Below are 70,390 nucleotides of genomic sequence, written 5' to 3'. Positions count from 1 at the left end.
GGCGGCCCCGCCGGGAGGGCAGCCCCGCCGGGATGGCCCCGTCCCCGGGGGGGGGCCCGCGCCTTCCCGCACACCGCCCGCCGCCGGCAGCGTGCGCGGAGCGAGGGCACAGGCGCTGGCAGACACGTACAGCCCGTAGCTGCCCTGCGGGTCGACCATTAAATGTCAAAAGCGTCCTCGGGGGTCGTGGGGGGGGGGGTGTTTTTAGGCTGCCTTCACCCCCCGCTGCAATGGCACGCTTGGCAAGAGAAGAAAATGGGGAGCGCCAGCCCCGCCGCCTGCCCGCCGCCTCCGGGCCCGGGCCCTGGCACCGCTGGCCCTGGCACCACGGGCCCCAGCAGGCAGGCGGGCATCGCGGGCCCCAGCACCACTGGCCCTGGCACGCTGGCCCTGGCACCGCTGGCCCTGGCACCACGGGCCCTGGCACCACGGGCCCCAGCAGGCAGGCGGGCATCACTGGCCCTGGCACCGCTGGCCCTGGCACCGCTGGCCCTGGCACCGCTGGCCCTGGCACTACGGGCCCCAGCAGGCAGGCGGGCACCGCTGGCCCCAGCACCACTGGCCCTGGCACCGTGGGCCCTGGCACCGCGGGCCCCGGCAGGCAGGCAGGCACCAGCCGTGCGACCCGGGCCAGGGCGATGCTCGAGGCCTGGTGCGAAGGCGGAGCAGCCCTTGCCATGCGCTGCTTCGTGCATCGCGTAGTGCCCCGCCACGGCGGCTCTATGGTGGGACGTGTTCCATGCGCCTTTCCCGTGTGAGCGTTTCTTCTGAGTTGTCTTGCTCTCATGAATAAGTAACCAGTTACCAGCGTTCGGAGTAAATGTGTTTGAAGCGTCTTCAATGGCAGACAAGGCACAAGATTTTACGGCGCGCTCAGAAGCTTTTGGCTGCGCTGTGGCTCCAGCCCATCAGACCTTTTAGGTCCACGCTCCGTATTAGTCGCATTAAGCCGCTGTTACTGGTCTTGCACAGAAAGTTAAGATTATGCGTAAGTGCATTGCTAGATAAAAAGCTGATGCTGCTTCTTATTGCTCTGTGTGGTGAGGAAGTTGTCACAACAGCAGAATTCCAAATTACTGAGTAGCAATTAATAAAATACTTGGTCGCTTAGGAGATTTTTAAGCTGCTTCATCTCTGAGCTATCACATAGTTAGAAAAGATAGCATGAAAGTACTGGTGCCAAAAATAGAGCAAACTTGTTATTTAACATTAACCTCACCTTTCATCCGCAGAGCGCAGGCCAGCAAAAAAAAAAAAAAAAAAAATCACATGGCCGTAAAGAAAGCCACACATTCTTCCTGGGGATCTGACAAAATTTAATGTGGAATTATATCTTCTTTTTGAAAAAGCACTAGGATATGTCAGGACAGATTTCGCCCTCAATTACACTTGCATAACCCCAACTGTTTGGTGTCTCTGTAACTGTCTTCATGGCTGATTCTAGTAGTATCGCAGGAGATAAGTTGGAGGCTGTTAACATTATTGCCTTCAGCAGGGGGAAGCGGGAACTGTTTTCGCTGAAGAGAAAGGCACACACAAGGAGATTTGAGGTCTGTACATCAAAGGAATTTAGTTCTTTGCCCTGAACAGACAGGACAAATTTATCCCTAGCATAACTTCAGGGACATTACCACCAGAGGTTGAGACACAGAGTTGATTGTGTTCTAATAACTAATTTAGATAAGCGTCTAAAAATGCACATCAGTTAAATGTCTGACACAGCCATTTCGGAGGCTACACTTAAGCTGTCCTTGATAGAGTCTGACTCCATCTCTCCTATTTTCTCTGCTAATTACAATTTCATGTTCCTTGGTCTCTGGATATACGCATTAAAAACGGTACGAATTGCCACAACTGCGGGCTTGCCTTCAGCTTTCTCCAGTCACCATCTCCGTGATGGGAAAATTCTCCACAGCAGCCCCTTTCCTCTCTACTAACCTCCTGGTGATCGCGTCACGCACAAGGATCAGGAGTATTTACTCACAACATTTTGATGTTGTATTTTGTTGTTAAACAAAAGTAAGCATGTTTGGGGGAATTGCTTCCTACCCTGTATAACTAACATCTGTGAATCCCCTGAAATTCTCACAAGTGGCAGTAGGTGATTATTCACAGCCAGTTCTAGCAGGCATACCCACATCATCACACCACGCCCAAGTGATCCAATTACAAATTTGCTTCTTAACCAGAGGGTTGTTGCAGAAATAGCACGTGAAACTGCTGCTTTTTTTTTGCTTTTTTTTCTTTCTCCCCCCCCCCTTTTTTTTTTTTTGGCAAAGATGCAGCCCTCCCTGTGACACTAATAAACAAAGCCACAGAGCTTGTCCTGTAACCTTCCACCAGCTAAAGTAGTACAAGGTTTAGTTAACACAGGAAAGATCAAGGAAGACCCAAATGCTGCAGAGAGAGATCATTGCTCGTCTTGTCTGGTGACTGCAGATTTTCATGCTTCACATCCCAGCAGAGAGAGATTGATGGTGAAATGACTGGGCATGTTCTACATCTAAAATATTTTATGTACATATAGATTGTCTATAGGAGATACTAGCAGGTCTCTAACAAAGCACTTTCTGACATCTTTGCAACGTTTCGTGCGTCTATCCCCCAGCGCTCCTGGGAGGTATAAAATTGCTGATGCAGAGAAAGGCTAATTGGCCAAGACCACAAAGAGACTTAAATTCCAACATGCCACATAAGGGATCTACACACAAAATGTTAATCCTCAAAATCCTGTTCCTTACCCCTGGATATTTCTAAAGATCTGATGCAGCAACATCTCTGCTGTCTAAGTAGCCTGGGTCTGAAACATCGCTTCTGCTGTCGGCTGGAAATGCCTCTGCCTTGACGGCAAAGAGGGCGACGCCAGAGTCCCATCAGCATTCCCAGAGCCGCTGGCAGGGCTGCCCGTCCCCGCTGCGTGCCCAGGTGTCCATCGTGGGGCTCAGTTGGCCAAGAGCACGCTCTTAGGTGCTGCAGGAGCCTCGCTGAAGGCTGCAGTGTGCCTTTCGGGTTAGCAGAAAACACGCGGTGTTGATCCTGCCTCATCTGCTGCTTTCCCACCTCCCGTGCTCTCGCAGACCTCCCGTCCCAAGGTGCTGCCAGCTCCCTTCCGGGCCTCTCAGCCGCAGAGTTCTGTTCTGCTGCTCACGCGTCCCGCATCCACCGAGGCAAAAGTCATAGCAGAAACTTCAAACATTTAGTATTACTGTTCTTATGTTATGGAAAAATCATACTGTGTTTTGTCCGTTACCATTCCATCTTCTTCATGACAAAAAATAACCCCAAACAGACAAAAAAAGGAGTGGCAAAATACCACTTAGTGAAGGGACAGAAAGCAGGCACTGATGCAAAAGGAAAATCCCTTTGAGACAAAATAAGTCATCAATGAGTGAAGAGTTAAAATGTTTCATGACAACTTTGCTGCCAAATCCAGATAACGCTCAGGTGGGTAGAGAAAAGTATCTGTAGTGCATCCAGCAAACCTCAGGAACGCTCCTGAAGGGCGACACGTTTGCATAATAATAACGCGAAGCATTTCTGGGTTTATTAGTGCGATGCAAGAAGAATTCTTACCCTGGGTGAAGGAGGATTCTGCAGACAACTTTCGACTCCTTTCAGATGCTGATCTGTTTCCTGCATGTGCATAAACCTTCTCTGACACTTCCCTTTTGCTGCAAAGTTTACTGTCAGTGTTTTATAGAGACCCTGAACTTATCTGTTCGGTCAGTAGCCACGGAGGTTTATTACATGGATAACTGACTGAGTTCTGGCCTAAATTGGTTTTCCTTTGTAGATTTAGATAACATTTCTGTCTTTCTCCCTCTGTTAGCACTTGCATCTACATGTCAGTGTGTGTGGTATATTTAACCTTTTAAAATCATCTCTTTACAAATGTGTTTTAACATGGCTCTTCTTTTAATAACTGTCGCTTTGCCAACTGAATGAAACATAAGTCTATGACAAAAAAAATCTAATGAGGAACTACAAAGTAAAAAACCACTGATGCTGAGAATTCTGTGAACACCATTTCAACTCGTTAAAATAAGGGAGATTTTTTTTTTTTTATCCTACAGTCATGAAATTACAAACCAGTCCTTGACCATGACAGATGAGTCAGGTTCTAACCTCAGCAATGCAGTAAAAACTCAGCTCTAATGAAACAGGCAAATGTCAATACAGCGATTAGCTTGGAAGATAATATTCTGAGAGGCTTTTACAGATGACCTAACTCCACTCACAAAAAAGGATTATATTCTTTCTTTCCCTTTGTAATATCTGAATACCAGCCCTTTAACTGAAAACTCTTTGCTTTGGGGGTTTTTCTGTTTTGTTTTGTTTACTGTAGAGCTCTCAGGAATTTAAAAATCTCATTTTCACACATATTACAAGAGAACTTTTTGGAAGTCTCATACCACTTGAAGGACAATGCACTGGAGGGTTGTGAACTCCTCCTAGACACAGTTATTGCTATTTAAAACTGGCTGTGTGGGTTGCAATGAAAGCAGAAGTAATGTAAATGAACTTTAAATCAATTTGAGCATGTTCACACACATTCAAGTGCACACAAAATTACAGTGGCTCAACAGAATCTGTTAAAAAGAATCACGTTATTCGTTAATCCGATGCAACTTTTCAGAAGCTGGAGAAATAAGTTACCAACAGGATAGGCCGAAGCGACAAGTTCCTGGGTATCAGCTACCCCATGGTGCCTAGGCTCACGCTCTCGGTGTCGTGCAGGGCCACTGGAAGAGGAAGAGGAGACTGGTTATTTATCCTGGGACGAAAACATGCCCGCTGCGGAGGTCATGGCATCGGTGGCACACAGCACGTTCACACCCAACTCCCACCTTGGTGGCTACTTTTGGATTCTTTAACATCAAGCTCCTAAGTCACCTTTGACTACATTTCCTGTGATCTAAAGAAGTGTCTTGTCTGTATCTTTGCACGTGGCTCAATCATTATGTCTTTGCTAGGAAGTTTTGAATACATTGATAGCATATGCAGCCCTGAAATTTCTGGGTTTAATATTCTAAAACATCCCAGAAATGTAAAGTGTTATAAATTAGTTTCCTCATTAAAAAAAAAAAAAAAAAAAAAATCTTTTTATCTTTTAAAGGTTTTCCATTTCCCTGATTCAGACCATTTCCTAGTGGGTTCTGCATAATGAATATTAGCAGAGGTTGGCTTACCACAGTGTCTAGTGAGACTCATTTATCAAAGGCCAGGATGTGTGCCATGCAAAGAAAAAAAAAAAAAATCCCATTGAGAATGAACAAAAAATTTCAGCCCTAACAATCATTCCTCTCATTTTTGTATACTTGGGCATGTTCCAGTGCATGCAGCGAGAAGACAAAATGGCCATCTGCAGAACATGAAATGTATCTAACGAGAGATTTGTACACCTTGAAAGTCACCAGTGCTGAAGCTGCAAATGACTAATGACAGCCTTTCCTCATGAGTGGGATTAATTGCATCACCCCGGGATGCTCATCTCTGTATCCCGTTTATACCTGGGGACGGTTACAAGGTAATTCAGTCTGTGATTTACATACCACATAAAATCGGGTAAGTAAAGAAAATATAACAAACTTACTTTCAACCCAAACCAGCTTCTGGATGGTGATAACATCACAAACCGTAAGTAGTTCTTTTAAGCAGAACGTTGTAAAAAGGAGCCTAAGAACCAGGGGGTTTGTGTGTTTTTGTTGCGCATTATGGCACCCTTCCACTTTCAAGCGTCGTAGCCTCGTGCCTGAGCAGCCACTGGACACCAGTCAGCAGCTGAGCCCGTGCACATTCTCACGCACGGGTACACGGGCACGTTCAGACCGACCGCTGTAGCCGTGCACCGCGAAGCCAGAGGCACGTCGATCTGCTGCTTGCCAACAGAAAAGCGCCAGTTCTGCGCAAGGCCGTGTCCTGCAGACGCGCGCGCGCACGAGGCGCCGTGTGTAAGCCACGGCGGTGATTGACGCAGGGCAGAAGTGGGTGCCTTTCCAATTTCAGCTAAACTCTTGGACTTTAGCAAAGGGACCTCGCTGTCAGTGACGAGCTCGGCACGTGCTGGCCCATGCACAGAGTCGGCGCGTTCCTACATTTCTTCTGGTGACCATCAATCGCTCGCTCATAATAGAAGCATACGTCAAAACCAGTTGAATCTGAGATTACAGACTGGGAAGCTGGCTGCCTCCCACACGCCAAAAGCGTGATGGTTTTGGTACAGGCTGACTGGCCGTGCAGGAAAGGGAGCTCTGGACTCACAGCACTGCTCCAGCAAGGCAGGGGTCTTGCTAAACCAGGCAGAAAGTGGTTTCCCCGTGCAGCGGCGGCGACCAGGGGTGATGGGAGGGGATTCAGATGTTCGCAACGCCTGCTGTTAAGGCCGCTGAGCTGCACGCAGATTCGCCTGCTCCTGCAGGGGCCGAACCCAGCGCTGTCGGGGCAGGACCCCCATTTCTCCGAGGCAGCCGTCCATCCCCGCGGGGCAGGGGAGGTTTAGGGAGAGCGACAGGAAGGCTCGTGCTGCCGGCGCGATGGGACCGCAAACACGGGGGGACTCAGCAGGAGCCGCGGTGTAGACACCTCTGCGCCTTTGATGAAAACTCAGAGCCGGGGCAGCGGAGGGAAGATCAGTCCACAAAGCTGCTGATGCACCTGGCTCCCGAGGCCCGCGTTCCTTCCATTTGTTCAAAGGTTTGCTCTGATATTTCTGAGCCATCCTCTACCGCTAATGCGGAACACCTCATCTGTGCACTTACTGCATTTCCACTATAAATTCACTGCTGCTCCTTCAGTGCAGAAAGTAGTAAATGCATTTACAAGCTTCTCTTCTTGTCCTCAGTGACTGACTTCACTTTAAACTGTTACAAATGGCCAAAGCGTTCAAGGGAGAGAGAGAAGGATTGATTTCAGATTTGCATTTTTGTCCTTCCCACTGCAAATCTGCTCCTCCAGGAGGAGGTTTCTGGCTCCCACCTCCCCATTGTAGCTGCTCTTTCCCCGGTGTTGCAACACTGCTACCTTTGATGGTACATTTGAATGTGCTTTTTTAAAAGGAGGGAAAAATACAGTGACAGAAATGGGAACATTTCCATTTCAAGCACCATCTCTTTTTTTCCCCTCAGCACTTGTTATCTTCAAAGCACCGTACAAAACCGACTGATGAATTCTCCCCACCTTACTGGAAAGTGCCTTCCATCCCACGGGACAGGTGAGGCAAGCGAGCAATAAGGAAATGGGACGAAGCATCCGAGGTGCCAGAATGGGCCCGGGGCTGCGAGCTCACAACCTCCTGGCACCTGCGCGGGGACGCTGCACTGGAGAGGCCGGTCCTTACCTCTCCGCATCCTCAACAGCTGGGCAGGAGGATTTTAGTTTTTCTTACATAATATTTACCTGCCTTCCTAAAGACATATACCTCTCCTGTTTAGAGACTGAAGGCAGGTTCAGGCTGTACATGCGTAGAAACATCTGCTCTCTGGATTTTGATGGGACGGTAGACTTTCAGGCTCTGAATTCAGCTATTCCTACTGTCAGTGATTTTATAGCCTACATAGAAGCCACGATACGCATCTTTCAATCACTGTTTATTGCAGGAGATGAGAGAAGAACCTGAGAACTACAGAGCATAAACCCCACAGGTTAGGACTTACTTAAAGTAGTGCAGTAAAATGGAACAGTCAAGCTTTGCAACGGCAGCGCAGCGCAGCAGCCTGCGAGCTTTTCTTCCCCAGCTTTTGTTTGCAGACCTGCTTCAATGAGGAGACAAATCAAAAAAATAAAACAGCGTGGAGGTAGGAGCACATCCTGGAATCTGCCTTCACAAAAGCCCTGCAGCTCCACTCTGATTAGCGGGCAGGTCTTTTCCGGGGATTTGTCACCTACCCTCCAAAGTACTGACTTAGGAGCTTGAGCATACACTGCTTTTTTCAGCATCTTTTTGATTTTGCATGTGCTCCCCATAGTGCAAATGAGACATGGTTGGCATTAGGCTTCCGATGCAAAACTCCCCAAGCCCAACCTACGCTAATACTCACCCACCAGCCGGTGCCTCTGGAGCACTGGCAAGGCTGGGACCTTGGCAGGGCATTTTCCAGGCAGGACTCCATCCTGCACAGCCACGTAGCAGCACTTCAGACACCTAAAAACTACGAGGACTCTGGTCGCGGTGAGAAGGGAGCAAAAGGACAGCACAAATGTCTGTCCTCCCCTGCAAAATCCCACCCCGCTTTCTTTCTTGGTATAAGCAGTGTTTGGGGAGAAAGTAGCCTCAGGGTCAGCGCGTTTGCGTAGCTTTGGGGGTTGTCTTTGTTTGGGGCAGTGGTTAAATTAAACCGATTTAATCCAGTCAGGTTGTAGCGGTGTTTTCTGTCCTTGAAACTTATGAACACGGATCACCTAGGCTGATGCTGGAAGGCTCTGATAAGCAGCAGCCTGGCATTTACCGAGTCAGTCCGATGAACGTTCATCCCGTCACTCTAAACAAGCGACGGCGGCTCAGGTCATCGTAAGCCACCAAACCCGAGGTCTACACCCTTTTCTGAAGAGCTTTCAGGAGCAGATTGAAAACTCTCAGCGGAGGCATTTTCCCTGCGCCGCCTCCCAAGGCCAGCCTCGCCCCACTCCTCCTCACCGCCCCGCGCCTGGTGGCAGGGGCTGGGCTCCCCGCGCCCCGCTGCAGGGACGTCGCTGCTGGGACTTCGGCTGAGAAGCAGCTGAACTCGCACCTTGGCTTCCATACCTGCACAGGTAGTTGAATTAACAGAATCGGTCCTCTCACTTTTCAGCACTGGATGCCTGTTTAATGCAATATATGTTATTCAAGACTCTTCTGCAAAATTTCAGGGGGTGAGAAAAAGCACTTAAAATGAGGCATGGCTAAAGCCCACGGCAACCCGCCGCGGCATAGCGGCATCTTGATGTATGAAGTTCTGCCCGTGCCCTTGCTTTGACTAACGCGGCTGCTATAGGACACTGGTGCCTTCGTGACTGACGCTGTCTGCAAGCAAGAGTCAGCTGGTGGGATGGCTTCTCAGATTAAAACACATCATAAACTGCTTGCTATTAAACAGAGACTCGACAATAAAAGTAGGTGGGTTTTGTGGGGCGAGGGGTTCAAGCAACTCATGTACTGCAAGTTAAATGCCCTCAAAAAAATCAAAGTTTCTGTTTCCCTGTCCACACACAAGTTGTGTTGGGTCACCCTGAAACCGAGACACTCAGCAATGTGGAACACGAGCAAAGAAAATGTTTTGTCTAGCAGGAAGTGTTTGGTTTCCTCGTTAGCTTATTTTAAAAGCTTTCTTAAGGAGTTTTCAAAAGAAACATCCCTTCAAAACAAACTATGTTAGTGGAAGTGTTTTGTTCTGAAAATGCTAAAACAAAACACACCATCACGCAAATACTATTTTGAGCTCAAATGGATTTGCCAAGTTTGTAAACAGTTCCAGGTGGGCAAAAGTGATCTTCACCGTTCCTCACTGCTAGCAGGAGTTTGATCTGCCTGAAGCATCTGGCAGAGAAGGAGCCACCGTGGCTGAAAAAACCCCTTTCTGAACGGCACAGGATGCTGCTGCTTGGGACAGTTCTGGCCCTTGCAAGGAAACCGAGGAAGACCACGGGCTCTGCTTTGGAAATGCACCAGTCCAGGTGCTTCCCCAGCTCATTTTCAGAGGGAACGTGACACCCCCACCCATCACAGAACTCCTCCTTTCTCCAGCTACTCTTCGGATGACTGGGTTAACCTCGTACACCTTGTTGCGCTGGTAAAATCGCCGATTGCCGACAGCCAGCATCGGCGAGGGGAGATGCTGACCCGGAGCTGGGCTGCAGGCACAGCCGAGGAGGAGGAGGCTCAGCCCCACGAGAAACCGAGGGCACGGCCCGGGGATGCTCCGTGCCGGTCGCGGTGCCTCCGCTGCAGACGCCACTGTCCGCACAGTGTCATTTTGCCTGGGCTTCAGCCAAGGTTTTTATTTTGCAGAAATGCTTTGTATTTCTTTTCTCTCCTGTGATGCAAGCCTGTAACTGCCACCCTGGTGATTAAACGGACGCGTTTCTAGGCAGAGCTAAGCTGTGCACTCTATTACGGACGTGAGATTTCACCACACAAACTTCAAGTGTGGCACAAGGAGGTGATCTGGGCCTTGTGATTATTTTCTTCCTTATACCGCATTTGGTTTGCATATCTCTCATTTTTATCATCTGGGCTCTTCACTCAACCCTTTTTCTTCCTCCCTGCCTCAGTTCTCTTCCTTGGGGTTTGGGGTTCTTTTTTTTTTCCCCCCTTCTTTTTTTACCTTCAGCTTTTCTTAGCAGAAATGAGTGCTGCAGCTGGTGTGGCTTGCTTTCTTCCTCTTACCCTCCTCCACACCCTGCACTTCCAGTCTCTGCCACCGTTGTCTCTCCGCGGAGCACAAAGTACACGTAGAGTGCGTCAGATCCCGTAGCACTTCGGTCCTTCTTGGGGACCGAAAAGGGGGACGCAAACGGGTCTCTCTCTCACTGCGGGAATGACCCAACCAGGGCAGCTTGAGCACCGTGATGGGGACCGCAGGGAGAGGCTGCGTTCCCATGCGCTCGGAGAGGAGCGGGGTTCTCGCATTTTATTCTCACACCCACCCGCAGCTCCTATCTACAAGGAAATCATTTCACCCAGCAATACAAAGACAACAGTAATAAAAGCTTTCCAAGGGAGTGGTGGGACTAAGCTGGTGCCTGGCCCAGTTCTTTCAGTCCCGCTGTGAAAGGGAACGCGAGGCCGGAGCCCGGGATGCTGCGGCAGGGCAGGCGGGGCTGGCCGGCTGCCCCGCCGAGACCCTCGCTCCCTGCATCCGCCACCCACCCGCGGGTCTCCCTGCAGCCTACGCAGCCGCAGGAAAGCCAAATATCCCCCTTCCAGTAGGGAAAACGCAGCAGCTGCCCTCCCCTCAGCGGCTCTTCCCGCTCCTTTGAGGGGCTTTTCCCCCCGGCCGCCGGCTGCCAAGCCCCCCGCAGCGTGCGAGGCTGTTTACACAAGTCTTTACGCCTGCGAATGAGCGAGTGGGTGTTGACGAAGCGCTGCAGTCAATGAATTTCCTTCAAAGAAAGATGGCTCACTCCCACAGCTCCTGCCTCTCCCGAGACAGGAAAAGGCGGCACGGCTTGCCGAGGTCCCTTCCCGGGGACGTCAGTGGGCAGAGCAGCCCGGGGCGAGTGGTGTGTGCCACAGGACCATCCTGCTGGCTGCACACAGTGAGGCAGTGACTTTTTGTGCCCAGGATAAGCAAGCAGGAGGGAAAAAAGCATTGGGTATGAAATTGTTTTTACCCACATTAGAGGCAGTAAAATCTCCTACCTGGCAAGTATCAAGATTTCACCGAGCTGAGCAGTTCCTGCAAGGAACAGGGGCGATCCACTGTTCAGTTGTAGTTTTGTTTCTTTTAAAATCAATGAGCTAAGAAAAAAATATAATTTATAACATTTTTGAACGCCACAAAAATCAGGGAAGGAAGGTGAACGGGATGAAACGTGGACACTGAGCACTCCAGATCATCATGGTATGGATGCACATGAAGTCGGGTCTCTGCTGGAGGGCCAGAGCTGTCCTCAGCGGGTCGGTGATCCGACAGCGGGCTCCCGACAGGACCAAACCGAGCTAGGAAGGTTACAGCACTGCTGTGCTTGACACTGGTGATGCTGCTGGAAGAGAGGGTCCAGTTTTGATGCCCACAGCACTAGAAAATGAGCGAGCAGGCTCTATGGGTGGTTCAAAATAACCAAAGGATTGGAAAATACGCCTTGCACTGCCAGCTTCAGTTTCTGAGAGTGAAGGTTATGAATGATGTGCCTACTCCCTACCAGGGGCTAATGTCTAGCGAGGAAGCCAAAATATTGCATCATTTGGTTTCTCATCGATTCGAGAGGGATAGCAACATTCCTTTCTGGCCAGAACAAACTCTTTGAGACGGGGCCTGTACGAGACCTAGAAGCCAAGATATTAGGAAATTAATACTAAGAGCAGGCTGGGCTAACAAAGCAGAAGAGCCACCTCTACAAACCTAGAGACAGAGCCAGCAGGTAATGGCAGAGCTCTCCCACTCCAGTCCTTTGCACCACTCCATTATATATCCTGTTACCTGAACAGCTCCCAAAAGTGCTACCTGCCTCTCCTCTCTGCTCATCACTCATCTCTTCTGCCCGCTTCTTACTTCAGATCCGCTTTTAAGGCTGCCTGACACTCTCGGAATAGCCTCCCAGTTCGTGTTTGCTAAGCTGATGCCTCCTTCTGCTCCAAAGAGAGCCAACCCCGCAAATTATTACAGTAATAAAGACACTGGCTGTGCTGCATTTGCACTCTGTTGTAAAGCACAGCCTTTCGAGTAGGAGCTCCACAGGGACGGTACAGAAAGGTGAGGAGCTATGCAGCAGAATTCAAGCCCTGATTAAGGAGCAGGCACATCTCTCCCCCTCTGTAGCACGGCAGGTTTAGGTCTTGATTTTCAGCAATCAAGTCTCGTTCCCTATTCACTTATTCCCCTCACTCCAAACACACACACAGAGTTACCAATCATTCACTTTTCTCTAACACACTTTAAATTCTTATCTGCAAACCACAGTCCTGCACTTCAGCACCTACCCGTTCTGGGCTCTTTTCTTCCTTTGCAAGTGACTCCTTTCAATGCTGCAGCCTCATTAGGGGGAGCCTGAATCCTCTGCAGCTGGAAGCAGCTTGCTGATCTGGCCCAAATACTCTCTGAGATTTACCTTGAAAGCTTTATATAGCTCTGGTTTGATGGGCCAGGTGAGCACAGCAGCTGACATTGTGGGATTGATTTCCTGGCGCAGGAAGGAGCCCGCAGTTCAACAGCACCTGGCTTCGGCTTTTGACCTTACGGCCCAAGCGCTGGTCTCCTAACCCTGCCATTCTGCGTGCAACTTCCTGATTATTTGAAGATGCGACACATCTGGTAATCGTACCTGTAACAGTTCTCCACCTTGCCCTGATGACAAGGTGCGAGTGATAATGAATTAACACCTGGGCTTCATTTGCAGTGGTGTTAACCAGCAGAAGGCTCTTGCATCAGAGCTGGGACCAAGCTGCCCATCCGAGCAGAGGGCTCCAGCTCAGGGCACTGAGCTCCCTTTTTCTCCCTGGTTTATGTAGCTGCACACAAGTACAGCAGCCCCGGTGCCGGTCACCCCCCATGTCAGCAATTCCACTGCAGCTGTACTGCCCTTCAGGGCTCTGTCAATTCACGGCAACCAGCGACCGATTTCCCAGCTCTTTTTGCTTTCTGATACTTATTGAAAGAAAATCACCAGGTGGAAGTACAAAGGCCCAGGTAAGGTGGGCTGAGAATTTGGACTTCACTTTCTGAAGTACCAGGTGAGAAACAGCCGTGCTATTGCTTCCGAACAGGGTTCTGCTAAAAAGCTTTCTACCCCATTCTGTGTGTATGACAAGCTTGCCTCTTTGACAGAAGAAGAAAAATCCCTTGATAGGATTTACGTGTAATTAGCTGGTTTATTCATTTAACAGGTCTAATTCAGAGATCAGCTATGTGTGAAAAGTGCACCAGGTTTCAAATCTGCGTGGAGCACAACCAGCTCAGACCGATGCCTTATGAAAGGACAAATATGTGAGAGAGGCATTTAGCGTGTGCTGAGCTTGGACTGCTAAATTTGGTATTTATAGCAAAGCTCTTCTTAAGCAGGGCTTGACAGAGGAGATAAATCTCGTAAGGAGAAACAGTTGCTAGCGGCCCAACAAAGGGATGTTTTCATGGCACTGGTTCCTGCCTTTGCAGGGAGCTTTGTTTCGGCAGCCGCTGCGCCGGCGGTGGCTTTCGGGCTCCATCTGCCGAAGGGGCTGCAGGGCCTGGGGCAGCCCAGGCTGCGGCTGGGGCCAGCGCTCACCATGATCCCGACGGGCGTTGCTCCGCACTCGTCTGGACACTGCAAACACCCGCCTGCCAGGTGACAGGCGCTCAGCCTTCCCCCGCTGCGGATGCGAGCGAGCCCGCGGCACCGTGGGCCACGTTCCCTCAAGAGACGAGCGTCAGCCTTTGGCACGGGGCTGTGGCACCAGGAAGCACAGCACAAGGCCCGCTACTTTCCTCCCTCCGGGGTTTCGGTTATAGCAAAGATGCCAAAAACACCGTCTTTCTCGTGTGAGGGTGTTTAGCATTCTTGGCGTCGCAGCTTTATACAAGACAAGGTATTCTGGAAATGCCAGCGACAGATGAGCCTTTCTAGGTAAAACGCATTGATCGATGGACACTGTAGAAGCCAGGCTTTCCCGTCAACAGCCCCCTGCGCTAAATCCTTTCACAGCTTTTCCTGACGCTAGTACTGGGCAGACCTAACACCGCCAGCAGCTCCCAAATATCGCCGCTCTGGCCCTACTCCTCACCGGGCGGTCTCACACCCTTGCCCTCCGACGGCAGAGCCCTGTTATACAGGTTTGTTAGGGATATAACAGTCCTTACCCCTCAGCAGTTTGTAGTTCTGTACTTCGTAACAGCAGCTTTTGAAATAAAATCTGTGGGGTTTTTTTCCCCCCCAACCAAGAACTGAAGATGTTCTTCGAGAGCCAGGGTTTAAGGTAAATGATGCGTACCGTAGAGCACTGCTGGCTTTGAACAGGCCACGTCCCTCTCCCCAATTTAAACCCGTGAGGGATGCAAACCCGACCCACCCCCCACTGCAACACACGCAACGCCCACAGCGGGGCAATGTCGAGCTCCTCGCAGAGAACACAAATCTCCAGCCACAGGTAACTTCAGGTTCCTGGAATTGAAAGACCAGTAGAATAGTCATTGAAGTGTATCAGAAATTAATCTTTTCCTTACAAATGTGCCATTTGGCAAAAAAAACCCCAAACCCTATAAGCAACAAGAACCAGCTTAAACAACCCCTCCCTCAATTGTGCAATAATTTGCTTTTTCCAGCTTCATAAGGGACCAACACCGCAACTCCGCTGCCCCAGGCTGAGGGTGCTGCTCTGACGACGACTACACCGAGCAGCAGAACTGCAATGGTGACAGAGCACTGACCCATCTCCGGGCAGACCCAGGAAAAGGGAATTCTTCCTCCCCATCTCCAGGAACATCAGCATCGAGAATGAGCCATGTGCTTTGCCATCTCTCTTGCTGCCGTCCCTCCCTGCCCAGCCAAACCAGCAGAGCCACAACCTGACCTAAACAAAGGCTTTGGGAAACAAATATTTGCTCGTGTGCCTTTTGTGTATGGCCACCTGCTCTCACACAGCTGGAAATCCCCCAAAGTCTTTTCTTGCCCCCATGTGAAATATAGTACCTAGATACTAATAGGGTAAAAATTAAAGTGCAGCTATCAGATCAGCTTTCAGTTACACCTTGTATTAGAGTGCTATTAGCAAAGCACAAGGGTTCAGGAACAGTACAGTTCCACAACTCGTCTGCAGTTGAGCTACATCTTCTCCCAGCAACAGATCAAGCTGGAGGTTACAAATGCACTTTCAACGTGGTTAACACGGTGCCAACCTCTTGCTAAAAAGCCAAGGCTATCGCTGACTTTTTGCAGTAATGCTGTGAGAAGACTGACAAGCAGAGATCCGCAACCTTGATGAAGGTTAGCCACAGCACTTACCAGAGCTGCGGCATATCTGGGCAAGTGCAGGAAGACCTCTGAGCTTTCTCTCCTTCCCTGCAGGATCACAACTGATCTGGGGTTAGGAACACGGTCTTAGTCCCCTTTCAGGTGACTGAACATGTCCTTGACAGCCACCTCTTGATAGCAGGCACGTCCATTCAGCTAATTCCTTGTCTGCTTGTCAAAAAACAACTGAAGTCCAGCCCCTGGCCACAGTGCCAGCAGTCCAACTCTCGCTCCCTGCAGAACAGCTTTAGAACAGGTACGATTATGCAGAGGCATCCCCGCTCCTCAGTCTCCCCCACAGTAACACAAAGCCACACTTTGTTGGGTTGTTTGATGCTTTTATTTATCACATGTAAAAACACTACTATTTCTGTCTGCAGGTACCTCTTGCTGCACTGCAAGTCACACAGCTCCAAACATTGAAGACCAGACATGCAGAGAAAGGAATTAAAGTGTTTATGCCCAGAGTCACAAGGTCATGATCCCAGAGGGTGTTTAATACACAGAACCCCCCCGCCGGGACTGTTCTACAAAAGCAGTAGAGCATTACAAGTAACAGATCAGAGCTGGTGAAAACACTAAGTGAAGGGATCGCCTAGGGGGGAAGAGGACCTGCAAACTGGTCTTTTTCCTTCAGCTGCCCTTATCTTTCTAGTACAGGTAATTGTGATCTAAGTACATGTCTAGTGCTTTAAACCAGAACGGGTTGACTCGTCCGCACAGCTTAGTTGACACGAGGGTTCCTGAAGTTCCTTCCAGCGAAACGGGCCTTGCTGCCAAGCTCCTCTTCAATTCTGAGGGAAAGGGAAGAGAGTGCTGGGTGTGAGCAGATGGCATAGAACTCCTGCGTTAGCACAGCTGCTGCCCTTATACTAAGTCACCAGATCTACCCAGCACTGAAGACACTACCAGAGTCACAAGCCCGCTCCCACCAAGTGACTTCAGTTATGCCCTCATTCAGCTGCACCGATCAGTACCACCCACCTGACAGAACTGCACCCAACCATTTTAAATGCTCGCCCAAGGGAACTGCATCATGCCAACAGGACAATGCCTCCTACCCAGCATCCCAGGATGCTTTATATGATGGTCCCCTTGGCGTGTCTGTTACGGACATTACCTGCCCAACGCATCATTTAGCCTACAGCCAGCTCTGCAAGCACACCGCCATCCCAAAAGCAACTCTGCCAGCATCAGTTTATGTCCTTAACCCGCAGAGTGTTTCTGAGACACAGAAGGCCAAGCTGCACCCTGAATGCATTAGCGGAGCATCCATTCCGTGTCAGGCGTAACCCTCAACCCTGTCCCCCCCGCCACCGAGAGTCTCACCTCAGCAGCTGGTTGTACTTGGCTAGACGCTCAGATCGGCAAGGGGCACCAGTTTTGATCTGAAAGGGCAATCAGAAAGTTAGTAAAGAACTATAGCAGAAATATGGCCACAGATGCCAACACAAAACTGTTCTGTTCAGAGCAATAAGCATGATCACAAGCTTTATTTCAGCAGCAGGCTCTACATATCTGTATACTCAGACAGGATAGGGCTGGGGAAGAATAAAGATTGTTCAGTTGCCAACAGCTTCAGTATCAGAAAATCCCAATATACCCACTGGAGTTGACTAAGATTTTTTTTAAGGTGGTGGTTGAAAGTGCTTACACGAGGTAACACATTCCCTCATCACACTCCCGTTAGACAAATCAGCTTCCTACATACAGAAACAGCAAATCTGCACGCCTTAAATCAGAGCAGACCCCATCTGCTCTCCAGCATGGCTTCATCACCGGATTATCTCACCAAGCAAAAAGGCAAACTACAGCAGCTACGGTACCAACCTGACCAGTGCAGAGACCAACTACCAGATCCGCAATGAAGGTGTCTTCTGTTTCTCCAGAGCGATGACTCACCATCACACCCCAGCCATTGGACTGGGCAAGCTTGCAGCTAGAAGAGATAAACAGATGGAGACTCACACCACGCCTCTTTGATTAGCAACCTTTGCACTAGTGATGCTGCCGAGAGGCAGGCATTCCTCATTTTGGGAAGACAGAACTGCCCTTTGGTACATGTTAGGATTAGGATCACGTGACACAGTGATAAAGAGCTGCTTTTACACACGCTTAGACCCAGTGAAGTTGTTTGATGTGCCTATATGACTTCAAGACCATGAAGGTACAGGTTTACTTGCCAATATCCTCTAGTAGTTAACAATCCTTCTCCCTGCACAGATGCCCAGTCAACAGATTTCTACTCTGCTAGCTCTGGGCTGTACGTCCACCTCCCTCCATTAGACAATCCCCCACCCTGGCATGGCCAAGAGGGGAGAACTTACGCTTGCAGGGACTCTGTCACAGAGCCAATCTGGTTGACCTTAAGGAGGAGGCAGTTGCAGGATTTCTCCTCCACAGCCTTGGCAATACGCTTGGGATTGGTCACAGTCAGATCATCACCAACCACCTGGATCCCAGCACTGGCAGTGAACTTCTTCCAGGCAGCCCAGTCATCCTGGTCAAATGGGTCTTCAATGGACACCACTGTAGCAGGACAGAAGGAGCTTTAAGACAATGCCACCCTGAAAGATCTTGTTTGAAAGCAGTGGCACTGAAGTGCTGCAGCCAAGCCTTACCCACCCCAAAGCACATTCCCAAGAACCCTAACAGCCTAGCAGTTTGTTCTGCTCTTGATCCCTCTTAAGGGAGGCTGCATCCTAACTCTTTCCTTCAGCAACCAACCCCTATTCGCCACTGCTCCTGCACTGTGTGTTGACAAACAACTTACCAGGGTAGTTCTTGACAAAGCCCTTGTACAGGTCAGCCAGCTGATCAGGGGAAATGTATCTGCTGGGGTCATCAGGGGATTTGAAGTCCAGGTCATACTTTCCATCACGGTAGAACTCTGAGGCAGCCACATCCATGCCAATGACAACCTTTTCAGAGTAGCCAGCCTTGCTGATAGCAGTCTTCAGCAACTCCAGAGCTGAAACACGGTAAGGTACTTCTGAGCTCCCACCAAACATCTTAACTCAAAACTATTCATTTACCAATAACAGTACATTCACCTGACAAAGAATCTCTATTACCCCCTCACAGAAAGCCCAAAGGCCGCACAGGAAAGGTTCTTAAACTCTCCCACTTCTGAACTGACTGGAACAAGATATTACTTTAATACTGCTTTTAGCTTGTAATACCCTTGAGACACCATTATGGGATTCATAATCTCTTCAGGCAGGACTACATGTCAGCCAGAAAGCTTAATACTCGACGATACTACACCCTCTTTCAGCTTTATGCATGTGGGCAGGAAGTAGTGACTGCACTTCAATCCCTTTTAGCTCCAGCTCAGGTTTCGAGCATCCAAACCCTGACAGGCAATGTGATACACGGCCTGCCTCTGCACAGGGCACCCTCTCTTCACGAGGACCTGTTCTCCACTTGCACATTTATATGCAGGAGAGGGAACAGAACTACTCAGTAGGAGTCTCTGGATACTACCTGCTATGCCACCCTGTTTGGCAGCATCCAAGCAAGGAAATTCAGTATGGTCATGACCAGTAAGACTCTCCCGAGCCCCTGACTCAAAGCCAAGCAGCTGGGTCAGCCAGGCTGTTTACAGTAGGAAGGTTAGACCATGTGTTTTTGTTTGGGGTTTTTTTTGTGTGTGGGTGGAGTTTTTGTGGTTTTGTGGGTTTTTTTTTTTTAAATGTTCATGTAGTACAAACTGCAAAAGAAGCAGCTGCTGCCAGCAACACAAATTCACAAATGCCTTGGACTGTAATGGTCATTCAAGGTCATCTTCATTGATGTCTGCTAGGGTACAGACCTAACAAAAGCTGCACATGACTGTGGGATTCAGAAACACCCTGATTTCTGGTGCTGGCTCAGTATTTTCAGTGTCAGAAAAGGCAATGCAGTTCAGAAGCCACCTTCAACAATAATGTAACTAACAGCTTTACCTCCCCCACGGGTTTCTGAACAGAACTGTTTGGCTGTGGAAGCAGCAAGTGCCTGAACTTCCCAGGCAAGCCTGCATGCACTCCCACACATTACCAGGCATAGTTCAAACTGTTTTCCTCCTTTGTCAGCAGAAAAACAACTTCATTTAACTTTGACTACTGACTTCTGGGAAACCTGCAATGCATGCAGACATTCCCACACCACTTTTCAACTAGAAGGTGGTAAGAGTCCCTGAAGCTGCTACAGGAATGAAAGAGTAACAAGGCATTCAAGTCAAAGCCATCCTGTCAAGCTGCATAAGCTGATGTCCAAGGTAACAGCTCTGCGGTCCTATCCTGGACCACACCAGTATAGCATCTTGGGAAGTCTGTCAGGATAGAAGCAGAGCAAGAAACAGCAGCAGGTCCTACAACCTACTGATCCTGCTTTTCATTCACACTGGACAGGCATGGCCTTCATTCTCTGGCTATCAGTTATGCCTTCTCCCACGCTTAGCTCATTCTTACCTTCTCTGTTTTCCAGTATGTTGGGGGCAAAGCCACCCTCATCACCCACGTTGGTTGCATCCTTGCCATACTTCTCCTTGATTACGTTCTTTAGATTGTGATAGACCTCTGCACCAATACGCATTGCCTCCTTGAAACTGTCAGCACCCACAGGAAGGATCATGAACTCCTGCATAGCCAGCTTATTGCCAGCATGGGAGCCACCATTGATCACATTGAAAGCCTTGGAGTAACCGAAAAGAAAAGTCAAGTTAGAATTTTTCAGGGTAAACTGGTAACGGCATTTGTTAAGACTCTTCATTCTCTAGAAAACTTGATCCAAGACCACATGACATCATGAAGCACCTGGTCAGATCAAACCTTTAGCTAGCCCAATCAAGAGACTTACAGGAACCGGAAGAATGACTTCTGCATTTCCAGCAAGGTCAGCAATGTGACGGTACAAGGGGACACCCTTCTCAGCAGCACCAGCTTTGCATACAGCCAGAGATACACCCAAGATGGCATTGGCACCAAATTTGGCTGCAACAGGAAGAAATTGTTTACAGAAGTGTTACATCTTCATAAAGAGCCTCAGCAATACCCACACCATGCTCTTGGTTATGGAAGTGCACAGCATATGCCATGCACTGCCCACTGTTTCTGATAAGGTAAACTAAAATTCTTTAAACCAATCTTCATCTTTTCACACCTCACTGCAACACAAAGCCCACTTACATTTGTTCTCTGATCCATCCATTTCCAGCATCAGTTTGTCAATCTTTTCTTGCTCCAAAACGTTGACATTCTGCAGAGAGAAGCAAGCAAAACACTGCTTGACACCAAACATGGCTCTACAAACTCTCACCTACCCACTGCATTTTTATTTCCCTGGCAGTCACCAAGACTTGCTCAACTGCAACTACCAACAGTTGAAGAGACTAGTTCTTGTCATTATCTCACAGCAGCATCTTCTCATCACTTCCAGCAGACTGAGGCTGACAGATAAGTTGGACACATCAAAAGCTTGTTTTGTTCTTCACATTCCGAGCTGTAAGGCTGTCACATCCCCTTGACTTCCTGACATTTACACTGCTATCTGCCTGGCACAGCCTAGCAGAAAGCCCCAGTTTACACCCCTGCCCCTCCAGTGCAAGCTCAAAGACAACCAGCTTGCTCACAATATGCGCCTATTTGTAATTTAGTACACAATGTTTGGAACTGTCACTAAGAATGCGCAATCACTTTATGCATTACCACTTAGTGTTGCACCATCCTTTCCAGCTAGGGCTTAGTGCCCACAAAGGGCACAGAAATATCACTCAGGTAGACAAGATCCCCTCAGAATCCCTTCCAAATTAGCCAGCTTGGATAAAACCCAGTCCCTCCCCCTCCCTCAGCCACCCTTTTAAGCATAAAGCAGCTTGTGTCTTAACTGCACACCACTGAAGTGCAGAAATACTTAAAAACCTGGGAACACTACAACACTAGGCTGCTAGAGATTGTTTTGATTAAGTGTTAGATATGCAGTCATTAAGTAAAGCAATTGCTGTAGGTCAGTTTGTTCACATGCACTCCAGTAAACAGGCTAACACCCCTCCATGTAATACAGTTCTTGTAACTGTCTCTGGAGAGACAACCCATCAGTTAGGACCCACCGGACTGGCATTAACTGATGTTAGCAGAAGACAGATTGCTCCTACCTTGTTAATCAGTGCAGGTGCAATTGTTTTATTGATGTGCTCAACAGCTTTTGAGACACCTGGAAGGAACAAGCAAATCAGACACTGGTCAACCACTCTGGTTATGCAGGCATTAGTAGGTGATCTCAGTAACACTAAAATCTCAAGAATACCACCTCATGCTATTCAAACCCCAATCCAACCTGAACACTATAACAGAGATCATCTCAACTGAATGGAAGTTGCATGAAGTAAGCATCATCTAGGAATGCCTGCTGCAATGTTAGTTTGCAAGACCATGCACTGGAGAAATTCATCCAAGTGACAAGGTTGCACTGAAAGCACATCCATTACCTGCGTACACAATGCTGTCGCCAGGAACTCGTTAACATATTTAACAGCTCTGGATACACCTGACAGAAGCGAAATGGACAAGAGAATCAAGGAAGAGATGAAGACTCACAGCCAAAACCAAAGCCAGTCATGCAAGAAAAAGAGGACACAAATAGGTAAACAGACCTATAAAGTCAGCAATTGTCCGATACTGAGCAGCAGACTAGAAACAAAAGGGTTCAAAGGGCAGAGGAAACTGCATCAGGCAGCGAAGCTGTATTTGGTCTTTCCACCCAGGTTTCCATACTATTGCAAACACTGTTGTGGACCCAAACCTCGAGTGGCTGAATGACAGCCTTTAGCAAAGGGTTTAGGATAGGCTATTCCTATCCATTCATCGAATGGATGAGTAAGGGGAAAGAAAAAGGTTTCCCCAGCAGTTAAGCATACAGCAGCTCAGGCATTTCACTATCTGCTTCATTTTGTAACATTGCCGAAACATCACCTTCACACACATTTTACACTTGATACAATGCTGCAGTACACTGTCTCTGTACCTGGATGCAGGCACAGAGATTGATTGTCTGCTCCTGGCTTCAGACGGAATAAAACATGAACACAGCACCATCCTTTTACTCCATGGGGACCCACCATTGCGTAAACCAGCAGTCCAGTATGAACTTGCTGCTTCCCCATAAGCAGAGACCATCATTAGCCAGCTACCAACACTAGCCTAAGGAATATTGTCAACCCTGCGTAGTGTTTGAAGATTTCCAAATCCCTAAGCTTCAGAACTGGTGAATGCTAGTTAAGTGCACCCTGAACCACATTAATTGCCTTTTAAAGTCTAAGTCTGCAGATTTATATTACAAAAGACCTACCAGCTATCTGCAACTCATCCCATTTGGTGATTATTTTTTCATAACTCATGTTATTCCCCAGCTCACAAAAACCTTCAGCTGTGACAGCCTGTTGTGGAAGCTCAGACTACCGCCTAGTTAAGTGCCATGAAGAACTGCCTGTAGGATCAGATTTAACAGGTCTAAGCACACACACATTTAGCACACTGAGGTAAGTACACATTTACTCTTCTCAAGGAAAAGTGCCCTAGGTAAACAGCTTAAGCTCTTCAGCTCTTTGGGACATCCAGTCATCTAGGAATTTATTCTGTGTTAAAGTAGCAACAACCATGAATTTTCTCAGACAAGGCTCTCCAAGTTCAATTCAGTAGTTATCCACACTAACCACTCATTCTTAATAGGCACAACACATTTCAGCTTGCTTTCACCTGACTGGCAGAAAAGTTTGAAGACAAGTAATTCTCTCTCAGAGCCAAAAGTTAAGTCGATTGCATGTACTTGGAAGGCATCGCCAATGCTTTTACAGCAGCAAGCTAAAAAGCAGTCCTGACTGTCCAAACTCTCATAGTTGTAAGAATTACTATTAGGATGTTTATTAGGTAATGACACCTTGTATGTGGCTATTTGTTTTCCCCCATACTTGTTCCCAAGCCAGTCCAGTGACAGCTGTGTTTAGTTTCTTTTCAGAACATACAATCAGTCCCCAGACAACTAAAATATTACACCACTAACACAAACTTAAGTATCCTGGCTACCTGTAACAACAGACAAAAAGCTGTAGTGGCCTTAGTTATTATGCAGTCTGAAACAAAGGTATCTTCCATGATAACCGGTGTAAAGCTCCACATTAGCTGTGGTCAGCAGTTGGCATAAGCCTCAGGTTCAGGATTTAACATGCTGGGATCTAAGGAGTTTATAGTGCCAGAGCAGATACATTTAACAGTTCTTTGAAAATTTGGTCTATCTTGCAACCAAAGATCTTGTGACTAGCTGCAGTATCACCAAGCCTTTTGGAGTAGGTAGTTTAGATGCTCTTACGACATGCTACTCAAGCGCTCTGACATGCACCAACACACAGGGCACAGGAGTTGTGTAACAAAGTACGTTTGGGCATATTGCACCAGAGACATTATCACCTAGCCAGCATGCCTGAGCTCCACACACCCACCTACAGAAGTACAGTGATCTCCACCAGTGCGGAGCTGCACTGCCGGAGGCAGTCACTCTCCACGTTGTCCCCTGGAAAAGCCAGCAGTCTGTGCTCTACCTCTGCCCCAGCCACACAGCCCACGTGTGGTATGCATTGCTGTCACCTTACCATTAACCTCCACTGCTTTTGCTCAATTGCCATGCCTCATACAGAACATGGACAGCAGCAAAAGAGCCCACATGTCCTCTGCTACAATCTCGCATAAACATATGCGGCAACGAAGCCATTGTAACAGGCCAAGCTGGCTACCAAATTTCAGATTTACCTTTCCCCATGTAGCGTGTCTTGTCATTGTCACGAAGCTCCAGAGCTTCATAGACTCCAGTTGAGGCACCGCTGGGAACAGCAGCTCTGAACAGACCTGTTTACAACAGAAAAAAAGAACTGTCTTAGCACATTCACACCCGCAAAACCTTCTCCGCCCATACACCATCCCAACCTACCACATACTTCCATCCCTGGAGATGGGAGAGGCAATCTCTAAACCACATCTCTGCTCACTCATGCCAGCTTCAGTCTCCAGTCTTTCCCTTATCCCACTACAGCAAAGAGCTTAGGAGGGGCAATCTCATTAAATGACTGCATTAATCTTTTGATGCAGAAAGATCAGCTATTTAGTTAGTGTATTACAGCTATTGTGTTTGCTCGTTCCACCAAAACACACTGGTATGTGTTTTCACAATGCCTTTGTCAGATCCTATCAGATGTGGGATGAACAACTAATAGACCAAGGGAAAGTCCTACAATAATTAAAAATACAAGATGTTATATGCAAAAACCCAATTAGACAAGTTGTTTAGCCATGCCTGAGTACTTATGCAGAGAGGAAACCATTACCCAAGATTCAACTCAGCAGCAGAAGACTGTTTCATTACACAAAGTGACTGCTAGACAAATCAAGAATTACACTTCAAGTGCAGTCAAAACTAAGACCATTAGCAGCTGCTTAAGGACAAGAAGGAAGGCCTTGTTAACTCCAAGTTTGCAAATGCTATCCCAGTTTACGCTTAGGGTAAGGGGAAGAAGGCAGGTTTGGATTAACACTTGCACAATTTAGACTGTAAGAAGCAGCACACTTCAAGAAACCCTTCACTGTCCAGGCCAATATCTTGAGCTCAGCAAATTCATCCCAGCAGAATGAGGCAGAGGCTTTTCCTGCGAGTCCCACAGCAAGCTCAGCAACATGTTATATGTATGGAGGAAAAAGTAAGCACAGTTCCACTGCTAGAGCAGGACAGTTTGTATACTTCTGACTGCCTCTTCAGTTCTATCAGACACAAGAAAGGAATAAACTTCTACAGCTACGGACTCACCTTTGTTGGTAAAGAGGTCTACCTCAACAGTGGGATTCCCACGAGAGTCAAAGATTTCACGGGCATGGATCTTGAGAATGGACATCTTTAACACCTGAAAAGAAGAGTTTAGCATTAATGATAGAATGGTTTGGGTTGGAAGGGACCTTCAAAGATCATCCAGCTCAACACCCCTGCCACAGGCAGGGACATCTTTCACTAGATCAGGTTGCTCAAAGCACCATCCAACCTGACTTGGAACACTTCCAATGATGGAGCAGCCACAACTTCTCTGGGCAACCTCTTCCAGTGTCTCATCACCCTCACCATAAAAAATTTCTTCCTTATGTCCAAACTAAATCTACCCTGTTTCAGTTTAAAACTTTTAGTTTTAACCTGTTCATCAATATTCTTCAAACACAGCCCTGTGCAATCAATCTTCCCTTTTTTTTTAAAAAAAGCACATAAAGGGCAACACCAACACCTCTCCTTCCTTCCCTGTCCCTCCTGAACAGTTTCTAGCCATCAATTGCAGCACTCCAGTCATGTGATTCATCCCACCGAGTTTCAGGAACAACAATTAGATCATAGCTTTCCAGGTTCCACCTCCTCCTGTTCATTACCCATGCTGCATGCCTTGGACACTTCAGTTGGGCTACCAACCCTGTCAACTTTTTAGATCAAGCCTGAATTCCTTTGAGGCATTTCACAACTGCTTCTCTCTTGGTTCCTAATGTATCAGCAGCCTCTGGCTCTTCTTTGTTACTCAAAACTCCATCTCTTTCCCCCACTAAGTCTAGTTTAAAGCTCTCCTTATAAGTCTGGCCAGCTTGCTGGCAAAAATGCCCTTGCCCCACTTGGTCAGGTGAATCCTGTCAGCTCCCAAAAGAGCCAGCTTCTCAAAGTTTGATCCATGATCATAAAAGCCAAAATCCTGAGTCCGGCACCAGCTAGGCAGCCAGGCAATCACCTGTTGAATTCATCTTCTCCTTCCTGAATCCCTTCCCCTGACTGGGAGGATAGAGGAGAACACCATCTGTGTTCCTGATCCTTTTAACATTGCTCCAAGGGACATAGTCTCTTTTGATGTTTCTAAGTTACCTCACTGCAGTGTCATGAGACTCTACACAGAGCAGTAGGAGCAGATGATAATTTGTAGGGTTCACCAGGCTTGGCAGCCTCTCAGCAACATCAGAAATGCCAGCTTCTGGTAGGGCAAAGTTCTCTAGAGAGATTGTCTAAATGGAAAATAGGTGCTTCAGTGCCTCTCAGTAAGGAAACTCTAATTAGTAATACCTTACATGCTTTTCTGGTGGCACCAGTTCTAATGCAGGTGGGTGGCTGGATCAACTTTGCATAGTTTGCTTTTCCTAGGTCCTGTCCATTACTCACATGCTCTTCATCCTTCAACCCCAGAGCATTCATCTGCTATGCAGGAGCATTTCAGAGGACTGGGGAAGGTTCTTCCACCCCAAGTGGAAACAAGGGTCCAGTCTCCTTCATTTCATGAATTACTTTCATCAGCTAGCTCAGGGTTGAAATCAGGCCTACCTTCCCCTTGCACAGCATTAATACAGGGCTCAGCCTGGGACAGCACACACCACCACATGTCTTTCTCCTGCTCACATCCCTGGATACTGCACTGCCTGTTGAGCACCTCTGTAATATAGCTACTTGTTCAAGGAGTTTTTCCCCATGGTTGCACTTGCAGCTATGACATCCACTGCTGCCTTCATGTGCCAGGGGGACTTCCCAGATACTAGACCTCCATGCAACCTAAGGTCCGGACAGCTATTCTGGTCCTTGGGAGGACTGTTTGGGTGGAGACATCAGCATAGGTAAGCTGTAGTGCTTCTGTTTGGCTTTCAGCCACAGCCTTGCAGTTACAGCAGGTAGACACCATTTTCTTTCAGCTGGTCACAGTCTCCTTACAGTTCTTAGGAGAAAAAAAGAGAGTCCACTAATAAAGCAGTAATTCTTTTGAAAGATGTCACTTTGTAATTCCCTGGAGACCTCAAGCTTCTGCGTAGGCTTGCACAGCCACCAGTTGAGTTGGGGTGATGGTCATGTTGCAGCCTAAGCCTGCAAGTGAGCAGAGCAGGCACTGGCACGCCCTGAGCAGGAGAGCTGCCACGCAAACTGCTGATGCTGCTTCCAACAGACACCACTCCCTGCTTCCATGCCCTGGCTGCTGGTGCTCCCTAAAGGCTGGTTGCACGTGGCTTCCAGCAGCTTGAACTGGCCACAAGCACAGGAGGCACCACCCAGTCCTCACTCACCCTTCATGAGACCTGCTGCCCAGTCCCTCTCCTACACAGCCCCAGGGTGCTGGGGCACAGAAACCCCCTCAGACACCCTCTCCAGGGACCTTGCAAGCCTTGCACTCCTCTCAGCATGCAGCAACTGCTGCTGCTAGCATCTGCTTGACATTTATACCCTGTTGTAATACGTGCAGTCATTAGAACAGTTCAAAAACCAACACTTCACGCTATTTCAACTGGGAAAACTTTTTATACTTGGTGAGAGTTAGTCACACATTCAGAGGACAGAAGTCTGAACCTAGGTGGGAAGAGCAGTCTAAAACCAGAAGCCTTGCTTCCAGAGATCTAAGGGAATGTCACCTCACCACATAAGAGCAGCCAAGCAATCCTAATACAGGAATTCTGGTTAGAATTCTTCTTGTCAAACAACTGAAGTGCAACAGTTCTTAGCATGCACAGCAGCTGTTCAGAGCCAAATGTAACCTGTCTTGAAATAGAAACAGTCACAACTCTAAGAACTTGCACGCATTAATAGTTACACCATCTTCAGTATTTACAGGAATAGCTTTTCCTCTTAAAAGGAAGAAAAATCACTACAATTTTTTGAATACTTCCTTTTCCCCTCCTCCTCCTCACATATCTATACAGCTTTCCTTAAGAAAACTGCAGTAAGGAACGCCTTATGTAAGCTCAGCTACATTTTAAAAATCAAGTCATACAAACGCCTGTAAGCCATCGACTGGCACCAAACCCAGTTCATCTGCAGAGAAGAAAGCTCAGCCTCAGAAGTAGAACTATCTGGAAGCCGGCTTTTTGGCAAGCCAATGTGGGTGGTAACCCTGTTTACAGAAACAGTCACGAATCTCTCCAGAGTTAGTGCAAAGTTAAGAAAACAGGACCTTAGAAATACTGCTGCTTGTATGAAATGTGTGTGTGTGGGGTTAATTTCATATGCTCATTCTTCCTCCACAGCAAGTTCTCCCCCCCCCCACGTTAAAAACACAGGTAGACATTTGGTTTGTCCCCATGGCTTTAAAGTGTCCCTTCCAGTTGTCCTGCCTCTAAGCAGCGTATTGTATGAGGTAGTGCAAAGATTTTAGATACCGCCAATTTTACAGTAAGACCCGCACACTGACCGATGATATGACTATCCTAAGAAGCAAGACAACTTAGTTCCAGCTGGTCTTCATGCTGCCACTAAACTTTAATCAGTAAATATATAAGCTAGAAATAAATCCCTGCAACTCTCCAGTTATCAGTCCCACCCATGCTAACACTTATCTCTCTGCACTTGCACTGAGCAATGGCTAATAGGAAGAATAGCCATTTATCTGAAAAGGGCTTTCAGAGTTTATTAGGCTGGCATCTGCTATGCCTTACTCAGTTTCAGAACCATGGCTTTGCAACAAAACATTAGGTGCCTTATTCTTTGAAAGCACAGCCAGCTTGCAGGAAGACTTAGTGCATGCAATGCAAGAACTGTTCACAAAGGCGGCTGCACTTCAGGAATACACACTGCAAGAGCTTCCATCACCAGGTTTGACATTACTCAAGCAACCTTGACAAATGACCTCTCCAGTAGCCCCTCCCTTTTCTTCAGAAAGAGGCATTTCACAGCACTGACATTCCAGAAACTCATCACACTTTTTTTTGGCTCATTTTACAAACCTCCTCACTTCTGTGTTCAAGAAACAGTTTTCCCACTGAGCTATTCCTGGGTAAAAAAAAAAAAAATCTGATGCTGTTTAGCTCATCACAAGCTGAGCATTATGTGTTCCGCCTCAATCAATTCAGCCAACTCATCTAGAAAGTGAGTCAGCCCATGCACAGGTCTAGCTGTGGAAGCGCTAACTGAATGCAAGAGAGCTCATCAGCAGCACTGCCTGCTCCAGACCTTTGTACTCAGCAATGCAGCTAGCCAAACACACAATACCAGACTGGTATTTAACACATGCATTGCCTTAAATCTTTTTTTGTACTATAATCTGCTGGCAAGGTCAGTGCCTCCCTTTTAGGAGTCACACACGCTAGCTTTCCTGACTTTCCCAGGAGCACACGTTATTACCTACTTCAAGGCTAAGTTCCAGCCCAATGCACCACTGCCAGTTCCCAGTACCAGCTTCACTATCCACTGAAGTCCAAGAAATTTCCACTTACTCCCTACCTGATCCTGTGCTCTGCACAGGGAATGCAGTACTCGACACCAATGCAGATTACTCCAACTTAAAATAATTTCCAAAGATTTTGTTTACAGCCAAATTTATCACCAAAAGCTGTACTTGTGAACTATTTTTGCAGCCACATTTCTCTTAAGTCAAGACAGGGTTAAGACTGAGCACTGCAAGCATCTGAATGGACATTAAAAAACAACAGTAAAGTTTGGACATAAAAAGAACTATCCTAGTTAGTGTCTTATTACAGAACTGCCATACAGTTATCAGTGGAAGTCTCACATGACACTTAAAGCCCTGTAAGACTGCAAGTCTCATACCATCACCACTCTGAAAAAAGCTTACTGCTCATTAGATCTTTGACCTTACTGTATTAGACCCTAACATATCAATTCTACTGCTGAAGCACTCCTAAAAACTGGACAAATGTGGACCAACAAGGGCAGGGCACCTTCCAAACCTATTCCCTTGCGTTCCACACACTATTAATTCACCTCTATGGTCTGCAACACAATGCAATGTGTTTTAAATAATGCCTGGCAGGGAATAAGCCACAGACATGCTGAACTACTTTCTCTCTCGTTGTTTAATAAGATGGAGGCCTGAAACTGCATTGCCTCAATCTGTGGGTTTGGGTGACAAACTTCACTACTTCCTGCCAGGCTCGGAAAGTCATAGCCCTGCCCTGTGACTCAGCAGTCGGGTAACGGAACAGGAGAAAGACCAAGATCCTCTCCTGCAACCCAGCACGAGGCAAGCTGGTTAAAAAGCAGTTTTTCTTCCACACCTTAACATCCAGAGATGCACATCAAACTGCCAGGTGCTACTCCCTGCAACTGCTGCCTTGAGGTAACTTGTGCTTCATTAACCCCACTGGGAGACCTAAGGCACGCAGATCTGGGTGCTGATATCAAACGTTAAATATTTGAGATGCGTAGCTGAAGGACATCCACCGCCACTAAAGAGGGGAAGGTCCAAATCATGACATGCAATCCGAGAGCAACTGTTAATGATTAAGAGAGAGGTTAAACCCTGCCTTTGAAGGAAGCCTTGACCCACCATATTCCCCAGATTTTACACCACCACCCCCCCCGCCGCGCACGCTGATGGGCCTAAGGCGGGCGCAGGCCTCCCCCCGCGGTGCGGCCGCCGCGCTGTGTGGCGGGAAGCACGCCCCGGCGGCCGGCACCCCCCCGGGGACCGCCCAGGCCCGGCACGGTTGGCAGGCAGGGCCGGCGCGGCCCCATCTCACGGGGGCGGTCGGGGCTGCGGAGCCGCTCCCCGGGGGAAGGAGAAAGGAAGCCGCGGCCACACCGGCCCCTCTCGCCCCGCGGAGGGGCCGGGCCGCTGAGGCCCCGCACGGCCAGGAGACCGAAAGGCCTAGGCCTGGGCCTGGCCCGGCCCCGCCGCACTCACCCTCGGCCCCGCCGCCCGCTCCGCTCCGCTCCGCTCACCGCCTCGCCTCGGACTGGGAACGAGCGCCTGCGCGGGCGCCCGGCTATAGCCCACCCCATGCAGATGACCGCCCGCCTCCCGCTCCTCATTGGTCGGCTCAGCCCTTCTCCGCTTTCCCATTGGCCGTCCGGGCCCCTCGCCGCCATCCCATTGGCTATCCCCTCCTCGCCCCAGAGGCGGGCTCGGCTGCGTGCGCTACGTGCCGCGGCGGCCCGGCCGGCTCTGCCGTTCGCCGCGTGGAAAATCCCAGGGCGGGGCCGCGCGTGCCAGGGGGGAGCTGCGGGCTGGGGGAGCCGGGGTGCGGGGGGGCCGGGTCCACGCCAAGGAAACCTTTCCCCTGTGTGGGGACCCCCGAGGATCTGCGCGGAAAGCCGGTGACAGCCGGGCTTTTCCGCCGGCGGGTCTGCAAACGGTTCCTCCGCGCACATGTGCGGGCGTGGGGCGCGTTGCCTTCGCATGCCCTGTGAAAACGCCCACGCACGCCCGTGGGGACAGGGAGAAGGCGTTTATCGCGTTTATGGCCACCAGAACTGGAGGCTGAGCCGTGGTTTTGGCGGGACTCGCGAAGCGCCTGGTTGGGCCGCGCGCCGCCATGTCGCTGAAATCCCGGCCCCGCCACGCATCCCGAGGCGGGTGCAGGAGCGGCGGCTGTCGCCGGCAAGAAGGCGGCACGCTGGCAAGAGGAAGGCTGCGAAGAGCGGGGGGGTGGGTATTGGTTCTAGGAAAAGGTTCGTTGCAATAAATTTGTGCTTTGATTTTGAAGTGAATAACCGTCGCGCTTCCTGGGGTGGAGGAGGCGCATTCGCGCGACCACTTGTGACCCCTCAGATACCAGCGTGCCAACGGGAACAAAAACTCGAACAAGTGTTTTGCCTGGGTCTGCGCGAGGGCAGTGGATGCCCCAAGACGCGTGCTTGAAGGCTGTGTTGTGACCAAAAAATAACGGAGCGGAACAGAGCTCACCACCAGGCCACAGAATTAAAGACTTTGCCAGAATGGAGCGAATCACGCTCCTGAAAAGCTCCGATCCCTCCGTGAATGGTGAAAAAGACATCAAATTATTCATTGATAATTATTTAGCCTGCTGCATTAGGGCGAAGTATGGCCCTTCATGGGTCATGACCCAGTGCACAACTGAATGAACTGGGTGCTCTGCGATCGGCAAAGCCTCCGTCCCTGGAAAGTAATGCTCAACTTGCTACACACGCAGCGGTGTCATGGTGTTTAATAAGAACATGACCGCTCACGTGAGTTGTTCCCAGCTGCGGCACTGCAGAGGGATCTAGACTAGATAGAAGGAAGACATTTTTTACAGTGAGGGTGGTGAAGCACTGGCACAGGTTGCCCAGAGAGGTGGGAGATGCCCCATCCCCAGAAACATCCCAGGCCAGGCTGGACGGGGCTCTGAGCACCCTGCTCTGGTTAAAGCTGTCCCTGGCACTGCAGGGGTTGGGCTGGGTGGGCTCTAAGCGTCCCTTCCAACCCAAAGCATTCCATGATTCTATGATCCTGTTCCTTCCTGGACTCACTTATCCAACTCCCCCCAGCAGCTGTTCCCTGCGACCAGCTTGGCACGGCCCCACTCCATCTCCTCCTCCGTGCCGGGGCGTTGGACGGCGGGGGGACGCGGTGCTGGCGGGGGGACATGCCTCCTCCCGCCGCAGCCCTGCTTGCTGCAACTCCTCCAGGCTCTCCCCGGCGGCGTGGCTCCCAGGGAATGTACTGCTTTGGTTACGTTCGATAAGTTGCAGTTGTAACACAAGGTCTTTGTGGGTTTATTATGGAGAATAGCTGTGCTCGTGCTTCCCATAAGCCTGTTTATCTTCCAGGATTTTTTAACTGAGGGATAGTCACACGTTGCACTGCAGAAGGGAGTCTGAAATGAGGGGGATCCCACTGCAAGGTCAAAATATTTGAACAAGGCCTTAGGCTGACCTGGCCAAGGCACGGTCTTGTCCCGTCTCACCTTCCCGTGCCCTTAGCCTTCACTCCTGGACGTGGTTGCTCCTGTTGAAGGCAGAGCAGCATCCCCAGCCGTGAGAGCATGAAGGCCTGAGCAGGGACCGGCGCTTTGCCTTGCTGGGACACTGCAGAGCCCAAACCCATGCGTGCAATCCCATGGGGACTCCCAGTTCCCCTGGCTTTGCTTCCTCCCATTTCACCTGACACTACACAGCCTACATTCAGACTGATGGGGTCTGGCTCTGCAGTATTTCAAGTACACAACAAGAAACCTGTGAAGTTCCCCAAGCCTGGAGCTGGGGTCTAGGAGCTCCAGGGATCTGACAGCACCCAGTTCATCCTGACTGCACTATGCAAAGCCACTTTGTCACTTGCAAAGATAGCTGTGTTTGTGCTTGCTCCAGAACTGCCTCGCCCTTCCAGCCTGACTATGACTGATCGTTTCTTCTGGGCACGTTTTTCTTTCCTTCCTGAGAACATCCCCCCCGAGACAAGCTTTAAGTCTAATAAAAAGCAAAGGAAATCTGTCGAAGTGACTGCCTTCCCTAGGCACGCCATGCTGACACAGTACCCCATGAGGCCCCCCTGCGTGACTCCTGGGCTCCTAGCAAGGAGATGCCTTTTGAAACCCAAGCTGTTTTGTGACAGCGCAATATGGCCCACATGCCCAGAGTGGCATTGCATGCTGGTTTTTTGTGCTTTTTCTGCCTTGCTGGGGGCACAGATTCATGTGGGCTGCACAGCCATGAATCAGGTTGAAATGCTGCTGAGTTGCACACAGCTGAGATAAAGCAATATCGGCCAGGAAAAGCCCTTGGAATTAAACTGTCACTTTATAGTTAGATGATCCTTTGCAGTGCCAACCTCCCCAAAACTGCATGTTATACCCCTTATAGCTGCATCCTTCGCAGTAGTTCCTGACTTATCCTGGATCCTGGAGCCTTACCCTTCCTTCCTGGTGCAAAGGCATGAGAGGGGAGCGCTCCTTGCAAAAACACGCTCCTGAGCAATCAGATGCTGGAAACCATAAAACTGGACTTTTATGCTGGGTAATTGCTGGATTAGAGATGCTCCATCTTTGCACTTTGTAAAAGTCCCTTGATTGCTATGTGTGGAAAATCACATAGAGGTGCTGAGTCTTATAATGAGCTAGAAAAGATGGAGCACAAGAAAGTCTAAAGCCAAGGGAAATTCAACACTGTAGTATGTGAGCAAAAGATGGACAGTGAAGTATGGTAGGGTGCTCTTTGGGAATAGAAGACATATTATGAAAGGTCATAATTAGCTTGGTGTGGGGCAAAAGAGGAGTGTAAAGCAAACCCTCTGGCCTGGGAGGCTGAGCACTGAGGCTCTTGCATCTCCGTATTCCTGTTCAACTGAACCAAAACTGTGCAAGAGGACTGGCTGTAGAAGACCAGCCTAAACTCTCCCATTTGTCCCTTGCCTAGGCTCTTTCCTTGTGACCACAAAACCAGCACAAAGCAAGCAAATTTCCTCCGCTGGAGTGTGAGCAACAACCCGTGTGCTGAGAACCTGCATCCCCACCTACTCGGAGGGTCCATGCCCAGCAGGCAGGACTCATAGAATAGAATCACAGAATCGTTTAGGTTGGAAAAGACCTTTAAAATCATCCAGTCCAACCATTAACCTACACTACCAAGTCTACTCTAAGCCAATCAAGGGTAGACTAGACTAAACCATGTCCCGAAGTGCCACGTCTGCCCATTTTTTGAACACTCGCGGTTCTGGCCAGAGACGCCATGCCAAGAGCCGTGTCCGCTCCACTGAATCGTGTGTCCGCGAGAGAGCGTGCAGCTGAAGACACTGGCACTGCAGTAGCTAGTGACAGCATTGATCAGGCATCCACGATCAGAAGTCTGGCACTGTTCAGGTGTTGGTATAATTTTCCCTGGATCAGCAGATTTAAAATTGCACTGTACCATACATATTAAAATAAAAGTCAGAGCTGATATTAAAAATGCCACTGCTCAGTCATGTATCCTGCCTGGTTTTTCTTTGTCTTTTTCTTTAAAGAAAAAGTTAAGCGTCCCTAAGGTTATGAGATATCTAGCTGGCATGAGCTTCTGTGGGAATCTAGGCTTGTTACCAGTTAATCAAATACTCAGTGCACTCTTAAAATACTATATTTCTTTCACAGTTTGAGGGGGGGATATATGGCTAATGGGGTGGACACTGGGAACAGAGAGTTTCAGGAAACGTAAAGGCACTGTAGCTAGTAATCTAGTTTGACAGCCCACACAAGTCCACTAACACACTGGTGTAACATGCTGATGGAGCAGATGGAGGAAAAAACCACCGACACAGATCTGGCTTACAGGCATCCACCACCCAGAAATGCAAAACAATTCTCGTGATCAAAATCCCCTTCCATTGCAAGGCCTAGTCATTCCTTGTGCCTTACAGGCCTTGGTAAAATTTTAAGTGTAATATATGTAACTTTTTTGATTGCTTGCAACATGCTCATGAGCACAGACGCCGACTAGGCCAGCCTTTTCCTTCCCTGTTTAAAGTGGTTGGACAGGAGAGTTCAGAGCTTTGCAGGGTGTGAAATCACCGGTTCAAACGGCTGAGGATGCCAAGGCAGAGAGCAGAACCACCACAGATCAGGACTTGTTTGCTGGTGCATTAATACGCTTAATAACCATTATGCGGTGTGGGGTGCGTTCCAGGGCGTGAGCTTTCGTAGCACCTTGAAAGCGCTTCCTGAATACCCAGGGACTTCTCTTTCTCCCCAGTGCCTCACAAAACACCCGAAGAGCATGTGTCTGGGTCGCAGTGTATGCACCACCCTCATCTACTCTATCCGACAGTTCTGCAAGTGCCAGCCTGTTTACCTTTCGCTAAGTTCCTTTTTGAAAAGCAGCTCTGCATCTAAGTGGCCTTATGAATGAGGCTTTCTGACTGCGTTACTACGTCACCGCAGTCGAGGTGAGATCTCCAGAGGAAAGGGATCGGATGCAGAAGTCAGCACTCTGTCGCTCTTCTCTTCATTGACTCCGCAGATCGTGGTATTTTTAAGGAACGTTCATTGGAAAGGTAATGGCAAAGTCTGACTAATGCTGTTTCTGGGATCTATTAAAATTATTGAATAACTATTTAAGATGTTTTCTTCCAGGCATTTAAAACCTCCTCTGACTTTACATCCTTCTCTCTTGCTTCTCATCCCCCTTTTCTGCCACGCTTTTGTTTTACAGGTTAATTCTGCAATTAAACACCACAGGTTTTAGGCACGTGAATAATGAAATTACTTGAGATGACAGACCTGATGTCTTTCTTAATGCCTGTAACTTCCACCGCTTCTTGATTCTCCTGTCTTCTCCCAGGATTTGAGAGATGGGCTGGTTAATGTCCTGAAAATGATTTAAAAGCCACCAGTTCCTGTATTTAATAGCCAGTCTGAAAGTAACTTCAGTACAATGACTGGGGTAAGGGAAGAACCTAGACTGAATTAGATCTTTTCAGGTCCTCATATAGAAAACTCGCAATTACAGCACAGAAATTAAACTAAGAGTGGTCAGTGAGGATCTGCTATCAGAGTGACAAACCCTGCATGGTTGCAGGGACCTCAGCCTGCTATCTCACCTGGCAGTCTGATTTTCTCCAACTCCAGCTGGCTTCGGTAGGTTTGGGATTTGAATTTTCCGTGGAAATTACTGCCCCCAGTTTGCAAGCCAGCAGGGACAGGGCAGGGAGCTTACAGACCTTGGCCGGAGAATTTTATGCCTGACTTTCTGTGAAATGGGTGCTCAGGGTTTATTCAGTACTAAAGGGGGTTTAGTGGATGCTGAAGATGCAGGTAACATTAGACTAACTGGCCATTTTTGAGGAGTGATACTAGGGACACAGGTTTGTGCATAGCTATGAGTATGTAGCATGGGTCAATCATCAGCCTACATGAGTATACGAGAGCTGTGTTGGACACTCACGTACTAGGCAGAATATTCTGAACATATTTTGTTTAAAATGGAACATTACAACAACCATGGCAACAACAAAAAAGCAGATAAGATGGCTGGAGTAGGAAAAATATATACTACTTTTTAACTACTGTAAATGCTAACCTACATATAAAACTACATCCATTTTCAGGGGATGGTGAAGGGTTACTTGGAAGAGAACCAACACACAAATCAGGGTGCTAATACCAAAGAGTACATTTCCCAGCAGCTGATGATCTGATATCATGATTTGAGGTGAGACTGAAAGCTTTTAAACCAGCTGGATATTAATTGCCAGGAATTGTGCATCCAAAGGCCATACATAGCTGCTCATTCAAACCATGATGAAACCATTAAGTAATCCCCTTTACAGAGGCCAGTGTGCAAGTCTTGCACTGCCTCTTACGGGGGGTTCGAGACTCCTTGCCGAGCAGGTCTTTCCCTCTCACTTTGAAATATATTCTGCTATAAAGGGGAAAGAAAGCAACCTACGAATCGATTAGCCATTAAGAAATTACATTTGGTATTTAGGGTTTTTTTCACAACAGAAACCTGAAAAAAACCAGGATGAGTAAACCAATAACAACTCATTTGTTTTCTTAATGAGCGCGTAATACTTATGTAAAGCACAAGGGTTATCAAGCAGGATTGTCTTGCCACAGAACAGGTACAGCACAGACGGTAGGATTTAAATTTCCTTCATGTTGTCTTCCTGCCTTAAAAATCGACCTCATTCTCATGGGAATCACTTTTAGCTCCTATCCGCTTCCCCCCTCTTGCAGAGGCAGGGTGCAGTGATGAACTACTGGGAGAGGAGGGGCTGTGGGCGCCTCTGCTCTTGCTGAATGTCCCCGCATGGACCTGGCCTGCAGCAAAAGCCACTGCAGGTCTGAGCACGCAAACCCTGGGCACAGATGACTCAGGGAAAGTTGGGACTGATTTCTTGATCTCTGCAACTGGATGCATCTGTCCATAGTTTGGATCTCTGAGTCATGCAAGTCTGCTTTTATAATCAAAAGGAAACAGGCATGCCTGGATTGACATCAAAGATACCCATATAAAACACAGCATCTGTATCAAGGCTGTTTGTCTTCACAGGCTAGAAACGAAGCTTAAGGTGGCAAACTTGTACCTAGGCACATAGATGCAGAGTAATTGCACCTATAATGCTCACTGAAAACTAACTCTCACAGCCTGTGAGCAGCTCAGCAAACGCTCTCTGGCCCGCCCACTCAGCTCCCTCAGCACATACCTCAAGCACAGGCAAAGAGTTGAGCAAAGTCTGAAATGCAGCAGATGCACTACATGCTATGATTAAACCTCTGTCAAAGACTTTATACCCACTACTTCTCCCCATTAACATGGGCCTGTGAAAAACCCACGCCTTGGTCCATTTCTTTCTTTCTTTGTGGAATAGATGTTTGCTAGCATCAGTCTGGGATGCCCTGCTCCACAGGTGAGACCCAGCTCCTCTTTTCCACTGATTTGTTTTCTGTATTTTCATACCTGTCACAACAGAAATCCCAGTTAACCACTGGGATCTCATTACAGTCACACTTCTTTGATTCCACCACTGTATTTCTTAATCCAAATCCACATTTGCGCTCCCTTCCCTACCTTCCACATCTATCAACAAAGCCCTCTGATATCTTCAGAAAATCACTGCAGAAGCCTTTTTCTCTGCCCGGGCCTCTGACGGAGCATCTCTTCTAAACCGGCTCTGGTCCTGCTGTGACCTCTCACGGAGAGGCATTCTGGCTCTAGGGGAAAAGAGCACAACCCTTCCCTCAGGTGTGGCCTCTTCATCAGATGCTGAATGAGCTACACCTTGCTGAGCCCTTATCTCTCAGCAGCTGCTCTCTGCGGTGGTGGCGGGTGAAGGTCCTGCACTCTGGCCCTAGGGCAGGCTCTTCACCACCATCGAGGGCTGATTGCCCTGCTTGTGGAGAGCTTGGAGAGTGGTTCCCCTTCTCATATGTACATTTAGGGTCACTACACTCACCTGCCCCACTGAGACGTGCAAGGGTTAACGAATTACTGTTTGTACAGCTCTTTGAAGATGACAAGTGCAATGGAAGGGCTCTGTTATTGTTACCGTGTATGAAGAGTTCTGTACCAAACCCAACTGTATTGTGTTTGGCCACTGGATGTCACAGCTGCTCAACACACAATGCAGCTGAAGGAAGAAAGGAAAAGTGCTTACCCAGCAGTGGTCAACAGCCACGTCTCCAGAGCCGTTATTTGTTCTGTGAAAAGTGTTTATTTGTTAAGGAGCTTGGGGTCTTCTCCTGTGTTTATGCACTGCTAATACTGATTTTCAGAGAGACTGAGCAGCAACTGTGCTTCCTCTGCATGTTATTACACTGGGAGATCAGGAACAAAATGAGTATTTTTACGGAAGGAGGTACAGATATGTATAAAATACTAATAACAGAATGTCTGAGAAGGTAGACAGATATTTGCACATGCTGACAAGCTGTCTTGTCACTGAATTATTCCTTCTTTAGCCCACCACCATCCAGTCAACAGCATAGAGCCCTGGTATGATGGAAAAATTTCTCCTGGGCCGGCTCTCGACAGCGCTCCTTCGATCCCCACACTCAGGCCACGTTCCTGTGTACCTCACACTAAATGCAGAGGGAAGATTGACCTCCCCCTTCCTAATCCTCCCTTCAAACTTTGTTTTTTTCAAAGTCTCGAGTAGAGATCCAGAACACGAAGTCACTTTCAGCAAAATCTGTAGAGCAGACCTATATAGACATTACAAGAACTGTAATTACATTTCCTGGAAATGAAAATGAAGAGGGATTATTTGACCGTGTACTCTTCTTTTTATAGCATCACATTGTCCTTCCCGCTACCTTGGGGAGATGACGAGTAAAAAGCTGCTCATAGTCGTGGCGCGGTGGGGTGATAACCACTCCAGAAGTGATGTGAACATTAAAGAGGGAAAAGTATTTTAAGATAATCCAAGGGCTGTAGCTATAACTAAGAGTAATTGGCTGAAACTGAGCAAAAGAAAATTTAGGTTGACAATGAACTGCAGGTAGCTAATGCTGAGATCTGTTAGATGGTGAAATGGAATTAGCAGAGGAAACCTCTCTGCGTTAAAACGGGCAAATCCTGCTTTTAGGAACACTGGTGTAAACCTCCGGTGTCTATCTCTGACTGCCTCAAAGCCTGTTTCTATCACAACAAAGCTTCAGCAGAATCAACAAATGTATCTGAATTTATGTCAGTAGAAAGTGAATTTTGCCAAGCACATAAAAATATTATATAAGAGGAAGGAGGCCTAAAGGGATTGTGTGAACTGGAGAAATGAATTCTAGCGCTTTTCTACCTCTGACTTCTGTGATCTCTGTGTGTAGCTGAAAGCCAGGAGGCAAAAAGGAAAAAAAAAAAAAAAAGCACGGGCAAAATTTCAAAGAAGCAAGGGCCGGTTTTGGAAGGAAGATGTAAAAACATTACAGGAATTGTTGAATAAAAGGCTCTGATGTTTCAAGCCGCACAGCTATTGCCAGCTTTACTCAGGGGTTTGGGCCTACCAGCACCAGCTGCTTTTTGTCTTTCGTAAAACTTGTGTAGGCTCTGAACGCTTTTATCCATCCAGTGTGACTGCAGCAGAGAGCTCTATTTGGAGAGGTTTCAGACTCACGAAAACCCAGATAGCCTGACTGAAGGCAAGCTGTCCGTCTCACATCAAACAGCCTGTTCCTGGTCAAATGTTTGCTGGACTTGGGAGTGATGCAGCTATTACTGCAACCCCTGATGAAATTCCCGCTGATTCAGAGGGAAAGGAGTTAACCCTTTCAAGTTCTGGGTCAAAGGAGCACTGAGGTATTGAGCCAGCTACTTCAATGCAATGTCAAGGTTTTTATGTGGCTACCAATACTCAGAAAGGATCTGAAAGTCAGACTTGAGCTGAGCTTTAGGCCAGCGAGGACAGAGGGAATAGCCTGGGAGAAGCAGGATTTAAAAGATGACAAAGAGTCAGGGAAAAACTGTAGAGATAAAAGTGAAGTGCATGGAAGCCAATGATGTGGGATTAAAGGCTTATTTCCTACTGTAGTTGGGGCAGGAGGGGGGAGGCTGAAGTCTGTGTAACTGCATCTGTGTGAAAGCAGCCTGCCTTTGTGGAGAAATCACGCCAAGAATATTCATGGCTGAGATAGCTGACGTTAGATTTTCCCACTGGCTAAATTTGGGTGCAGAGATGATTCCTGTTAGACCTACAATTGTCTTCGCCTGTAAAACACCAGTGTACTTCAAGCACGGTCCTGCCATGATATCTGGAGATCCTAGGCACTACGTCCATACTTCTCTCTAGCAATTATATTGAGTTAGCAAAACAGATGACTAATAAAGACAAGACTCAAGGCAGCCAGGTTTGATACCATATACACTAAAAAAAGCTATAGCTCCAAGAACCAATAAGCGACTGTTGACATGTGCAATACTTTATACAAGAGAAGGGACTCCTTCCATATTATTCAGCTTGTAGTTTGAAGCTTAATATTCAAATGCATTTGAAGAGTTTAATTAAAATTATTGTTCTGTCATAACTCCAGAACAAATTCATACTTAGTGCCCTTGGCAAATCCTCTCCCCAGATTGCTATGTCTTCCAGAGTAGCCACTAATTCGGGGGAAGCTAACTTGAGCTAACAGAGGTATGGTTTTTGGATGTCCTGAGCACCCACTAATTCGGGGGAAGCTAACTTGAGCTAACAGAGGTATGGTTTTTGGATGTCCTGAGCACCCACGGCTCCTGCTGATGCCAAGCGAAATGTCACAATTTCAGCATGCTGCAAAAGCTCCATTAAAAATTAATGCACTGTCATCTCCAGTTTCCTGGCACCAGTACACTCCCAAATGGGCTTTATTTCGAATCCTTTGTGCAGACTGGGCTAGCTGATCGATAAAGCGCAGGCAGGAGAAACAGCTTGTCCCTAAATGACACCCATTTAAACACTCCTGGCACGCGCACGCAGGCCGGGTGAGAGGAGGGGTGCTTTGGCGCAGAGGTGCCCTCCTGTTCTTGACTCTTGTTCACACCCTCATGTGCTGCTGTGTGGAATCCTGGAGTGTAAACAGGTATAAACCCCCAAAATTTCCCCCTCAGCTAATTTCAAAGCCTATTTACCCAACTGGATACACAAGGATTATGAAGTGCATTGCAGGGCGTGTTTGATGAGTTTAGTCCTTACACAGTTCAGTGCAACTGTCAGAATAAATGACTTCTTTAGGGGAGAGAAGGGAAAATACACATTTGGTTAATCACTTCAATATTACAGCAGCTCCCAAAGATTAAATATGCACTGCACAAAACAGCAAACCAGGCAGGGCCTTTTAATGTTAACAATTCACTTGCAAAGAATAAGATTTTTGAATAAAAAAACCCCTGCTTCTGTTCCTCAGCACAGTCTAATCCTAGAAACCTGTGTTCACATGAAATGTGTAACTCACCTATGGCTCTTACTGTTGAGTTGCTGTTATTATGTACCTTATTGCTGAAAATAATAATTGCAAATATTATTGCCAGTAGCAGGGACGTTGCAAACAGAAGTGCTGAGATTTCACTGATGCGAGCTTTCTTGCCAAATGTTTAATATTGCTGCCTGTCACCTAAAATCAACAGCAAAGTTGTACTGCATTTGGTGGAAGCTGTAGCTCTTCTCAGTACCGGCTGAAAAGTCCATTCCTGGGGAGATTTCTGCTCCCCTTTTGTTATTAGACTGTGGGTTTATGGGTTGGGAGGCGCTGGGCAGACAGGGCTGTCAGTAGTCTGTCATTCGTGGAGGGAGGAGAAGGCTTTTCGAAGGGAATGGCATTTGCCTAGTAGCAGGATACAAAAAGGCAGGCAGAAGATCCATGGTCTGTTCCCTGGTCTGCGAAATGACCTTGGGCAATTGTTTGCTTGGGACACATTTTTAAGAACTCCGGTGTCTGAAGATGTACAGAGCAGCTACTGAAGGCCGCAAGAGCATTTAGACACCTGCTAGTTTTTATGTGAATTGCTGTGTGTTTTTTAAAAAGCCATCAGGGTTTCAGTATCTTGGGTCGTGCCTGTATCTTTCAACAGTCTAAATGGTTTTTCAGAGCTCTGAATTTTCCAAAGGCTGCAAATCTCTCACATTCAAAACTGGATTTTCAGTGATTAGGGAAGGTGTTGAAAGCAAAATGCTTTGAAATGCTAGGCTTGTGGGTGTGGAACACTTTTAAACTGGCCTCAGAAGTCTGATTTTCAAAGGGGCTAAGTGTCTACAATTTTGACTTCTAAGAAGATTGTGAATGGTCAGCACTTTTGAAAACCAGTCCCTTAAGTGCCTTCTGCCTTGGCTCCCTCCTCTGTGTAACAAGGACACAGCTGGCCACCTCAGGACAGTGTTTTGAGATCTGTGTTAGCTATCTTTGCTTACAAAGCACTCTTTTACAGGTACTTGCAATGCAGCTTTTCTACCCGCTCATCAGGAATGAATGGACAGGAAAAGTGGGCAGGGAGTGTGCAGCAGCAGGGGTCAGACCATGACCCCAGGGCCATCAGATTTGGCCATGGGGGAAGCCTGTTCCATTTGCACAGGCAGCTTGATTCAGAGGATCAATAAAGTGCCTTTAGCGTTTAAAGCTGCCTGTCGAAATAAAATATCTCTGTGGCATTGTTTGCTGGGTGTTTTGGATGGGTGAAGAGGAGGGACGGATGGGTGCTGGAAAGGCCAGACCTGGAATAAATTGGTATTTACGCTTCCTGAAGCTTTTTAAAGAAATGCACTCCCCACCTCGGTTCCAACTGCAGATACAGCGAGAGCCATGTGGATCACAGCTGTCTCCTTCCACCTGCTCCTGGTGCATCTGAGCCGCTCTCACCTCGTGCACTGGACATACAAAGGTAACGAAAAATGAGGCTTTTTGGGGATTGCTACTGACTGCCAGCTTGCTAAAGAGGCTCCCATCCTTTTTGTACTGCAGAAGCAACACTCAGCTTGACTTTCTTTCCATTAGTGAAAGATCTCTGCAGAGCAGCTAATTTATTCCACTTCATTGATGCCTGTGTGTCTTCAAAGTGATTCTCTTCAATGTCACCCCTTTTTACTCCTTTGTGTGGTTAGGACACATTGTCAGAGTTGGCAGAGCAATGAGGTTCAAACAATGGGGAAAATCTTTACAATGTGTTAGAATAAAAGCTGCCCTTTGGATGATCCTGGAAGGAAAAGCTTTAAATACTGCCTGCTCATTATTTTATTGTCACAGCCCATGTGGAACGGATCACTAAGAAGTGCTTATTTATGTATTTGTGAAATTTTATCTGATTTTCATTTGTTTCGGGGGGTTGTTTGCAGAGCTCATTGAAATAAACAGTAGTCCTTTTATGATTTCCACTGGGCTGGGACTCAAGCTAAAACAAAGGATATTGTTGAATAGCTACAATATTGCAATTAGGACACTAAGCTATTTGCAGAAGTTCTCTCTGGATTTTCTTTTGGCCAGGCAGCCTGCATCTCCTAAGCCCTTCATATTTAATCAATATCAGGAAACAAATACCTGCAAACTGACATTGCTTAAATGAAATCAGAAGAAAAGAATTGGCAAATAGTAACAAATCCCTAAGTGTGGCCATAATTATAATTTGAAAATTAGGAAGATGATGAAGTAGCTTTGAAGTATTTTCTTTTTAAAACAATCGCCTCCCTTTCCAAACCATCTCTGCAGGATTTGAAGTCAGTGAGTTCAACAATCACATGGTGATTATTCCTTAGCTCTAGCTCTGTTTGTCTCAGACAGATATGACTCTGACATTAATCAATAATAATTAATCAATATATTGCAGTTCTGGGGTGAAGAAGAAAAGGTTTCCGTACTGATTGTCAGTCACGGCCATGACAGAGATGGCATTAAAATTTCTACTTATGCTTAAAGTCCTAAATATAGCACTATGGAGAAGGCAAATAGCCTTGAAGGGTTCAAGCATTTGTTCGTAGTTTCAGCAGCACCCAGACCTCTGCAGGAGAGATTCAAATTAGGGCTAAGGGGCTTAGAGCCACTGGAAAAAGGATAGCAGCCAGGATGCCAGGTCTCCTACACATTTGCTTCCTCCATAGGTGACCACAGGAGGTTTTTAGTATTAAATACTTGCAGAGATGATGGTGAAGCTAGGGCCTTTAGTTCTTAGTCCCATGTCAAAGGTTTGTGTCTGAGCCAAGGACGCTGAGCAGGAAAAGGAGCTGGTATTCACACTCAGCATGACCTTTAGGGGCTGTTAGGCTGGGGGCTGAAGGGGCATCAAGAGCTCAGAGTAATCAACTGAATCCTGAAACTGGGACGCCCAGGTCCTATTCCACACCAGGATCCATCTCACCAAAGCAATGAATCACTTTATTGTTATTTGTTGTGTGTAAAAAGGGGGCATCAGGAGGAGGCATAGCACTGCGCTCAGCAGAGCAGTGGGTTTTGTTAATAAAAACACACCCAGAACATGAAAGCCACCCCAGACCGCTCCTATCCCAGAAAACATAGAAAATGTTCCATTGTATTTAAACCATTTCACTCCTATTCTTCTTTTGTTAGGTCTCCCCCTAGTTAAAAATAGCAAATTTGCTGCCAGTTCCTGATCCAAAGCAGAGACTTCCCGCCTATTGCCCTGGCCCTACTCACTCTCACAGTGGTTAAGACCCATTAAATCCCCATTTCTATATAAACAGTGCTTCTCTTCTGGTGAGGTTCAGCCTCCAGCGATCAGGAAGCTATTACTGCAATGCAGGTTTCTTATTTTGCAGCACAGTTGTCCTGCAGACAGCATAATGTATATTTTCACTCTAGGGAAGGCAGAGCAACCTTTTATTGCAGCAGCTCCTGGTGCTATAACAACTAGATTGACGTGCCCTGCTGGCAAATGAGGAGAGTTTTCTGACTTCTGAGCTAACGGCAATTCTCACCATGTCCTAATAACCTGGTTTGCTTCTCCTCCGCTCAGAAGGAGAGCTGGATGAAGAGCACTGGGGAAAGCACTTTGCAGACTGCGCTGGCAAGCACCAATCTCCAATTGACATCCAGAGGAAAAAAGTGAGGTACAACCCCCAGCTGCTGCAGCTGGAGCTGAGTGGCTACGATGGGCCCTCGCAAGGGGATTTCACCATGACCAACAACGGTCACTCTGGTAAGACTGGGGGGATCCTGCTCATTGCCTGCCTAAAAAGAGGAGCTGGTTGAGATGTCATTGCCGACAAAGGAGCCGCCTGAAACAGAAATCAGGGCATACAGCTCAAGGAGTTTATTTGGTCCTGCAGCAGCTCTAGCTGTCATAGAATCATTTAGGTTGGGAAAGACCTTTAAGATCAACCAGTCCAACCATTAACCTACACTACCAACTCCACCACTAAACCAATTAAGGGTAGAGTAATAATTTCATGTTTCCTGGCTGGATTATGTTTTAATGAAAGTAAAAACTAGGAATCATGAAGGTTGGAAAGGATCTCTAAGATCATCAGTCCAACCGTCAACCCAACACCACCATGCCCACTAAACCATGTCCCCAAGTGCCACATCTACCCAAATGATGTGGGATGTCAGTCACCTTTCTGTCAGAAAGAAAAGCTCTGAGGCACAAGGAAGCAAGTGCTGCCTGTCCCCTGTTTTGCCCCCTGAGCTGTAGCTTGGTACGTGCACGGATCACTGCCCATGCAGCACCCAGGGGCCTCCCGTGCGCTGTTTCCATGACAGCGGGTGATGCTGGCAGCCAGCGGTGCAGGGAACAGGCCAGCAGCAGCAACGCAAAGGCCTTACATTTTTGAAATGCAGATTGCTTTAATGCTGGGACAGCTGATGCAAGAAATGCCCCAACCGGACAGCTTTCTGCTTTTAAGCTATAAAGTAGGCTGTGGTGTATCCTCTGGAGATTTCACCTGGGCAGCGTAGCATGCACTTATTACACTGTGTTGTCTGGGGTATAAAGGAGACTTTACCAGTTCAGGTATGTATTTTCCGAGCGCATGCAGGATATGCAAACAGGTCCTGTATGTTTATCTCAGCACTCCGCCATACCTAGAACATTATCACAAACCTTTTGTGGCCAGCAAGTGACACTAGGTTGAAATGCAGCGGAATGAGCCAGCTTTGCCGTAGAGGTGAGAAGTTTTTTCTTCCCTGGCTGAGCAGATGTCCTAGGAGGATGTAAAGCTCATGACAGTGCAGGAATAGATTATTTGTTTTAGCTGATTGAAATGCTATTCACAGACAATGGCCCCCCCCTTTTTTTTTTAAACTCACTTTACTTTGCTTTGCCATCTCACTTCATTCTGCTCTCCAAGTTTTGCTGTTTTCCCTAATCACAGAGGAAAGCTCTCCAGAAACACATATGTAAACCAGAGAAATAAAAGGCAGTTACGGCTCTGCAAAGTATTGTCTCTGTTAGACATTAAAAGGGATAAAAGGCAGCTAGAGCTTTAGAGATTGACCCTTTCTTTCAGTGTACTAAAATACTGCAGGACTATAGTACTGAACGGTATTTGGTGCACACTGACTCCTCTCTGCATTCAGAAAATGCATCTTTTGCCTCTGTGCAATAGTAAGAACTAGAAGCGATAGGAGTAAGAGGACTGTAGTTTGGTAGCAAGTTTGCATCCGAGGTTCAGTTAGATATAGGTCACACGAAGTATGCCACAGAGGAGAATCCCTCCCTTATAGTCAGAGGATTGGTATTTCAGGTCTCAGGAAGGGAAGCTGAAGCACAGCATGGGTTAAAAGCCTTGCCTTTGGCCACACAGTCTCAGGACAAGGCTTGTAATTTAGGAGGTCCTGGATTCCCCTGCTGCAGTCTGTAATTCATTGTCTAAATAATTCATCAGCTGGTAGTGTTGGGATAATGCTTTTGGACTACAGATGAGCAACGAGAGAATTTTCTAATAGCTGCAGTGGGGAGGGAATGAGTATTTTTGGAAAGGTGTTTGGAACATAAAGCTGGTAGCTCTGTAATCCTGCACAACAACCCCTTCTTCCTCTCAGTAACAGAGAGAAATATGGAGTGAGAGCAAGGAAATGAAGTGATGAGAGACATACTGCCTTCAGAGAAAGACTGTTGTGATTGTATTTCTAAAAAACAAAATGAGTAAGTACTCCTGTTTGTCGCCCAGACAAGCTCAACATTCAGTTAGAAGCTCTCATGTCAGCATTGCTACCCTGACTGCCTACAAATTCATTCCTGCAGGTTTAGCTTTCAGGTCTCTGACTGCACATGTGTATTTTCCTATTCTTTTGTTAACATCAAAACAATGATTTTCTGATGCAGGGTATTTCAGAAAAGCACAAAGGCAAAATGACTGTCCTTATCCACAGCTCCTGTGAAGTCAGGCTAGGTTTTCCTACTGGCTTCAGTGAGATGGGACAGGGTAGCAATACCTCTCCAGAAAAATATTCCACTGGGCCCCAGCAGAAAACATTCAGCAGATCTGAAAAGGACAGGAGATGGATTTATTAGCAGGACTCTCCTTACAGGCTCTCTGGAGCTGAAGACCAAGTGTCTCACCTAAAGAAAACCAGCTACGCTGCCTCTCTAGTTGTATAATTACCAGGCTAAATCCCACCTGATAAAGCCTATCTGCAGTAGTGCAGAGTGTCTGCACAAGGGATTTGCACCTACCACATGTGTGCAGACACACTCACACAGATAACCTTAGGTTAATGAAGCCTTTTGTGTTTGGCATTTGGACTTTATTTTTAAAACGGGATTGGTCCTCTAGTAGGTAGCGAGGACACGCACAGCTCTGGAAGATTACGATGTCCTCCATGCACGGTGTGTGCAACTTCCTCCAGTAGCGGATTTTTCTTAGAACTGGAATCTCAAGTGTGGCCTTCATTACCACCTCTAACTCAGCCGCGTCAGAGGCCAGAGATGGGAAAATAGGCTGGCTGCGTGTGCTGTAATCTGTGAGGCAGTAACGGACAAAAGTCCCAGTCGCAGAGCAGAAATGCTAGAGAAAGGCAGAGTTGCACTCAGTCCCTTTGTTAATTTCTATCCCCCTTTTTCTTCCTTGGAAATAGAGTAGTTAACAAATCTATGCAGAGCCCTGCAAGATGTGATGGGCTGTGTGAGAGACGAGCATTAAAGCACTTTTATTAGTGCCTAAGGAAAAACCCGGAGCTGCTCAGATGGAAAAAGAAGTCTGCAGACACAGCTAGTGCCCAGTCATCTTTGTGCCTGGTGTGGTCTGTGATGCACAAGCCTGAGGTCAGGAAAGATTTTAAGACGACCTAGCTTTACGCTTCAGTGGTTTTCCTTGCATACTGGAGTTAGTTCCCTGACCATGACTGTGCCAGTTTATTTCGGAGAGGGTGTTACTGGCAGAATAACACTAGGCACTGCAAGCGTAGCTACAAGAATGGGCATAGCGGCACCCATTGCTGTCTCCAATCCTGTTTTTCAGTTCAGATTGATTTGCCACCCACCATGCACATCTCCAGAGGGCTCCCAAGCCTCTACACAGCTGTACAGATGCATCTGCACTGGGGTGGCCTGGACCTGGAAACCAGCGGCTCCGAACACACCGTAGATGGGATGAGATACTTTGCAGAGGTACTTGTGAAGGGAGCAGGCTGGAAGGAGGGTACATTGCAAGTCTGGCAATTGGGAAGCTGGAAGCTGCAGCCCACAAAGCCTGCAGGAAGCAATGCAGAGGCAAGTGGGAGAAAAGAGGCTCCCCAGAAGTGCAGGTGGTTGGTGCAATGCAAGGGCTGAGCCTGATGGTGCTGGCACAGAAGACTCTAAGAGAAGTCATTGCAATAGCACTAATATCTTTCAAAGATGGAGTTGTTCCTCCACATTCATCACAAACCTGTTAATCTAAAGGTCTATTCAGCTGTGCTGTGAAGCACAAGCAGCAGGAATTGGGATGGTGGCTCTCCCTTCAGTACTGGGTCCTTTAAAGCACTGAGGAAGCCATTTATCACTTCTCACTAAATGATCCTGTCTCTCTTCTGACAGCTGCACATTGTCCATTACAACTCAGCTGACTACTCAAGCTTTGACGAAGCCAAAGACAAACCAAATGGATTGGCTGTGCTTGCCTTCCTGTATGTGGTAGGTTTGATGCCCAGGCTGCTGAGCAAGGCCAGTCTGTGACCACTGTTTATACTATAATCACGGTCTGAGCAGGTCCAGACACGAGCAGCCTGTACTAGGCTTGCACATCTATCCTAAGAGATGATCTCTGCCACCAGTTTGAGGAAGCTGTGCCGTAGCAGGACTGTTCTTCCCTTATGTCATGTGGGGCTCACACTATACCAGCCAATACAACTTGGGACACCCAGAAAAATTTGCCCTATAAGAAGTACAGATGGATTATCAGGTGCAGCAGCTGGGTTTCCCTCCTGTACCTCAAGACCTTGCTCTGATTTGCAAATGGGAACACTTGATTTTGTGTGGATTTAGAAGTGGTAAAAAAGGATCCTTGCAGTTCACTATTCTACCCGAGATCTCTGCGTACATACCTTATACATGCCTAGGATTGTCCAGCCTATTAAGAGATCTGTGATAGTATTTGTTCTCTGTCTCACAATTCAACAGTCAGTCCCCCAAGCCGATTAGTAGTATAGAAGGACAGGCAGGTTGCTAACCTTTTGTTCAAGTTTCTATGCTGTGTTTAGGATGGGCACTTTGAGAATACCTACTACAGTGAATTCATTTCCAAACTGGCAAAAATCAGGTTTGCAGGTAAGACCTGGGAATGCCTTTCTCCATCCTTGATAATCTCAAAGCCTGTACATATGTACTGGGCCTGGGGACAGACATTTTGCAGCTGCTTTGCTTGCAATTACGTGGTCAAGCATCCTCAGCCATGCACAACTTTGCACCATCCCTGCCCACGCACCTCAAACAGCAGCCCACACAGCAGAGCAGCGTGGAAGATGCTCTAGGCAGCAATAAACATGCTCCTGGTAGGTCTATGCACCACACCACAGCACCATGAAATACCAGCTTCCTACGATCCTGCAGTCTGTATGCCCAGACAGCAGGTGCTCTGCTGCACTGACACACTCTGCTTCCTGGGAGGAGCGATGCTCTGAGCAAAGTGATTTGCCAACCCCAGCTCTAACAGCACTCTCACCTTTCTTTGTTCCCCATTAACCATTAATATTGCCTCTGTTTCCTTTTGAGGTCAATCAACAAAGCTCAGTTCTCTGGACGTCCAAGCCATGCTGCCAGAAAACCTCTCACACTTCTACAGGTACCAGGGCTCACTAACAACCCCACCTTGCTCCGAGAGTGTGATCTGGACCATCTTTCATTCTCCGATTGTCCTGTCACACACACAGGTAAGCGATAGCTGTTCTCCAGACAGAGCAGCTTCTCTCTCCTCCATGCTTCACCTTTCCACACAAGTTTCCTTTTCTGTCCTCCAGTGATTTTGGGAACAGCCAGACAGATGAGCTAATAGGGCATTTCTCACACAGGGCTTTTGGGATAGACTCCTAAGCCACTGGAATTCCAGGTGGCTGTAATGACACCGTGATGCTCCATCACAGCACGGGTCAGTTTCTGTACAGCACCAGTTTATAGAATCATAGAATCATTTAGGTTGGAAAAGACCTTTAAGATCATCCAGTCCAACCATTAAGATACACTACCAAGTCCACACTAAACCAGTCAAGGGTAGACTAGACTAAACCATGTCCCAAAGTGCCACATCTGCCCGTTTTTTGAACACTTCCAGGGATGGTGACTCCACCACCTCTCTGGGCAGCCTGTTCCAATGCCTGACTACCCTTTCCTGAGGTCTGGTGAGTGGTGACAAAGCTGTCTGCTCAGTTAAGCTCAACCATACTGAAGCACTATGAAAAGGAAGAGACCAGTCAGAATCGACAGGGCAAAAACTACCGCAACACAGTCCAACCCCTCGCCAAAAAAAAAAACAAACCATAAAAGAGCCATTCATAAAATTAAAATAATTACAGAATAATTGGCACATTTTTAGAAGAGTATTTTGGTTATTTTCGTGTTTACACTTACATTGTGCAGCTAGATGGGATCATTTCAGGAGTGGCCTCCTGTGAGTTTTGGCTGCGTGACAGGAGAGGGTTTGTCCAGGCTCGAGCAGAGGCATTACAGAGCACCTTGCTGAGTGCACAGGAACACTGGGCAGTAACCCCGCTTGTGCCAGCAGCTGAACAGTCACACGGCAGAATCCCCTTCTGTCTGCCTTGTCAGCCCAAAGGCTTTAGCAGGGAAAAAAGTAACACAAGTGAAATAAGCTACTGCTGAGTCTTGTGGAGTGGTTCATCTTCCTTAGTGAAAAAGCAGCATCAGAAACATTTTCTTCTTGGAGAAGAACACGATAAAGTGAAGCGTACAGTAGTGGAAGATCACAGTGTGGTCTCATTTGAAAAATAAATACTCTTTCGGCAGGGGGAAGGCTAATAGGCACTTGTGAGAAAGCAGTACACCACAAAATAGCAGCAAAATCTCCATCCATGCATACCATCAGGCAGGTGTTAAAAATTTCCTTCAGGCAAAATATCTTTATCATTAATTAGCTGATAAGAGCCCTCATGTTCTGTTCCTTTCCCTTGCTAATATTCAGAAAGAGACCCAGTGGATTCCTCTATAACAAATTGCTAGGTTTAATCCTGAGCTGCAGGATCTGCACTGCAAAACTATTGTTCCCGTTGCCCTCTGTAATAAGCCTGCATTGCTCACAGATCAGCCTCCTGGAGAACACCTTGCTGGACTGGCAAAACAGGACCCTGCGCAATGACTACCGGCACGCTCAGCCCCTCAACGGGCGGGTGGTGGAGTCCTCCTTCAGAGCCAAACTCACCCAAGGTAAAGGGAGTCCACAGGCAGGACTCGGGCTTTCCCCCACGAGGGGCAAGAAACCTATGCGGAAGGAGTTAAGTTGCAAATCTCTTAAGCTAGGCATGGTGGAGAACACCTTTCCCAGGAGTAGCAGAGTCCCTGCGCAGCAGGTGGAGATGGCCCATGTGCCTCTTTGCCCCCTGACGACACATCTTGCTTCTAATGGTCCACTGGTGGCTGTAGGTTACGTGCCAGACCCTTGTTTTGACAGCAGTGCCGTCACACAGATCTTCCAAGAGAAGCGGTGCTACATGGCACCACACAGGAATACTAGGTTCAGGTGCGTCTGCATCCATATGGGCGAGGTACGCTAACCACTGCAGACACAGCTCTGGCATGGCTGATGAGCCAGGCACCACGTGGAGGCGAGACGCTGCATTTTAAAACAAAGGGTTTCCCCAAACCTTCTACAAACTAGAAAGCAGAAGATCTACCACGTGCAGGTCCTGGCCTTCTGTAAGTTCAGCTGTCTGATTGCTCTAGAACAATGCCATCCAGAAGAATTCAACCTCAGACTGGACCAAATCCAGATGCAGCTCCAAGACATGAAGAGAGAGTTGCTGAATGGAGTGAGCCACTTTGGTAAGAAACACACATCTATTCTTGAGTCCAGCTTACCTTCCAAGGATGAAGAGCCCATGCCCTGCTGTCCTGGATGGCCTAAATCATTAACAGGTTTGGTACTGATACGTGCAGGTAGAATTTTATCCCATATCTAGGCCTGCTGATGGAAACCCTTCAACTACAGCATCATTAAAGCTAGCCCTAATCTAACTACTCTCACAGCAACTGCAGCTTTCTCCTGCAACGTATAAGCATATTTTTATGAACAGTGAGGGATTTAAGATCACATTTCCCCTAGGATAAATAATCATTGTCTCTATTTTACACAAGATGAGAAAAGAGGAAGCAGGGGGAAGTGATTTTCCCAAACAGCTGGGTGAGGGAGCTCAGCTTTTCACCACTTCAAGCCCCTCCCCTGTTGGTACAACACATGCCAGGAGCTGTGGCTAAGACTGCCACAGCCCTGCCAGTTCCTCTGGGTGTATTCTTCAGGATTTGGGCTGATTTATAAGCACAGCAGGAAGTGTTAACAGCTGGCTTTTTCGTTATTTCAGGTATTAAATCCAGCACTTATCCAGCTTTCTACTTCCCTGTGGAAAACATTGAGAGTTTTGTGAATGTTCATCCCCTCCATGATATGTCTCTCCAAGCCTTCACCTTATGTTTCTGGACAAAAGCCCAGCATGCTGGCAGTCAGACTGTTCTTTCCTACTCCACACAGGAGAGGGATAATGAGCTAGTGATGACCGTGGGCACAGATGTGGGATTGTGGATAGGAGGCCATTTCATCAGTTTCCCCCTGTACCACAAGGCACAAGACTGGCTGCACTACTGCATGGCATGGGCCTCCCAGTCCGGAATGGCAAATTTATGGCTCAATGGAGCAGCTGGTAAAGCAAAGAGTATCCAGAAGGGGTATGTGAGCCAGGCTGGAGGGACACTTGTCCTTGGGAAAGATAGAGACATTCTTCTTGGGACCTTCTCCAATGGTTTTGCAGGGTGGATGACTCAGGTGAACCTGTGGAGCCAAGTTCTCAGTCCTGCAGATGTTCGGGCACTTGCACTGTGCAAACCAGGGCAACTGAAGGGAGATATCATAGCATGGGGAGAAACCTCCATGACCCTCTTGGGGGGGGTGGTTCTGGAGTCTGACACCAGCTGCCAGTGACCCCAACTTTTTTTTTTTTTTTTTTTTTAAGGCAGCAGAAGAATCCAAACTGCTTGCTGGGGAAACTGAGGAAAAACTTAGATTATTTGCTTGTTTCTCCTTCTGCTTTGTATAGGCTCACTATGCAGCTGCCAGTGCTCCAGGTCGTTTGTCCAAGTAGGTACATAGAAGCAAAGCCTCCATCAGTGGGATAGAGGCAAAGAACAGAGCAGAACTTGGCACAGTCCCATAAGTTGTATTGTCACATCCCTCCCAGGAGTTTGACTTAGGTCCCCATACATAGGTCTTCCTACATGTCAAAGAGCCACTCTCTTTGGTCAAAGGAGCCACTTTCTCAAGTAAAATTTCTCTCACATCCTTCACCCAGTCTCAGTTCCTTACCATCTTCCCTGCATGCATCCTTCCTTCCCATTTCTCACCATCACATCACCACCCATTCCCCTGCCCGCGTATCACATCGGAAATGGTACCTAAAGGCCTTGCAGAACAGAGCGTGGCCCTGTGCAATCGTTGTGCTTTGATCAGTGGCATGCCTTCTTTTCTGTAAACGGATGTAGAGACTGAGCATGGAAACAGCTTCTTTTTCAACATGCATACATCAAGTTTCAGGGCAGGTATAAAAGTCATCTTCTAAGGTTAAAGTAAATCATGTGAAGGACTATCTCTATAAACACCACAAAATCCATGCCAGGCTGTTCAACCATTCTTCTGAAAAAACAAAACAGAGGGCAGCAGCACCACATAACAAATTGAATTTCCCCATGTTGAATTATGCTGTAATTAACCCCCAACCCCATTAAACTAATAAATACTTTAAGAAATCCTCCATTTTTATCAATGTGCACTTTACTTTCTTCTGAGAGTCAGCACTAGTCTTTCAGACTCAGAGCTTTTCCAAACCAATTTAGCCTTGAGGTGGAATGCTGCCCTTAGGGGCCAGAACCAGAAACCAGTAGAAGGACCAAGCTCTAAACGATTTGAAGACTTTTTCCAGTGGTTTCAAGTACCTAAGAGCTGAGTTATTTTGAAAACTAAATCTAAGCAACTCAATGTGAGAAGCTAAACACGTATTTGGACATGTTTGCAAACACAGGCTCCAACCTGTAGCCTGCTGCACAGGAATCAACCTCAATTTGACTCCTGCAACGCAGCAGGGAGGTTCTGAGTTCAATACCATGTACCTCTGAGGGATGAATGAGCTCCAACTCGTGCATGGTATAGAGTAGAGATATGGGGGTTATTAAAGGATTAAGAGAGGGACTGTTGCTCTTTGGCAACCGAAGTGTAAACACACTAGGGAGTGAAGTGAGCTAAATAGCTCAAAGACTAGAGTGCCACTGGAACAAATGGGTATAAACGGGCTGGGAATAAGCATCAGCCAGATGGATGACTCCTAACCTCAAGAATAAGGCTTTGGAAGGACTCATCAGCAACAGTTGAGGACTAGGTTTGATGTAAAGGAGAGAGTCAAGTGAGCAGGGTGAGATTATAGTGATATGCATTTCCAGTTTAGCTGTCCTTTGAAGCACTCAAAGGAAGGACAAGAGCTGGCAGGATAAACACCATTATCAGCCCAGCTAAAAAAGTACCTCAGAACAACTGACACTCTCTGCACCCCAGTGCACCAAAGGCCTGGCATCACTCATGCTGGACCCTCAGATACATGAATGACAGCTCCTCAGAGGAATATAGTGCACTCCTTGCACATGACTGATGGAAACCCAGCCCAGGTGCTGCCTTGTGTCACCTGAGATGTGTCAGTTGGGACATCAGGGAACATACATCACCTTATGACACAGGTTACTTGATTGCAGGAGCTGAGCTGGCTGAGGATGTTGCCCTTTCCCTGTGACAAATACCATGAATGAGTAATTTGCCTTAGCAGTGGTTATGCCATGAAGCAGAACGGTCCTGCTAATTACTCGCAATAAGAACACTCTCAAGACACAATGGCTTATTTGGAAACTCCTGCTGTGGAAAGTTTGCAGAAGGCCTGAATGAAGATCAGTATCAAATAGTGAATTGATGTAATTGGTTCTCCTGCTGAATAGATCCTAAAAAATGTCTGGACCAGGCCAAGCACTGGCCTGGGTCACAGCTTACTGCTGGAGACTTCTTTTTTCTCTGCCTGCCCGCCTGGGACAACGTGGAAATCCTCAAGCTTTTCTTTGTCTTCCTGAATCTCCACCTTGTTCCTCTTGGCCATGATCCTGTTGATTTCCATGAAGGTTTTGTTCTTCGTCTCAGGAACAATAAAGAAGATGTAAACTATAGTGGCGAGGCAGATGGCACAGAAGATGAGGAAGCTGTAGGGACCCAGTCCAGCCTAGGGCAATGAAAGAACACGGATCAGAAGAATACTCCAGTTGTGTACATTACATACATGATTTGGACATGCTGTACCCTGCAATAGCTATTAAAAAAAGCAGCCACAGTGATGTGCACATATTTTAAGTTGAACAACTAGAAGTTAGGGGTGGTTCTAGATTCTGTCTTCTCATATCACCACCATGGATTTATTGGAAACCACCATGGATTTACTGGAAAAGGACAGTGAGGGTCCATTACATAAATCAAACTAAACTCACCAGCCACCTCTGCACAGGCTAAAATCAGCAAGTGTAGCAACTTATGGGTCACTACTGCTGGGGATCAGTTTGAACTGGTGACCTAGAGATCAAGAGCTAAAATTGGCTAAAATGGAAGATGGGGAATTTGCAATCTTTTCCGTGCGCCTGAATTCAGGATCAGACATTCACTTGGAAAAACAACTGCTTTCTTTTAAAGCACATGCAACAGACAGATGTAATAATAATAAGAAAATATTGATTAACATCAGTTTCTTGCCCTTAATATATAATCCTGCATACAGGCGCTGGGAACCACCTTGGGCATTTACAGCTCTCAGGATTAAAAAGGCTCTCTGTAAGAACACAGGGGTGAAGACACTAACTTTAAGCTGAAGTCTTGCCCTGTCATGGGATTGCATCTTACCTCCATGTAGAGGAACACAAGCCCCACGGTGAAGTTGCATAGCCAGTGCACAGACCCACCCACCATGAACGCTGCAGGCCGGGATGACTGCAGGAACATCTCGGTGATCATCACAAAGGGAATTGGACCTGGAAGGTAGGTGCATGTTCGGAAACCCCAAAGGCAATTCCCCCGCTCCGAATTCCTAGATTACACTATTAATTTCAGTGGCAGGCAATGGTTTCTAAACTACTAGTGTTTAGAAACACCCAGTAACTCAAATAAGGGATTAAATAAAAAAAAAAAAACAAACCCAAACCCAAACACGGAGCAACTAAATTACTTTCCTATGCTCACACACAGCAATCAACCTCTTCCCTCCTATGGCGGCACCTTAGCCATGAACGCATCTCCTGCACAAATTGTAAAATAACGTTGATAAACACAAAGTGTCTCTCCAGAGAGCACCCTATGAGCAGCAACTAAGCAAGCAATTGCTTCTTAAAAAAAGAAAAAGAGAGAAACACCCCAACACATGCAGGTGTTGGAAAAATGACTCGTGGAACAAGCCCTCAGGCCTGTGCCCTGCACTGCTGCCCTGTGGCATGGTGAAGCAGAAACAGATCATTTCTCATTAACAGGGTGAGGCCACAGGTCCAGCTGGCCTGGTGGTCTCCCTCCAGCAACCTCCCCACCCCTGTGCTTGAATCTGCCTGATGGCATAAATGGAAAAGGAAAGGTTATATGTAGCTCCATCTGCCAGTGAAACCTCTACAAGAGTTTCAAAACCACATTGCTGCATCCAGCAAGGGTCTGGCAGGGCTTTCCAAGCTAGGCAGACAACTCTGCCACACTAAGAAGCTGACTCAGGACAAAGCCTTTGCAATGTCCACATCTATCTGCACATCTCCTTTCTGCAAAGTGATGTGCAGGGCCACACATATAATCTGAGTTGCTTATAATCTGACTCATTGCCTATAGATGCAAGCGTGCAACATCTCTGCCCAGCTGGTAGGGCTCACTACCTCAGCGTAGTTTTTTTCCAGATCTTACTGGGGGAAATCTCAGGCACGAGCACAATTGTGCCTTTGCTTTTCCTCTTGAAAGCCATATGCTCCCCTGCCTCACCGACACAGCCAGCAAATCACTGGAACCTAAGCTTAGCTGACAATCAACAAGGTGCGTGGCCACACAGAGAAGAAATTCTATCTCTTTGGGTTAGCTCCACAAAGCTTTTGATTTGAAATTCAGCATAACACTTGGCTTTACCCAGCCTGTGGAGGAGACTGGACTAAACTGCATACTTACTGGGTCCAATCGCATGCCCGATGATGTAAACAATGACACACGCTATGCTGAGGTAAGACATCCATGAGACAGTGGTCTGTGAAGAATTTAATCACGGGTTAGATGTGGTTCCTCTCTGAACATCACCAGCACATTCAAGGCACTATTTGTAGTAAGATTTGAAGGCATTCTAAAGCCAGTGTCACCCTCCATCGCCAGATATGTCCATACATAGCCACGAAAATCATAGCCCGGGTATGACACTTGCTTCCAACAAATGGATGTAATGGGTATTATGAACATGATATACTGGAAGTAGTATTCAGACAAGCAGGATCACAGCTTTTCCTGGGTTTACTTTCGGTAGATATACAAGAAGAGAAAGCTTTCACTCTGTCCCCTCCCAGCAGGGTGTAGAAGCAGCGTCAAAATATACCAATGGCCTGTTCCCTGGACGGTCCAGAAATGCATGGGTAGGATCATCCGAGTCATTCAACTACACACCTGGAGACTGAGGGCCAAAGTTAACACTGCACAGGAGACACAGCACAGTCCAAAGCCAGCAAGGAGAAGGATTCTCCTCCCCAGGGATTCCACAATGAAAATCTGAAAGAGACAAAAGAGGGTGAGACACCAGGCACCTGGGGCACAGCACTTCTTAGTCCAGAAAAATTTATTAAGGTAGCCTTTGTCTTTTAAGAAAGTCAGTGAAATTTGCACCATCAACTGATGATGGATTGTGGGCATGAAGTCACCCAGGAACTGCAAAAAGCTGGATGTGTCAGTAACCCTGAGAGAACAGGCAGGCCATTCCTCAGTACCCAGTCCAGCGAGAACTGCGTGGAGGCCCTGCATGGTAACACTGGACAGCAAAGGGAGGCCATATCCTGGAGACCAGAGATTGAAAACTTCTGAGGCATGCGAGAAATCAGCATGATGAATCACTTTAACACAGCTGCCTTCAACCAAGGGACACTGCAGGGCATCTATTGGGACACTGCCGGGCATCTACTGGGACACTGCAGCTCACAGTAGGTGTAAATAACATAACCTAATTTAAACAGTGACAGACAGGGGAGACTGGACAAGCTAGAACTCAAAGAGCCTCAATAGAAACTTACAGCAAGCAAAGTCATGACGACATTGATGGCACCTATCGACACAGTGACATATTGAACATTGTTGCTGTCCACACCTGCCGACTGGAAGATTCTGTCTGCATAGTAGAAGACCTGCAGCAAAACCACAGCTCTGTTAATACGTGGCCAAAGGCAGAACACACAAATCCCATTTGGGCTGCTTTTACATCCTGAACTGGTGCACAGAAGCCCAAGAACCGAATTCTTTCATTTCCGGAGACATTGGTGTTTGGATCCAGGCACAAGCACCTTACTCTAAAAATGTCCAAACCATCCTTAACAGGACAGCTTGACTCTGTATCTAGTACATGTGTGTACTGGATTTGGCCAGGGTCAACCCACCACAATGTGATGCAGAACCAGTGTCCCTGATGAAGGGGTACTCGTGTGTCCTAGGTTCTAGCTCCTGTGTCAGCACTGCCCCACATCATCCACGCTAAAGTCCCATCCCTTTATTACTCACCACACTGGCCTTTCCCACACGCCTTCCCACTCACCGCATTAACCCCAGACAGCTGCTGGCCCATCATCATGACAATGATAGAGATGAGCTGCCATCGCAAGCCTCTGAAGGTGCACAGGCTGAGTACAGAGAACTGTCCCTCTTCTTTTTCTGACCGGTCTTCTTGGCGCATTTCTTCCATCTCATCACCCACATCATCCCAGCCTCTCAGCTTCTGCAGAGCTGGTTGGGAGAGGAAGGCAAGTTATAGACCCCAGAGAACAGGTCTACAGTGAGGTCTCCTGCTTCAAATCAAGTCAGAACAATATGGGCAGCAGTGCTTCCACAGTGGGAAGTCAGGGATTCACATATGCAGAAAAAGGAGCAGTGTTGCAGGAATTCCATCCACCAGCAACACATCAGTGAAGAACTTCACACTCGCTTCCTTCACTGTTGGTTGCTGTCAGTCATGCCCCACAGTCTGATCTATCCCATTCCACCTCCCCTTTCATTAAAGGATGATGCTGTACCTTGCCGTGCTTGCTCTTCATTGCCCTTTTGTATCAACAGATACCTGGGACTCTCAGGGAAAAAGGGCAATATAAGGAGCTGAATCAGTGACGGGATCCCAGTGAGCCCCAGCAGCACAGGCCAGCCTGCAACAAGTGAGACAAGATGACAACTGTGAGAAATCTTTCCCCAGTGGGGCCCACCGAAAAGTCCTGAGACAGGGCTTTACCTTTGGCATTCCCAAGGATGGTGTTGAGACCAAGAATCTGAGCTACAAGGATCCCAAGGGTGATGAAGAGCTGGGGTATTACCCCAATAGCACCTCTCAGATTTTTGGGGGACATTTCTCCGAGGAACATGGGAACCACATTGGAGGCCAGACCTAGTAGTTAGAGAACAATGTTAGACACGCAGCTGACATCAGCACACTCACCATCTTCAGTAAGATGCCTTTTTCCTACGTGAGAACCAAAGTGATCCCTGCTGGACCACAGGACATACGGAAACCTCATACTCAAACCCTTCTGCTCCAGCTGCAGATTTAATGTCATCTTCCAGCCAGTGAATAAGCTATGTTTTCCTCACTCTTCAGTGGAACATGGGACAAAAAAGAACACATGGCATTGGTTCACTCAATAGGCGGAGAGGTACAAAAATCCATCACTGCATCTGGTGGCCAGGAATCTAGGAGCCGTTAGAGAAAGAAGTTTGTCCCACTACCTCTCTCTTCATAAGTAACTCTATCCCTTTGCCAAGGCTGTCAATATTACACTCACATATCTTAAACTTAAGGCAGAAATAATCTCTGTGGCTAAGCTGCAGAGGCATTCCCACGCTGCAGTTCAAGGAGCCTGGACTGTTTTACCCATTTCAACTGAAATACAGTTGGGTACAGGGAATACAGAAAACCAACCATGTTCCTTGGGTGGGCCTTGGGAGCGCAAGTTGCCCACCTTTGGTGCTTTGAAGGTCTAGCTTGCTAACTGCTCAGCAGCAAAGCATTTTAGGAGTCCAGAAAGGCTAATGGTAGCCTGTCTTGCCTACAGAGCTGGCAGATGATTTGGGGGCTCTCAGTGTTCATTTTCCTATAAGTAGCTTTCTCCCAGCAGTGTCTGCTAAGTACTTCAACACAATACATGCAAAGAAAAATTGTGTGCTACTTCAGGTTTGGAAACAAACTCAGAATGTAAGGGAGGAATTTCTACTTCCTCTAAAACAAGAAAAGAAATCAGTATCCAAACAGGCTGACCTGAGGGTGGGAGGATGCATCTTCTTGCTGGCTTTTAAAAATTCATTACTCCTTTAATTGCTCAGTAACACTTTGCAGAGCACTTTGCTGGTTTGACATCTCTTACAGGTGGCATGCTGGAATAGGTATTTCTACTCTAACAGGACGCAGGTTATTTTGAGGAACATTGCATGGTTACCCACAGCAACCCCAGAGAGCGGCCAGCTCCCCATGCTTACGCTGTAAATCCTGGCATGCAAACCCCAGATTCCTGGAGTCAAATGACCACGAGACTCTTATCTTACATTTCTAAAGTACCTAGCCTTCAGAAGCTTGGAGTTACGAAGATGACCAAGCTGTTACCTGAAAGCCAAAAGGCATGGAAACAAGTATTAAAGCAACTAGAAAACGTTTTAAGATTAAACTCATGAGGTGTAGTGTTTTAAGTTCACACGATAATTAGCCTTTTAATTGCCCAGATTAAAACATGCTAGCAGTGACTCCTGGACGACTGCATTCAAGTAACAGTGGCTTTCTAACTGTTCAGACCTGTGCTGATCAAGCCCTGTCACAGAGGGGCCTGGCACACAACAGGGCTGCCAACCTTGCCACCAGCACCAGCGCTGCCCTTTGGCGAGGAAACGCGACGCTGGATGCTACCGGCGCCTAGCGCGGGCTGCCTTGGCTCGGCAGCTTCCCTCCCCAGACGCAGCGTCCACAGTTCAAGCGAGGTCAGGCTGTGAAGGGCAAGTCAGGGCAGCCAGTCCAGATTCTTTTGTCAGTTATTTATAACTGCGAAGAGGGATCACACTTAACAGGTCCCTTAGTATTTACTCAGAGAACCAATGCTAAGAGCAGTTGCCAGGCTTAGGAGAGTCAAAAAACAAAACAAAACCATTAGACTAGATAAATTTCCTGTCTTAGCTCACCAATTGCTGCGTGTTACAGACCAAATTGTTTTCCTCTCTCAGTTTCTTGTTTTCTCATTTTATCCTCATATGATATCCCAACTCACTGATAAACCACGCAGCATGTCAGTCTCGCCAGCCCAAAGCCAATTAATTGTCATTAGGGCCCTCATCACCCTGGCTCTGCAGACGCTCAGTACAGTACTGCACGGGGTACCCCGCCATTCTGGGTTTCTCTTTGTTCCATATTACTGTAGCTCTCATAGGGCCACTTCTACCAGCAAGTCACATACACCCTGCTCCTCGGCTTCCCACTGTCTTTGCAGTAAATCTAGTGGTTCTGAACCCTTTGCTCTCCCTTTTAATATTCTTATTCTCCCACAGGAAGAACAGTCAGTTCCAAGACTGGATTATTGGATCTTGCATTGTCTCCAATGACTTTGGCGTCGAAGGATTATTCTGTTTCCGATGATATTAAAAGGAGAAAAAAGCCGGGGGGGGGGGGGGGGGGGGGGGGGGTGTGAAGCTAGGCTATCTGCTTTAAGATGTCTGGGAAAACTGATTATCATCATCATCAGGTTCCTGGCTGCTGGATTTCAGTGCCTAGCAGATGCTTATTACAGATGACAGCTGCATCTAGACACACACCTCTGTACGTCTGAAATTCCAGCCTCACTGCTGTTGTTTACTAGAGATCTTCAGTACTTCTGCAACATGCAGATGACAACCCTTAGTCAAGTAAGTACAGCATTGTTATGCAGAAGTATGGCTAAAATGTGCTACCTGTGAAACAATCTGTTGCGAGAATAAAAAACCTTTACGTAGCCAAGGATGTATTTATTGCTCTCCCTTTACCATCCAGCCTCTTGCTTACCAGCATATATTCCCATGATAACACGTGAAACGATGATTACTTCAAAGGTTTTTGCTAGCTCTGAGGTTCCCATAAGGATTGCAGCAGCAATGGAGAAGAAGTTATTTATCAGCAAAGTGCCCTTTCTGCAAAGTAATAGAGAAGGAGACAGATTCAATTTAATCTTTAAGGCCCCAAGAGCAGATAGAGATACCTCTGTGTTACACTGTCTAAAACTCAAATGAATCACTATCCCAAAGACTAATCAAAGATAAGTGGTGATTGTCCCATTTTTCCTGCAGGGAATGAAGGCTTCAAGAAAGAACTGGAATTTCTCAGGAAACCTGAGCAGCAGAAGCTGGGCCTGATCTGGGATCCCAACCCAGGACTTTCATCATTGCTCTCTACCTGGCTCAGTGCCCAGCACGCAGGCTGGCCTTGACCCTACTGAAACCATATAAATTCTTCTGCAGGTGGGATACAACATGTATTGCTGAGTCCAGCAACTAATCACCGGCCCATCTGCCTTACAATCAAGGTATGTGTGACACAGTCATGCTCCTGATGGCCTTGGTAAGCTGGAGTGACCGGTCAGGCAAGTCTTATCTGAACCCAGCAAAGTGTTGGTGAAGGATGTTAATGACCACTGTCACGTACCGGCCGCAATTGTTCACCAGAGGCCACACCATAAGGGACCCAAACAAGCCACCCAGAGGGTACATGGACACAGTAAGAGACCAGAGCAGCGTCTGGAAGCCACTGTCCATAGGTACACCATTCCTGTTGAAGTAGGTTTGGTTGTAAAAGTCTTGCATGTACTGGAATGAAACACAGAGCATGTTTAGCACAGTAAGTAAAATGTTCATGGTGCAAAAGCTAGTTAACAACAAATGCCATAAAACTTTACACAAAATGTCTTGATAAAAACCAGAATGGCTGAGTTGGAAAATGGGTGCAGGAGAGGGATGGAGAAGCCCGGACTAGATAACTGTTACTACAAGTTATCCTGCCTTACCTCATTTCCAGAAGGGAAGGCACTCCTCACACCCCATCTCTCCCAGGCACAAAGTCCAAAGAGTATTGTTACACCCCTTAACAGCCCCTTTCCTTTCCAGGGAACCACTTCTCACCAGGTGCCCAGCGATTCAAAGTACAGAGAAGAACAAGCACCGGCCCACAAACACCCGTAATCTACTGTTATGCTCCTGCCTTGTTTTGTTTGTAAACCTACTCCTAGGTCACGGTCCATTCCACAGTCCAACCTACCGGGGCTGGAGAATTGATCACAGACACGTTGTAGCCGTACTGGAAAGAAGATCCAAATGCAGATATCAGTGCTACCAGTGCAAGCAAAAGTGTCATTTTCTGCAGAGGGGAAAGAAAACACACAACCACCACCTTAGAAGCAGGTTTGGCTTTTATGCATAAATGGCATTCAGTAGAAGTAAATAAATACCCTAAGACCTGCCTTCTGTGTTTTTCACTTCATGTTACTGTATAAAGAAAGCCCAATGGGTTGTTTTCATTGTAACTTGTTTTGTTCTGCTTGATTTGCACATAGGCATTACAGTAATTGATTCTACTCTTTCCTGGTACTGATGGCATCACTTGGATGATGAATAATTTTTAAGTTATCGTTCTTAAAATACTACCCCGCAGGGGAAAAAGTTGTACGCAATTATTCTTTTTCCAACATGCAAATTGGCTAGTGAAATAACACAGGATATTGGCACAAGAAAGCTTTAAAAAGAAGAGATTTTGCATGAAGTGGCAAAAATCCCTTTCCTGTTCCTTTGTTCTGTTTTCACATGCTGGCTTGTTCAGCCTCCCACATTTCAGGATCAAGCTGTTTATGGATCTAATCCGATTGCCACTGAAGCCAATTAGAACTTATCCAAGTAGCTCAGTTGAGGGCTTGGCTGCGGGGTATAAGAGCAGCACTTTGCAGCTAAGAGAAGGGTGAAATTGCCACCTGGAGTAGGATCAAACACAGCCACGTTTGTGGGTATGCAGGCCTCAGGGTTACAAGCAACTCACTTTTCGCAACAATTTAGCTGCTATTCAGTCCCCAGGCTGGCCCTACTGTGTTGACTGAGCTGGTTTGGGTTTTGTTGGTTTGTTTTTTTTTTAATAGCTCATTACTATATTTCATTGCTGCTACATCAACACAGTAATTTTTCATTCAGACACATATAATTTTGTCACCATCATTTGCCTTAATGTCTGCAAGGTTTTATGTCCCAACACTCAACTCTGGTCCCACATGAAGTTATCTGTCATTTCTCTAACTGAACATTTGTCCAAATAGCTGCTGGCACTCCTTATATTCCTCAGAAGCGCTAGCAGCTCACCTCCAGAGATCTGCAGAGTTTAAGGCACTGCAGGAGATCAAAATTCAAGTCAATCTCAGCGTAAGGATCAGGAGGAAGCTGAGGCTTCCAGCTACATTTTCTAGGAGTAGACTGTTGACATTCTCACATTGGTGATGAAAAACAGGCTGCCTTGCTCTCATTAAACAAATCCCAGGAGCTCAAAAGAGCCACTGGTGTTAATTATTCACATTCAGCACTTTTAGGAAAACCTCTGGCATTGTGTTGTGCAAGATTCCACAAAAATGCTGCTGTGAAAGGCAGTCCCCATCCAGAAGCATTTGCAGCCTAAAACTGATTAGAAAGTAGGAAAGAGAAGTGACACACAGAAGGGGAAAGTCACACAGAAGTTACATGGTAGGTCAGCTGCAGACAGAGAAAATTATGAGACTCGGTGCAACACTACACTGCAGACAGACAAAAACTTGGTTCAAGACCATACGCATCTCCGCTCTCCCTGTGAGATCGGTTGTGGATAAGTTAGCCCAAAAGATCTTGGTCTTCTTCCTCTACAAGCACCTGCAGATACAGCTTGCTCTGTATCTCTGGGGGAGGCTGAAGTTGGGAAGTATAGAGTCCGGCATACTTACGCCCTTTGAGTCTTCATTGTAGTCAGAGCTCTCCTGCTCCTCTCCTTTCAACTTCATTTTGGTGGTTGAATCACCGATGCCGAGTACAGGCTTTTATAGCCAAAACAGACAATGCAGGGATGGAAATGCCCTGCACAGAAAATCCCCCTCCGTAACTTTTCAGAAAACATCCAATCAACGACAAGCTCTATCAGCCAAAGTAAATTGCTGCTGTCTGATCATTCCCCTACTCTGAACGACTCCCTCGTGTCTTCTCTTCCTTCGCCTTGTTCAAGTCTGTTGCTGCTAGGTCAGATGTTCTTTTGCTAGATCCTGACCCAAAAGAGAGGTGCCACCTAGCTGCAGGGGAAATGGCTCATCTGTCCAACTAGGAGGAGCAGACTTATCGCAAAAGCTGCTGTGTGAGCTGTTTTCCCCCAGCTATATACACATGGGCAGCTGTGGACAGCGCAGCTGGAGAGGCTGCCCGGTGACTGCCGCATTCCGGGGAAAATGGGGCATTCTGTGGGAGCAGCCTTGGCAACGATAGCCACAGCGATAAAAACTGAACCGTATTAACCCTCCTGTAGCCACAAATTGCATTATCTGCCCTTGGGCCAAAATACTGCTCATTGTCCTACCTTGCACAGACCAACTTGCTCAGGGCACTTTCGCAGTTCACAGAGAACAGGTTCATCCTGTCAGGTTTGTGTTTTTGACAGCACACAGAAGACACTGTTTTCCCACCAAAGCACATTAGTTCCTTCCTCTCTACATGCAAGGTATACCACGTGTTGCTGGCTTAGCATTAACCTCCTATGCCATGAGACTACTTGAAAGAGTACTGGACTTCGTTAATAGTCGACTACAATTTAGTCTAGAGTTTATCAGAGAAATGCAAAGTTCAGATATCTCCAGCAGCTGGAGAAACTGGAACCAAACCTTGTTGTTATTGGTCCATCTGTCTTTAACAGCCAGCATAAAAAAAAAAATGCATCCTCTTGAGCAACAGGAGCTGTTCATGTGCCTTGCATGCATTCTTTGACTGGTTGCAGCCTCCCTTCCTCCAGGTGAAAGCATCCTCCTCTAAGAATAGGAAGGGGAACAGAGCCCTGTTGCTTTCAGGGTAGTGGAACTTAGTCCCTAGACTTCTTGTCATTTGTCTTTTATTGCATTTGGTTTAAGTTAACATCCTCAAGGATGCTGTTTGCTAGGATATCTTGACAGTGGGTCACGCCTCAAGAACACTCCTGTCTCTTTCAGGAATTATTCCTGCTTCAGTCGCACCTATCACATGGTGTCTTACCTGAAGAGAGATGCAAACCAGAATATTCATTTCACCCATAACTCCTCTTTCGCTACCTTCCTCTGCAATCCCATTGAGAGACTGTAGCTAGCTGGCACTAACAGAGACACTCAGAGCTAGCTCAGCTTTTCCCATGCTGCCTTCAAACATTGCTCAAAGCACCCCAAACCGAATGGGAGAGGTCATAACCCACCCAGCAACTAGTTTAGTTCTCACTTTCACAAATCTTTGGCTAGAAGAGGGAAAATGGAAAGTGAGCCATTGAATTTGCAAGGAGGACAAACTTCTTGCATGAAAATCCTGTTCTTTAAAGGCAGTATCATTCTTCTGGGAGCTCTTGGCAGAATGGCAGCCACTTTGATGCTCAGTAATTATAAGAAAGGAGAATTCTCTATCATGGTCTTTAAATTCAATCCCTGAACTTGAAGAAATAATCTTGACACACACAGAAATCAAACAGGACATGTATGTTTGCCATCAGAAATCCTTCATCAGAGTAAATATTTGCTTATGGCAGCAGAACACTTTGAATATTTGCCAATCACAGCAAGAATCTCGTAACAACATCCATAAGGTAGTAATTGGCACCAGGATGATCTTGGAAGAGGGAGACAGGATGGTGAATGAACTTCTCCTTGGACTTTCAGAGCAGTTGCAGGGGTACAACTTCTTCAACAGCTGAGATCCTGTTGGACTTGGGCAAAGAACAGAGCCAGTAACAAGTAGAGAGAGCAAATTTTACAGGCATTTTACAAGCACATTTTCAACTTCAGCTACAGCACATATTAAGCTTCTTGTATTTGCCCTTCACCCCAGAGTGCATTTGCCTGAAGACATTAACTCAGTTCTGTATCTTCTCTCCTCTGCACTTGTCCACCACAGGGTAAGAGTTCCCATGCACGTGTGCAGGAAGCCATTTACACTCAGCCCAATTGTCTGGGCTCAAAGCTGAATCCTATGAACCCCTGATATCTTTGGCAAAAATAATTAAGAGGGGCAGCTTAGTTTCCAGGAGAATAAATCTGCTGGAGAACATTAGCAGTAAGCTATAGAAAAGCGATGGTTAGATTAGGAGCTGGCAGTGAGCCATACTGCAGTACGCCGATTGCAACGCTTCCCGTGAGGAGACTTATTAGGAGACATGCCACAGTAAATGCCCAAAAAAGTGACATTAGCAGCCTTTTCACCTGCATTTTGGGAAGGAATTGCATGTTCAGTCAAGGTTAATTCAACATCACATGTAGTCTTGAGCTACAGCTGGGGCCTCAAGGTGAAACAATAATTTAAGTAACAAATGATCTGCCTGCAAGTAAGTCATATACAGATACTGCTTTATCAGCTGCATAAATGGCTTCCAGCCGAGTAGAGTAAGAGGTAGATATGGCAGTCTGACCCCCTAGCAATAGGAAAGGGGACTGCTGGATAAATAAGGACACTCTGCAGGTAAACAGTAGCAGACATGAGGCTCTGGAACTAAGAAATGAGACCCTATTTTCACTGCACAAAGGCAATGCTAGGTAGCATCCTGCCACCTCCTTCTTTTTCCATTGCTGGCCTCAAAGACCACCTCAGAAGAGCCCCAGCCACACAAGACACATCCCCAAAATAAAAACAAGGGAGTAGACAGATCTGTAAACTTACCATATCATGGTCTGGTAAGTTGGTCTGGGAACTGCCTAATCCTTTCTCTATTGCCAGGGTTGTGCGACCCAGAAGATGTTTCAGAAAGGATTGAAATGCTTGGATATTAAATTGCCATCTGCACTTTGTTCAGCAGATGCACCTGACTGTCAAAAATACCCACACTGCCTTCTTGGACTTCAGTGGGTTCATTTTTCTGTCCAGGACAGAAATACCAACTGTGCCAGCTAAGACCTTCGCCAGCTCATGCCACTCTGCATTGATTTCTGCGGTTCCCTATAGGGTTGCACGGACTACAAGATACACGGAATTCGGTGCAGTAGAACAGACACTCACACTGCTTCTAAGTAGCAGGAG

At 47.2% G+C, this 70,390-nt stretch overlaps 3 protein-coding genes across 5 annotated transcripts; 1 reads left to right on the top strand and 2 right to left on the bottom strand.

Moving 5' to 3' along the window:
- Nucleotides 1–15,952: 15,952 nt before the first annotated feature.
- ENO1 (enolase 1) lies at nucleotides 15,953–25,538 on the bottom strand. 3 transcript variants are annotated; one of them, XM_009491242.2, is made up of 11 exons: nucleotides 25,450–25,538; nucleotides 24,402–24,497; nucleotides 22,088–22,146; nucleotides 20,790–20,859; nucleotides 20,461–20,594; nucleotides 20,073–20,295; nucleotides 18,392–18,589; nucleotides 17,946–18,147; nucleotides 17,449–17,557; nucleotides 16,948–17,006; nucleotides 15,953–16,412 (listed from the first exon to the last, which is right to left on the bottom strand). In XM_009491242.2, exons 1-11 carry the CDS (start codon nucleotides 25,532–25,534, stop codon nucleotides 16,343–16,345), a joined length of 1,305 nt encoding a protein of 434 aa, XP_009489517.1. In that variant the 5' UTR covers nucleotides 25,535–25,538; the 3' UTR covers nucleotides 15,953–16,342. The 3 variants fall into 3 exon arrangements, with proteins under 3 accessions (XP_009489517.1, XP_009489516.1, XP_009489518.1); XM_009491241.2 differs by lacking the exon at nucleotides 22,088–22,146 and adding an exon at nucleotides 21,755–21,813; XM_009491243.2 differs by lacking the exons at nucleotides 20,790–20,859; nucleotides 22,088–22,146.
- An 18,549-nt stretch (nucleotides 25,539–44,087) lies between these two features.
- On the top strand, nucleotides 44,088–54,808 carry CA6 (carbonic anhydrase 6). Its single transcript, XM_009491590.1, has 9 exons — nucleotides 44,088–44,121; nucleotides 46,204–46,386; nucleotides 49,649–49,797; nucleotides 50,206–50,301; nucleotides 50,868–50,934; nucleotides 51,379–51,536; nucleotides 52,920–53,043; nucleotides 53,560–53,658; nucleotides 54,195–54,808. The coding sequence occupies exons 2-9, from the start codon at nucleotides 46,365–46,367 to the stop codon at nucleotides 54,806–54,808; spliced, it is 1,329 nt and encodes a 442-aa protein (XP_009489865.1). The 5' UTR covers nucleotides 44,088–44,121; nucleotides 46,204–46,364.
- Nucleotides 54,809–56,900: 2,092 nt separating this feature from the next.
- On the bottom strand, nucleotides 56,901–67,164 carry LOC104037585 (solute carrier family 2, facilitated glucose transporter member 5). Its single transcript, XM_009491588.1, has 12 exons — nucleotides 67,108–67,164; nucleotides 65,415–65,513; nucleotides 64,806–64,966; nucleotides 64,170–64,294; nucleotides 61,389–61,541; nucleotides 61,180–61,305; nucleotides 60,705–60,892; nucleotides 60,190–60,300; nucleotides 59,573–59,674; nucleotides 59,090–59,165; nucleotides 57,803–57,930; nucleotides 56,901–57,134 (listed from the first exon to the last, which is right to left on the bottom strand). The coding sequence occupies exons 1-12, from the start codon at nucleotides 67,162–67,164 to the stop codon at nucleotides 56,901–56,903; spliced, it is 1,560 nt and encodes a 519-aa protein (XP_009489863.1).
- Between the last annotated feature and the right edge of the window lie 3,226 nt (nucleotides 67,165–70,390).

Source organism: Pelecanus crispus, chromosome 15 (assembly GCF_030463565.1).
Source record: "Pelecanus crispus isolate bPelCri1 chromosome 15, bPelCri1.pri, whole genome shotgun sequence".
Lineage (NCBI taxonomy): Eukaryota > Metazoa > Chordata > Aves > Pelecaniformes > Pelecanidae > Pelecanus > Pelecanus crispus.
Note: the sequence above shows the minus strand (reverse complement) of the source record. Positions and strands in the feature narration are given on the sequence as shown.

Excerpts from the sequence above, each read along its gene's own strand:
- ENO1 (XM_009491242.2), bottom strand. The coding sequence starts at position 25,534 with ATGTCCATTCTCAAGATCCATGCCCGTGAAATCTTTGACTCTCGTGGG. Across the intron at positions 20,860-22,087 it reads CGACAGCATTGTGTACGCAG|AATGTCAACGTTTTGGAGCA; the intron begins GTAATGGATGTG and ends TTCTCTCTGCAG. Across the intron at positions 20,296-20,460 it reads AAGTCATTCTTCCGGTTCCT|GCTTTCAATGTGATCAATGG; the intron begins GTAAGTCTCTTG and ends GGTTACTCCAAG.
- CA6 (XM_009491590.1), top strand. The coding sequence starts at position 46,365 with ATGACCAACAACGGTCACTCTG. Across the intron at positions 50,935-51,378 it reads GGCAAAAATCAGGTTTGCAG|GTCAATCAACAAAGCTCAGT; the intron begins GTAAGACCTGGG and ends TTTCCTTTTGAG. Across the intron at positions 53,659-54,194 it reads GAATGGAGTGAGCCACTTTG|GTATTAAATCCAGCACTTAT; the intron begins GTAAGAAACACA and ends TCGTTATTTCAG.
- LOC104037585 (XM_009491588.1), bottom strand. The coding sequence starts at position 67,164 with ATGAAGTTGAAAGGAGAGGAGCAGGAGAGCTCTGACTACAATGAAGAC. Across the intron at positions 59,675-60,189 it reads TCGTCATGACTTTGCTTGCT|ATTTTCATTGTGGAATCCCT; the intron begins GTAAGTTTCTAT and ends TGTCTCTTTCAG. Across the intron at positions 57,931-59,089 it reads CGGGCATGCGATTGGACCCA|GTCCAATTCCCTTTGTGATG; the intron begins GTAAGTATGCAG and ends CCTACCTTCCAG.